Raw genomic sequence first — 72,089 nt, 5'->3', positions numbered from 1 at the left:
CCAACAGTTAACCTGGCAGTTGACATTCTAGGCCTCCAGTTGACCTGGCAATGTTCTGATGAGATTCAAGCCTCTCCCACTTGGGATTTTGATTCAAAATGATAACATGGCTCATATGAACTCTTGTGAATGATTGTGGTGCCCAAATTCTCAAGAATGGCCACCATCTATTGCTCAATGACTGCCTTTGACTGCCTTGACTGTTGATTGCTTCATCTGCAAGACAAGGGTTAGATGACATATTTTTATACTTTTGGTTAGTGATAAAAGGAAAAGCAATGATATACAAATGCAAAACATGCTTGGTGATCAAGAATCACTCTCAAAAAGATAACCCACCCACAAGGAAGGAGGCAAGGTGCACAATGATCCTTGAGGCAATGAATGATATGATATGATGCCATGAGGGATCTTAGGGACAAAATTGGGGTCTTACACTAAGTTATCTAATAAATGGAAAATGCTATGATAGATACCTAAAGTGTAGAGACAGTTTTCGTCAACATACCTTGTCGGGAGGATTTCCCGATTTTGCAACCGTTCAATAATTTTTCTTTGTCGATCCCCCGGTTTCCCTCCTCGAAGAATGAATCCGTTAAACTCCATTTGAAAGCTCTTGAAAAGTGATGAAGAAGATGAAGTGGTTTGTGAAAAGGTTGGATTTTTACAAAATCCGGCGGATGAAATCGAAAATGGAAATTGGAATAATGATTTGTGTGGTGTGGTGGTTAGAAAAGTATGAGCTTTTTGTGGGTTCAAGGATGTTTTTCCAAGGTGAAAGAATGGGTTTGGGAGGTTGTAAGTTGCAAAAATGGTGAAGAAAGGGGTTCTGCCCCGACCATTTACAGACGTTGTGGCGGGCGCCACAGGGTCTATGGCGGGCGCCACAAGGCAAAATCTGGTTGGGCCGGATTTTGGTCCTTTGGCTTGGGCTTCTCTTGTCTTTTGGCTTTGAGGTGTCTGAATAGCATTTGTCTTGTGATTTCCTAGCATCATTGGCTTGCATAATTTTTGTAGAAGTAAAAATAAAAGATAAAAATAAAAAAAAACAAAAATTAAATATTAGGCTAATAAATAAATAACTGGGAAAAAATGCAAATAAAACAAAAATAAGACATATATATATATATATATATATATATATATATATATATATATATATATATATATATATATATATATATATATATATATATATATATATATATATATATATATATATATATATATATATATATATATATATATATATATATATATATATATATATATATATATATATATATATATATATATATATATATATATATATATATATATATATATATATATATATATATATATAAACAGAAATATTAATGTAAAGACATGGTTTATATAATATTCCAGATGCGATAATATAAAATGAGTTATGTAAATACGAGAAATATAAAAAAGAGATAAAATAAGACTAAATGGTGAGATCATATAGTGGGGATGTCATCTTCTTGAGAGGAACCACAAAGCATGGCTACCTCCTGCTTGAGCTCTGCGATCTCCTGATATAGATAGTCGGCTTCAGTAGCATGGGTGAGATCAGACACTCCCATCTGTAAAGTGAGGTCAGCCACCTCCTGTCTAAGCGTTGTGATCTCTCTACGACACTCAGCAATCTGAGTGCGGATGTCGGGTGTCTGCAATGAAATATTATTAGAGAAAACAGTGATTCTGGGAGATGGTGGTGTAGACGTGTATTCGGAAATGGGTGGTGATCTCGGTTCCTCGACGGTCTCTCCCTGGCCCTCAAGAGCATAACTCCAATTCACTGGATCATGCACACTGGTCATCATAGGATCTGGCAATGTGAAATAATGGATAGCCTCGTTGTCGACTAGCAGTCGAAACTGACATGGGTGGAAAGAGGCTCTCCTCATCAACCCTCTGGTCAAACAGAAGTCGATGTCCATGGTAGTATACCTACAGTAGGTCCGAAGATGTAACAGCTTGCGAGACAGACCTAAAGCGACAACAATCTGAGTGATGATTCCGCCAACGTGGATGACTCCTTCGGTAGATCTGGAGATACCGCTGAGACTGTATAATAAAAAGTTCCCACATGCTACTGGGCGAGACTGGGATGCACAAAATAATAGGAAGATCTCCTCTTCACTCAATAGTGTCTCTGCATCCGGCTTTCCCATGAAGGAATGTGCTAATATCATCTGAAAGTATCTGAAGGTTGGGTTATGTATGACATGAGACAGTTGCGTAGATGGATCTTGGCTTCCGCCACCCGATATATCACTCCAAAACTTCTCCACCTTCTTACCTAGGAAATATCCCATAGGTGTCTCCGGGATAGCATCAGGAGTGGTCTGGAAACCCAATAAGTCGCCGAACTTTTTCTGGCTGAAGGAATACTCAATTTCGAAAAGCCTGAAAGCAGCATACCCATCTGGTCCAGAATAAGGGTCATAGTCGAATGAACTCAGGAACTCCAAAGTCAGGTTCCTATATGTGTTACTCAAGTCATCAGCAAACTCGTCCCAGTGAAGCTGGTGGCTAAGGAATCGGATACTCGGCTCGATACCCAGTGCCTCCATATAATGCTGATCAGGATAACGTGTGGGTGCCATAGGGCGCTGATACAAAGCAATGTAGCGCTCCCTCTGAGCATTATCTCTGTAGGTCACGTGCATGTCATCGAAATCCTGCATCCTGTATGATAAAATAAAATAAAAAATAAAAAATAAAAAATAAAAGTAAAATGCGAAAAAGTAAAACGAAAGAAAAACCATGGGTTGCCTCCCACGCAGCACTTGTTTAACGTCATTAGCTTGACGATTAGAATTTATACACCTGTAGTAGTAGGAATTGGTGGATCAATCAGGGTGTGGCTCGAGTAGTATGCTGGAATGTCTCCTCCTTCATAGAGCTTCAGTCTTTGTCCATTTACAATGAATGGGCTACAAGTTTGGTTCTTGATTTCTACAGCTCCGGATCTCAGAATCTTGGATACTTCGAAAGGACCAGTCCATCTTGAACGTAGCTTTCCAAGGAAGAGTCGTAACCTAGTGTTGAAAAGGAGAACAGAATCGCCTATATTGAAGTTTTTCTTTACTATTCTTTTGTCGTGATAGGCTTTTGTCCTCTCTTTATATATTTTTGCATTCTCGTAGGCCGATTGCCTAAGTTCTTCTAATTTATGAATGTCAAGGGTACGCTTTTCTCCAGTGGCTAGGTAGTCTAAATTCAAAGTTTTAATGGCCCAATAGGCCTTATGCTCTAATTCGAACGGTGAGTGACATGATTTTCCATAAACTAGTTGATAAGGAGTAGTTCCTATAGGGGTTTTGAAAGCGGTTCTATAGATCCATAATGCTTCTTGAAGCTTCTGAGACCAGTCTCTCCTAGATATAGAAACAATTTTCTCTAGGATTTGTTTTATCTACCTATTAGATACTTCTACTTGGCCACTAGTTTGTGGGTGGTATGGTGTTGCTACTCTATGCCTAACTCCATATTTTCTTAAAAGTTTGTCAAATATTCTCGATATAAAGTGTGATCCTCCATCGCTTATGACTAAACGTCGTGTTCCAAATCTAGGGAATATATAGTTTTTAAATAGTTTGATTACTACCCTAGTGTCGTTTGTGGGTGCAGCTATAGCTTCAATCCACTTAGACACATAGTCTACAGCTACTAAGATGTACCTATTTCCTAAGGATGGTGGAAAAGGTCCCATGAAATCTATACCCCATACGTCAAAGAGTTCTACTTCCTAAATGTTTCTCAGAGGCATTTCATTACGCCTTGAAATGTTTCCAGTGCGTTGGCATCTATCACACTTGACAATGCAAGCATAGACATCACACCACATGGTGGGCCAGAATAGGCCAGCTTGAAGAATCTTGGCGTATGTCTTAGAGGTGCTCGCATGTCCACCATAAGGTGCAGAATGACAATGCTCGATAATACTATTTATCTCTTCTTCTGGAACGCAACGGCGAAAGATGCCATCTTTACCCCTTTTGAAAAGGAGCGGTTCGTCCCAATAGAAGTTTCTCACATCGTGGAAGAATTTCTTCTTGCGGTGGTAGTCAAGATCAGGGGGTACTATATCAATAGCTAGGTAATTAACGAAATCTGCATACCAGGGTACGTTACTTATTGCTAAGGAATTTTGGGGTTGCTCATAAGGATCTAGGTTATTATCTTCAATGGTTTCTACTCTAGCGATCAGTCTATCATAGGCAAAATCATCATTTATGGGTACTAGTTCAGGTTTCAGATGTTCTAGCCTAGAAAGGTGATCGACTACTACATTTTCAGTGCCTTTTTTATCTCTTATGTCTAAATCAAACTCTTGTAGTAATAGAATCCATCGGAGTAACCTGGGTTTGGCATCTTTTTTACTTAATAGGAAACGAATGGCAGCATGATCGGTGTAAACTATAATTTTTGCTCCTACTAGATAAGATCTAAATTTGTCTATAGCGAAAACTACAACGAGTAATTCTTTTTCGGTTGTTGCGTAGTTAAGTTGGGCAGCATCTAGGGTTCTACTGGCATAATAAATGACATGTAATTTTTTATCTTTCCTTTGTCCTAGAACGGCTCCAACTGCGCAATCACTAGCATCACACGTTATCTCAAAAGGTTATGACCAATCAGGTGGTTTCATAATGGGTGCAGATACTAATGCTTGCTTTAAAAGGTCAAATGCGTCATTACATTTTTCATCGAAAATGAATTCAGCATCTTTCATTAAAAGTCCAGTTAAAGGTTTGGTTATTTTGGAGAAGTCCTTAATAAAACGCCGGTAGAATCCAGCGTGTCCAAGAAAGCTTCGGACTTCTCTGATGGTTTTTGGGGGTTTTAGGTTTTCTGTAACTTCTATTTTAGCTTTATCTACCTCTATACCTTTTTCGGAAACTATATGTCCTAAAACTATTCCTTCGGTCACCATGAAATGACATTTTTCCTAGTTTAGCACGAGGTTCACCTCCACGCATCTCTCTAGGATTTTCTCAAGGTTAGCAAGACAATTGTGGAAATCAAATCCGCAAACCGAGAAATCATCCATAAACACTTCCATGATGCCATCTAGGTAATCTGTGAAGATTGACATCATGCAACGTTGGAAAGTAGTTGGGGCATTACAGAGGCCGAACGGCATTCGTCTGTAGGCAAAAGTTCCATAAGGGCATGTAAAGGTAGTTTTTTCTTGATCTTCGGGGTGGATAGGTATTTGGAAGAATCCAGAGTATCCATCTAGATAACAGAAGTAAGAGTGTCTGGCTAGACGCTCCAACATCTGGTCTATAAATGGCAAAGGGAAATGATCCTTCCTAGTTGCTTTATTTAATTTTCTATAATCTATACACATCCGCCATCCTCCTTCTAAACGTTTTGCTACATGTTCGCCTTTATCGTTTTGCACGACTGTGATGCCTCCCTTTTTAGGTACTACATGCACAGGGCTCACCCACTTACTATCCGAGATCTGGTAGATTATACCTGCCTCAAGTAACTTAAAAACTTCCTTTTTAACAACATCACTCATTATAGGGTTTATTCTTCTCTGATGTTCCCTGGAGGGTTTTGAATCTTCTTCGAGCGAAATCCGATGCATGCATACGGATGGACTTATACCTTTCAGGTCAGAGATATTATATCCTAAGGCTGAGGGATATCTTCGTAAAACATCTAAAAGTCGGTTCGTTTCCTCTTAGCTCAAGGTAGCACTAACTATAACTGGACGGTTCATCTTTTCATCGAGGAACTCGTATCTCAGGTTCTTAGGTAGTTCCTTAAGTTCTAAGGTTGGTTTCTTAGGGCATGGCATAGGATCTGGGGTATGGGATAAACATTCGTAAAGGTTATCATCGATGTAGGGTTTCTTAAAGTCATCATCTTCCCTTATGAGAGTTGATGGTAACTTAATTGTTTTTATAATTTCTATTTGTTCTAATTCTCTAACACATTCATCAATGATATCTAAGGCATAACACGAGTCTCCCATCACAGGTGCCATAAGAAATTTCGAAAGTATAAATTCTATTTTCTCGTCACCTACCTCAAACGTCAACTTTCCTTTCTTGACATCTATTATGGCTCCTGCAGTCGATAAGAATGGTCTACCTAGAAGAATTGGTATATCATTGTCCTCTTTGATGTCCATGACAACAAAATCAGTAGGGATAAACAACTGACCTATCCTAACAGGAACATCTTCTAAAATGCCTATCGGATATTTAACAGATCTATCGGCTAACTAAAGTGACATCTTAGTGGGCTGTAATTCTCCTAAGTTTAACCTCTCACAAACCGCTAAAGGCATTAGGCTCACACTAGCTCCTAAGTCTAGAAAAGCTTTTTCGATGACATGATTACCCAAAAGGCAAGGAATGGAGAAATTTCCAGGATCTTTATCTTTCTTTGCTAATTTGTCCTCGGAAATAGCATTACATTCCGAAGGCTTCGGATCGTCAAGTCTACGTTTGTTGGTAAGGATGTATTTGAGAAACTTTGCATAAGAAGGTATTTGGGTGATGGCTTCTGTGAAAGGGATTTCTACATGAAGTTTTTCTATAACTTTAATAAATTTTTGATACTGTTTATTGATCTGGGTTTGTTTGAGTCTTTGGGGATATGGTATAGGTGGTTTATATGGCGGGGGTGGTACGGAAGTTTTATCTTTAGGTTCTTCTCCATTATCTCGACGTTCCTGGTTTTCAGATTCCTCTGGTTCCTTTACTTCTTCCGGGGGTTTGGTACATTCCTTAGAAGTTTCGGGTTCACTCAATCTAGGGTTTGGTGGCTCATCATAAGCGTTCCCACTTTGTAGGGTAATGGCATTGGCTTGTCCTCTCGGATTTTGTTGAGGTTGTCCAGGGAACTGTCCTCCAGGCGTAGTCTGAGGGGCTTGGTTTAAAGCTACCTGAGAGATCTGGGTTTCAAGCATCTTGGTATGAGTAACTATTTGGTCAACCTTGGTTCCCAACTGAGTAATCAATTCGCTAACATGAATGTTTTGATTCATGAACTCCTTGTTTTGTTAGGTTTGAGCGGTGATAAAATTTTCCATAATTTTCTCAAGGCTCGGCTTTGGTGGCACAGGTTGCATAGGTTGATTTGATCTAGGGGCTTGATAACTGGGTCTCGGAGGTGCATTATTTTGAATAGGGTTATTGTTTTTATAGGAGAAGTTTGGGTGATTCCTCCATCCAGGGTTATAGGTATTCGAATATGGGTTCCCTTGGGTGTAGTTCACTTGCTCAGAGTGGGTTTCATTTAATAGACTGCATTCTGCAGATTGGTGTCCTTTGGTTCCACATATCTCACAATCCGACGAAACTGCGGCTACAGTATTCGGGTTTCTGCACATATGCTCGACCTTAAGGGCTAATGCGTCCATTTTAGCTTGCATCATGTCTATAGAGCTTAGTTCATGCACTCCTCCTTGGGCTTCCTTCTTCTCAACTATCGCTCGTTCGATTCCCCATGATTGATGGTTTTGAGCCATATCTTCGATGAGGGCACTAGCTTCAGGATAAGGTTTGTTCATCAAAGCACCGCCTGCGGCAGCGTCGATGGTCATCTTTGTGTTATAATGAAGTCCATTATAGAAGGTTTGAATGATTAACCAATTTTCTAAACCATGATGTGGGCATGCTCGTAACAACTCTTTATATCTCTCCCAAGCTTCGAACAGCGATTCTCCTTGGTTTTGGGTAAATCTAGTTATATGGTTTCGAAGAACGGCGGTCTTACTCGGGGGGAAATATCTAGCAAGAAAAACTCTTCTAAGGTTATCCCAAGTGTCGCAACCTAAAAAATACAGTGCGCGAAAAAAACAACCGGCGAAAGAAAAAGACAGAAGAGTCGCCATCGTGCGTTATTCATCCCAAAGGAGGGAAAGGAAACGCTCAAAGTAAACCTGGGAAAAGGAAAGGAAAAGACAAGGTCTCGCAACCAAATCTTGCGTTCGGGAGTCGGTTATGCGAAGGGAAGGTATTAGCACCCCTACGCATCCATAGTACTCTACGGGATCCACTTTTGTGGTTTTCGTCTAAAGGGTGTGGGTTTACCTAATGTGTTTATTTACTAAAAGGTTAAGAGAAATGACTCGCGCGGATGTCGCATCCACTGCATACGTATCTCATCTGAATATGAGAATCAGAGTCTTCGTAGCTCGGCTGACCTATGGGTTGGGGGTAATTATGCTCGCTAAGACATCGCGTCTTATGCCTACGTATCTCATCTGGAATGAGAATCAGAGCGAGCCGTAGTTCGGCTAACTACGGGGTTATGGATTGGGTTTTGGACGAACAACGTCACTACGCAATCTACCGGATGCTCGACCTTTGGAGACTTACTCGCCTGTAGTAGAAGGAGTAAACGTGTGTTATGGGTTTTAGGGTTTGGGATGATCGAGGGCAAACAGGCAGCCCTTGACGAAGGAACCGCGCTACATGTGGGGATACGAATACAAAACACAAAACATGTATCTCAAAGTAAAATGCCACCAAGGGGCTCAAACATTGCCTCCTATCGAGGTCTTCCAGCTAAGAAAGCGATAAAGTACGAGAAAGGGAAAAAATTACCACACGGATAAAGATCCGAAGCTGTAGCAGTTAAAGGAGCAAGAAACCCTGAAATCTCTCCAGCTGGACCGTCAAAGGAAATCAGTCAACACGAATAATCAGAATAAAACTTTAGGGGGTATCCCACAAATAAAGTGGGAAACCACGCGAGTGTCTCTGTAAAAGCCATATGAGCCCTCACAAAACTCGACAAAGGGTTAGAGCAGCAGGATGAAATCAAGAGAAAACAAGGCCATGGAAACACAAGACAGGTTAGAATAAAGAGAACAAAAAAAAACGAATACTGTCACGTTCGCGACTGCTTCGCCTAGCGAAGGCTTAGCGAAGATTCGCTACAGGCTCGCCTAGCGAAGCAGCTAGCGAAGGCCTGCGGGTTTTGGATTCCTCCTTGATAACAGTTCGATCTCTATGATCCGAAACCCTGTGGTATCCAACTCATAAACGAAAATGATTAAAACATTCAAGGGATTGTTACACATATTCATACATAAAGATAAACCCATGGGCAAAACCAGATGTTACCTCATACATTCATAATATTCAAATTCAAGGCGTAAGGTAATAGGAACAAAGGCATACCTGATGAGAGAGACTGATTAGGATTGAATGGTACGGCCGGATCTGCAAAGTAGTATTAGGGTTCGTGTGAGGCGGAGTGAACTTCTCAGAGCTGCCTGAAGGTTACTGCAGAGTAGTTCCTAGGTTTTTCTCCAGTCTCTGGTCTTTTCTGCTCAGCCAGTGTTCAGCCTTTATTTCATTGACTACTCTGGTATTTATAGGCCAAATTTCGCAGCTTGTGGGCTTTGAATGAGGACAGCTCAGGCCCAAAACTTTTCTGATATTTTCTGAAATGCGCGCCCTACGCCTAGCGAAGGATCTGCTCACCTAGCGAGCATGACAGTGTTCTTCGCTAGGCGAAGCATCTGCTCGCCTAGCGAGCATGACAGGTCAGCAGCAGATTCTTGCTTCTTCAAGTCTGGCAATTTGCACAGTGAATAGGCCCCAATTAGACCTGTTGGTAGTACCTCAAGTCTATTCCTTGCGTTGACTGACCGTCTAAGTAGAACCCACAAAGTGTCCTGGATGATGTCCGAGCTTCTTGGAACTAATTCTGATTGACATGATGCAATGTAGTATGAAATGCTAAATGACCTAAAAAGTGAATGCATGAATGAGGAGGGCAAATTTTGGGGTGTTACAGCATCCCCTATTCAATCAACTAGAGACCCGGAAAGAAGATGGCAGCTGCTTTCGTGCTTTTGAGGTATCAAGGGATTGAATACAATAAAAGCCCAAAAATTTGCACTGAAGTGAAGTAACAATGTCTGTCAGAATCGGCAAAAAGGTGGTCTTGAAAGAAGAATGCGTCTGGTACGGTGAGAGTCAGTCTGAATACCGAAAAAGAATGTTAACTTGGATACCAAAATAAATGGTAACACAGAAATAACCATGGCCTGAATGTCGCTCATCAGTCTGAATACTGGAAATGACTTCGATCTGAACATCGGGAGATATGAGATTATTAATATCGGTCTGAACACCGAGAGGTTGGCCTGAATGCCACAAGTTGCGTCGACCTAAACGTCGGAAACTTCTTCGATCTGAACATCGGAAAATTGGCCTGAACGCCACAAGTTGCATCGACCTGAACGTCGGAAACTTTTTCGATCTGAACATCGGAAAATTGACCTGAATGCCACAAGTTGCATCGACCTGAACGTCGGAAACTTCTTCGATCTGAACATCGGAAAACTGGCCTGAATGCCACAAGTTGCATCGACCTGAACGTCGGAAACTTCTTCGATCTGAACATCGGAAAACTGGCCTGAATGCCACAAGTTGCATCGACCTGAACGTCGGAAACTTCTTCGATCTGAACATCGGAAAACTGGCCTGAATGCCACAAGTTGCATCGACCTGAACGTCAGAAACTTCTTCGATCTGAACATCGGGAAAACTGGCCTGAATGCCACTTCGATCTGAATATCGGAACACTGGCCTGAACACCACAAGTTGCATCGACCTGATCGTCGGAAACTTCTTCGATCTGAACATCGGACAACTGGCCTGAACGCCGCTTCGGTCTGGATACCGGAAAAACTGGCCTGAATGCCACTTCGATCTGAATATCGGAGCACTGGCCTGAATGCCACTTCGATCTGAACATCGGAACACTGGCCTGAATGCCACTTCGGTCTGAATACCGGAAAATTGGCCTGAATGCCACTTCGGTCTGAATACCGGAAACTTCATGCCTGTCAGCATCGGCAGAAATAGGGAACGATAATAGAGGCGGCGCATGGGCCAATGACACTTGCTGGGGATAACAAAGGTAAGTCATGAACAATCTTCAGTCTGAGTATTGGGAACAACTTCTAGCTTATCACTTGGGATACCGAGAGTGTTTTATGCTTACATGCGTATGTTTGAATTTTTCAATGGCGTAATGCTCCATGAAAGTGGAAATGCTACGCGATTTGGAGGAATGCAATCTAATATGATTCTACATGCAGGGATGCGAAATGCTGGGTAGAATGCCAAGCCGAGACAAGGGGATCTGCTGGGGAAATGATCACCATATTCTCGACCCTGGCAAGGCTGTTGGAGATGCACACCATAATGAACTCTATGGGGAGATGACTAGCCATACCGAGACTCTGATCGGGGAAAGAATGGCATTGGAAGCCTGCTGCTGAGGAAAGCTACAATGATTCTGGCAACCACGATTTGCGAGAGATGACTCAGCAGGGGCAGCAAACACTAATACGGTACCGAGGTTCTGCTTCAAGGAAAGAAACCATGGATCTGGCATTGGGATTATCGATCTGGCATCGAACTCTAAGGAGCAGCCACTTCTGCTGGGAAGATACAGTCTGGCACTGTCAACACCGCTGAGGATATATAGTCTGGCACTGTCAACTCTTCTGGGGAGTGTATAATTTGAAACAACCGCTTGGGGAAGTACGGTGGTGAGAACCTGCTGGGGGTTGAAGAATCCAACACTCTTATCAGCTCTGCAGGGATAAGACACCAGATTCGTCTGTTGGCGACTTCACTGGAGAAGATATTCACGATCATCTGCAGGAGATTTTAAGGAAATGCCCCGAGGGTATCTGTTTTGAATAGACGATCCAAAGCACTTAAAATTTACAGCAATTTTAAATGTTTATTAAGCGTGTACCTGTAAAGCCCTTATGTGTCATGATGCAATGTTTATCAAAAATTCGGACGTCATTTTTGCAAACAAAACAGTAAAATGAAAATGAAAACAGAGATATACTGAATAATATGATTTTATTGATTGAATGGCCTCTGAATAGGCATTTACATCAGGAAGCAATCCCTGGAAAGAGGTAATCGCACAAAAGATAAAAACAGAAATTAATCTAATGGCAATGTGAAATGGATTTCTATTGGGTTCCAATTCTGCTATGACTTGCTCGTCTTCAAGATCCTCCAGATGATCAGCCTTCTGAAAAGGTGATTGGACTGTTTCCTACCTTTCGAAAATTTCCAGTCATCGACAAGAGATGAGATTCAGAACTAACTCAGAACGCAGTCATTCGGCTTAATCCCTAACTTTTGCCTGGATCGCCCTTTTCGGGTTTTCAATCCACCGGGATACCCATTTTTGCCTAAGTTGCCTTTTCAGGTTTTCAACTTACCGGGTGTACAATCTTTTCATTTTTAATCCCTAATTTTTGCCCGAACCTTTTCATTTTCTTGGTTCGTCGGGATGCCCATTTTTTCCTGGACTATTCTTTTTACTGTCCAGCGGGTCTATTTTATGCGAAGTATTTTTTAACTGCGTCTGAGTTCACAGGGGAAGTGAAGCCTTCACCATCCATAGTTGCAAGCATTAAGGCCCCACCATCAAAAACCTTGGTGACAATATACGGTCCATCATAGTTAGGAGTCCACTTGCCCCTGTGATCGGTCTGAGGAGGAAGGATCCTTTTCAGCACTAAATCTCCGACTTGGAAACAACGAGGACGCACTTTCTGATCAAAGGCTCTCTTCATCCGACTCTGATACAACTGCCCGTGACAAATGGCTGCCATTCGCTTCTCTTCGATAAGACTCAACTCATTGAACCTTGTTCGAATCCATTCAGCTTCGTCTAACTTGACATCCAACAAGACTCTTAGAGAAGGAATCTCCACTTCAACAGGTAGGACTGCTTCCATACCATACACAAGGGAGTAAGGGGTTGCCCCGATCGATGTACGTACTGAAGTGCGGTACCCATGCAAGGCGAAAGGTAGCATCTCATGCCAATCTCTGTACGTGACGACCATCTTCTACACAATCTTCTTTATGTTTTTGTTTGCCGCCTCAACAGCGCCGTTCATCTTAGGGCGGTAAGGGGAAGAATTGTGATGCTGAATATTGAAGTTCTGACACAAATCCTTTATCATTTTGTTGTTGAGATTAGAACCATTATCAGTAATGATTCTTTCGGGAATCCCATAGCGACAAATGATTTCTTTCTTGATGAAACGGGCAACCACATGTCTGGTGACATTTGCGAACGACGCTGCCTCGACCCACTTGGTGAAATAGTCGATGGCAACAAGGATGAAGCGATGCCCATTGGAAGCAGTTGGCTCAATCTTTCCAATCATATCGATGCCCCACATAGCGAAAGGCCATGGCGAAGACATCACATTCAAAGGATTCGGCGGCACATGCACCTTATCAGCATAAATCTAGCATTTATGACACTTTCGAGCATATTTGAAGCAATTTGACTCCATGGTCATCCAATAATAACCCGCTCTCAACAATTTCTTAGCCATTGCATGTCCGCCGGCATGAGTACCGAAGGAGCCTTCATGAACTTCCTGCATTAACATGTCCGCCTCGTGTCTGTCCACGCATCTGAGCAAAACCATGTCGAAGTTCCTCTTATACAGCACATCGTCTTTGTTCAAGAAGAAACTGCCTGCCAATCTTCTCAAAGTCTTTCTGTCATTGTTGGATGCCCCTGCAGGGTACTCTTGATTCTTCAGAAAGCACTTGATATCGTGATACTAGGGCTTGTCATCGACTACCAGTTCAGCAGCAAACACATACGCGGCCCTGTCAAGGCGCATCACATCGATCCTGGGAGCATGGTTCCAACGAATTACCTTGATCATGGAGGATAGAGTAGCAAGTGCGTCTGCCATCTGGTTCTCATCACGAGGTATATGATACAATTTTACTGTTGTGAAGAAAGTCAACAGTCTTCTCGTGTAGTCTCTGTAGGGGACCAGAGTGGGCTGGAGAGTGTTCCAATCACCATTCACTTGATTGATTACCAGAGCTGAATCTCCAAAGATGTCCAAAGTCTTGATTCTCAAATCAATGGCTTGCTCAATACCCAAGATACATGCTTCATACTCAGCTTCATTATTGGTGCACTCGAAAGTCAGACGAGCGGTGAAAGGCATGTGGGCACCTTTCGGAGTTGTAATGACAGCACCAATTCCACTTCCTCTAGCATTGACAGCCCCATCAAACAACAAAGTCCACTTTTCGTTTGGATCAAGTCCCTCCTCAACAACTGGCTCTTCACAGTCTTTCATCTTGAGGAACATGATGTCTTCATCTGGAAAATCAAACTTCATCGGCTCATAATCATCAATCGGCTGCTGAGCAAGATAGTCTGACAGAATACTCCCTTTGATGGCTTTCTGGGATGTATACTGGATATCATACTCTGTTAAAATCATCTGCCAACGGGCAACACGTCCGGTGAGAGCCGACTTCTCGAATATGTATTTCACTGGATCCATCTTAGAAATCAACAAGGTAGTATGGTTCAACATATACTGCCTCAGTCGGCGAGCAGCCCAGGCCAAAGCACAGCAAGTTTTCTCAAGCTGCGAATATTTGACTTCACAATCAGTAAACTTTTTGCTAAGGTAGTATATGGCATGCTCTTTTCGACCAGACTCGTCATGTTGTCCCAATACACACCCCATCGAGTTCTCAGTCACTGATAGGTACATTATCAGAGGTCTCCCAGGAACTGGAGGTATAAGGATCGGAGGTTTCTGTAGATACTCTTTTATCTTCTCGAAAGCCCTTTGACAATCTTCATTCCACCTGATAGCCTGATCTTTCCTCAGCAATTTGAAAATTGGCTCACACGTGGTTGTTAGGTGAGAGATGAACCTTGCAATGTAGTTCAACCTCCCTAAGAAACTACGGACTTGCTTCTCTGTTCTTGGCTCTGGCATTTCCTGTATCGCTTTCACTTTGGCTGGATCCACCTCAATCCCTTTTTCACTAACAATAAAACCCAACAGTTTTCCCGATCTCACCCCGAAAGTGCACTTGTTCGGATTAAGTCTCAGTTTGAATTTCCTCAAACGCTCAAACAGTTTCTGCAAATTCACCAAATGTTCTTCTTCTGTCTGAGATTTGGCAATCATATCATCCACATAAACCTCGATTTCATGATGAATCATATCATGGAACAGAGTTACCATAGCTCGTTGATATGTTGCTCCGGCATTTTTCAGACCAAACGGCATCACCTTGTAGCAGAAGGTGCCCCATGGGGTTATGAAAGTTGTCTTTTCCATGTCCTCTGGTGCCATCTTGATTTGGTTATAGGCAGAAAAGCCATCCATGAAGGAGAATACCGAGAACTGAGCTGTATTATCTACCAAAACGTCGATGTGAGGTAATGGGAAATCATCTTTAGGGCTAGCTCTGTTCAGATCCCGGTAGTCGACACACATCCGTACCTTTCCATCCTTCTTAGGTACTGGGACGATGTTTGCAACCCATGGCGGATAATTGGTGACTGCTAGAAACCCTGCATCCAACTGCTTTTGCACTTCCTCCTTTATCTTGACAGCCATCTCTGGTCTTGTTCTTCTAAGCTTCTGCTTGACCGGAGGACAACCTTCTTTGAGAGGCAAGCGGTGTACCACGATGTCTGTGTCCAGCCCAGGCATGTCCTGATAAGACCAGGCGAAGATGTCAACGTATTCTTGCAACAATTCAATCAGCCCTTTCTTCACATCATCTCTCAAAACAGCCCCTATCTTGATTTCTCTCTTGGCGTCCTCGGTGCCGAGATTAATCACTTCAACAGACTCTCGATGCGGTTGAATAACCCTTTCCTCTTGTTTTAATAAACTGGTAAGCTCTTCAGGGAGTTCACAGTCTTCATCACCCTCTTCTTCAGCTTGAAAGATTGGATTTTCAAAGTCGAAGCGAGCCATAGCAGAACCGTTATCAATAGGATTCGGTGATGTGCATCTGCATGAGTGATGGTATGTGCTTATGAGTGTGAACAAGGAATGAAAACTAAACAAAACATTGCCATTTTTTTTTATTTTGAAAAACTGCAAAAATAGAAAGACAGTGAACGAAATATTTGAATGCAAAAAGACGTCCTTTATTTATGATAAAAATGCAAGTGTCACATAGACGGACCCTACAATGAGTCATTACGCCCTGGGCGGAACGTAAGACTTGGATATGCATGAATAAACAAAGAAAATTACTCTTCAAGAAGAGTGACTTGGATAATCTCTTCAGAAGACCAATTGTTGATGACTTCGCCCGGGATCCTCGGACGCACCCAGTTGTCAATGTCACAATCACTATCCCCATCTTCTTCGTTGACTGCAGAGACTTGACCATACTGAACGATGCCAGCACTAGAGAAAGTGATCGGCCCCTGAAGTGTTGTAGAAGTCAGAGCTGGCTGATATCCAATCCCGAATCTATCTTCTTTCATTGGTAATTCCAACAGACGCCCCCAACCGGGAGCAACACCTGAATCCACCACGGCTTGTGCCTGCTTAAAGGATGAGATAGAGGCACCCGCTTTAACCTCTTTCACGGACTCTTGGACAGACAAATCTTCAACCTGGAGGATACCTTTGTCGAGCAAGGCCTGGATACCCTGCTGTAGCTTCAAACAACCTCTACTCTGAGTGGCACAATCCAAACAACCCTTCCCACAACCAGGGAAAACATCGGCCTTCAGCAAGCATCCTTTGATATCCAACAATGGAGTCTTCAACTTCAACACATCCTTAATGGACTTGGCTTTTCCCTCTATCATATTAACGTTCGCACCACCATGCTAGGGCATGGGATTGTTAACGACATTCGGAGCCGGTGCAAGGTCGATGGCCTTTGAATCTATGAGGTCCTGAACTACGTGCTTAAAAGCTTTGCAGTTCTCAATATTATTGCCAGGTGCCCCAGAGTGGAAGCTACACCTAGCGTTGGCGTCGTAACCCACCGGAAGTCTACCTACATGAGGAGCCAGAGTGCGCAGTTGCACAAGTTGTAGTTGTTGAAGACTAGAAAGCATCTAAGCGTACGACATTGGAAGGGTGTCGAAACGCCGGTCCATCATCCTTTGCCTCTGTTGATAAGCGGGTCTGTTACCCGGTTGTTGCTGCTGTTGATACTGAGCTGGTTGACGTTGTGGTTGTTGTTGTTGTAGTGGTGCTGCAGCTGGAATGGTCACAGCCGCAACATACGGTTGCTGATGATAATTCTGAAAGTTATCCTCCGGTTATCCCTGTTCTGATAAGAAGATATGGCATTTGCATCCCCTTCTCTCCTCTTCTGTCCCTGAATGAACGGCTTCTTCACCCCTGATGGGGATCCACCTCCACTCTGGCTCTTATAGGTCTTTAGGTAATTCTCCACCCTTTCTCCAGTAGAGACCACATCAGCAAAGTTGGAAGCATTGCAACCTACCAGACGCTCCAAGTAAGGTCCAGGCAGAGTGTTCATGAACATGTTGGCCATTTCCTTTTCCAACATAGGAGGCTGAACACGGGAAGCTGTCTCCCTCCAGCGTTGAGCGTACTCCCTAAAGCACTCATTGCTTTTAAGAGACAGATTCTGAAGTTGAGTTCTGTCCGGAGCCATGTCTGCATTATACTGATACTGCTTCACGAAAGCCTCTGCCAAATCCCTCCAGCAACGGATGTGGGCTCTGTCCAGCCTCATATACCATTCCAAGGATGCCTCAGCTAGGCTATCCTGGAAGAAGTACATAAGTAGCTTCTCGTCATCAGAGTATGCAACCATTTTACGGAAATAGGCTTGCACGTGAGTTTTGGGGCAAGAACTGCCATTGTATTTGTCAAATATCGGGACCTTGAATTTCGGTGGCACTCTCACACCTGGGACCAGCCCCAAGTCAGCAACATCTACTCCCAAAAGATTCTGTCCTTCCACTGCTTTCAACCTCTCTTCCAATCTTCTAAACATGGGGTCCAGGCCAAAGTCTTCCTGAAGCAAAGGGAACTGATCATCCTGACCATCCTGAATGGGTTGTTGATCTAGGTTGACATGCGGGATCGGGATAGGCCCCGGTCCATTGGGACCATTAGCCTCTCCAGCTGGAGGATCAGCCAACGTCTCCGGTTGAGTAATAGGAGGATCCCTCTGCACCAACAATCTAAGCTCCTGCTGTCCTTGAGCCACCCCTTGAACCAAATCCATGAATTGATTCATGTGAATCTTCATCTCGGCGAGCTCTGCTTGTAGGCTCTCCATCGCTCTTTGTTGATTCCTTCGGGTACCGTATCGGTGAATGCCTGAGTCAGCTATCCTGCTAGTGGGACACCAAACAAACTGAGAACACTGTGGCGGTACCTGTTATGCAAGACATGCGGATGACTATGCAAATGCAATGACATGTTTATCAATTCCAAAAGTATTCTACCCCCTTGATTCCAGTCTCACATTTGATAAACAGTGTAAGAAGAAAACCCCGACTAGAATCAAGAAGAAGATTTAAACCCCCTTGAAAAGGATAAACGTGTGTTAAGTGATGTGAATGCAAATGATGTGATGATGTGAATGCAAGGCAGTGGCATGTCAATCAGGATTGCTGTATCTGCTTGAACATCTGTCAGGTTGCACTGTCTGGAGAGAAATCAAGAGCACACCAAACAAAGGTCATGGGATGGGTCATGTTATCCTTAATATCAACCACCCATTTTGGTGGATTATGGTTTACACCTTATCAACACCCGAGTTTCATTGATATTAAGGATGCCTGATCGGATCAACCATGAATCAAGGGTTTGTCGCAAGTCACGAGCATGGAGTTTAGGTTGAGAACCACCCAAAAGGAGTGTACTAAGGTTTAAACCTGCCAAACATGTTCTACAAAAGGTTCCCATAGTCATAATCCCATCTTTCGGATATTATCAGAGGAACGACTACTCGTATTCCAACAATATTCTCAAGAGAGACTCTTATGAGTGTAGTATCGCGTAATAATCGTATCAAATCTTACATTTGAACGACTTTCGCACTACGTCCTATAAATAGGCCAAGATGGGTTTGGTAAACTAAGGTCCTTGGCTTCTTAGGTCTATATTGGAACAAGTAATGTCTAACCACAACTTACTTATGTGACATTATTGATCTCAACATGACCTCCACCAAGTGAATGGGCTTGCAAGTCAACTCGCTAAGGAATAACTCCACACAAGTTGACAGGACTATGCCATTCTCCTATCTTAAGTGCACTCGAGTTCGGGTATAGAACCCATCTCACAAAGATCACCAAGCAGCCATAGCCAGCCAACAAATATAACAATGATATGTACACCATGCAATAAGGTAAAGCAGGTAAATAAATAACTATACAAAAGCATGAACACCCAATAAACAAACAAACTACCAAAGCTAGGAGGGACTCGCTTAGGGAAGGTGGACCAGCAAGAGGTCAACTTCTTAGGGTCCCCAGCAGAGTCGCCAGCTGTCGCAACCTAAAAAATACAGTGCGCGAAAAAAACAACCGGCGAAAGAAAAAGACAGAAGAGTCGCCACCGTGCGTTATTCATCCCAAAGGAGGGAAAGGAAACGCTCGAAGTAAACCTGGGAAAAGGAAAGGAAAAGACAAGGTCTCGCAACCAAATCTTGGGTTCGGGAGTCGGTTATGCGAAGGGAAGGTATTAGCACCCCTACACATCCATAGTACTCTACGGGATCCACTTTTGTGGTTTTCGTCTAAAGGGTGTGGGTTTACCTAATGTGTTTATTTACTAAAAGGTTAAGAGAAATGACTCGCGCGGATGTCACATCCACTGCATACATATCTCATCTGAATATGAGAATCAGAGTCTTCGTAGCTCGGCTGACCTATGGGTTGGGGGTAATTGTGCTCGCTAAGACATCGCGTCTTATGCCTACGTATCTCATCTGGAATGAGAATCAGAGCGAGCCGTAGTTCGGCTAACTACGGGGTTATGGATTGGGTTTTGGACGAACAACGTCACTACGCAATCTACCGGATGCTCGACCTTTTGAGACTTACTCGCCTGTAGTAGAAGGAGTAAACGTGTGTTATGGGTTTTAGGGTTTGGGATGCTCGAGGGCAAACAGGCAGCCCTTGACGAAGGAACCGCGCTACATGTGGGGATACGAATACAAAACACAAAACATGTATCTCAAAGTAAAATGCCACCAAGGGGCTCAAACATTGCCTCCTATCGAGGTCTTCCAGCTAAGAAAGCGATAAAGTACGAGAAAGGGAAAAAATTACCACACGGATAAAGATCCGAAGTTGTAGCAGTTAAAGGAGCAAGAAACCCTGAAATCTCTCCAGCTGGACCGTCAAAGGAAATCAGTCAACACGAATAATCAGAATAAAACTTCAAGGGGTATCCCACAAATAAAGTGGGAAACCACGCGAGTGTCTCTGCAAAAGCCATATGAGCCCTCACAAAACTCGACAAAGGGTTAGAGCAGCAGGATGAAATCAAGAGAAAACAAGGCCATGGAAACACAAGACAGGTTAGAATAAAGAGAACAAAAAAAACGAATATTGTCATGTTCGCGACTGCTTCGCCTAACGAAGGCTTAGCGAAGATTCGCTACAGGCTCGCCTAGCGAAGCAGCTAGCAAAGGCCTGCGGGTTTTGGATTCCTCCTTGATAACAGTTCGATCTCTATGATCCGAAACCCTGTGGTATCCAACTCATAAACGAAAATGATTAAAACATTCAAGGGATTGTTACACATATTCATACATAAAGATAAACCCATGGGCAAAACCAGATGTTACCTCATACATTCATAATATTCAAATTCAAGGCGTAAGGTAATAGGAACAAAGGCATACCTGATGAGAGAGACTGATTAGGATTGAATGGTACGGCCGGATCTGCAAAGTAGTATTAGGGTTCGTGTGAGGCGGAGTGAACTTCTCAGAGCTGCCTGAAGGTTGCTACAGAGTAGTTCCTAGGTTTTTCTCCAGTCTCTGGTCTTTTCTGCTCAGCCAGTGTTCAGCCTTTATTTCATTGACTACTCTGGTATTTATAGGCCAAATTTCGCAGCTTGTGGGCTTTGAATGAGGACAACTCAGGCCCAAAACTTTTCTGATATTTTCTGAAATGCGCGCCCTTCGCCTAGCGAAGGATCTACTCGCCTAGCGAGCATGACAGTGTGAAGGTGAGAAAAACAAGAAAGGGGGGTTTGAATTGTTTTGAAAAATAAGCGCTTTTCAAAAAGAAAACCACACAATGATTTTATACTGGTTCGCTTATAACACAAAGCTACTCCAGTCCACCCGGCCAAGGTGATTTCGCCTTCAACAAGGACTTAATCCACTAATCTTGAAAGATTACAAACAACGTCTAAGATAAAAATCTCTTAGCCCTCTCAAGTATACAGACTACACAGAGTCACTTGAGGAAATCAACAAACAATAGAAGAAAGATTTATGTAATCTAGAGTGCTTCTAAGAAAGCAAAATATTACAATAGTATGAACAAAGTGATTCACGTTATAAGCAAAAGCTTCGTGAAGATTTTAGAGAGCAAGAAGGTTTTTCTTGAGTGTTGATGTTTCAGTATAATTTTGGCTTGTTGGCTTACTGATAGTTCAAGGTTGATTTGCAGCCTATTTATATATTCGTTGAAGTAGTAGTTGAAACTGGTGGATATTGAGATGAAGTTACGCCATCACATAAATAGCTTCTGCAGGATGACTTTTTTCTTCTTGAAATGACTACTTACCACAAGTAGTATTTTCTTTATTGAGATTGGAGATTAACGTCTCTTTCTCAATTAGGAAATCCATTTGCAAATCTTTTCTTGACTTAAACGTTACTCTTTCATGATTAGCAATTCCATGCTCAGAGTATTTGTGTTTCTGGAGAATCTTGAAGTCTTGCTTCTGATGTTAATCTCTTATGAGTTCTGATGGATTTCTTCAGATAGCGCTGAGAGTTTCTGGAGTTAGACAACCGTTGTTCAGAGTCAGAACTTCTATAGCGTATTCTTGTTCAGATGCTACTAATGTATTGCTGTTTTGCTCAGAGTTAGACTTTCTTGAACGTGTCTCCACTTCAGATGCTTCTGATCATTTGATAATTTGTATCTGATCTAGTTTTGCATCTGATGACATCATCAGATTTCTTCCTTCTTTCTTTAGAATCCTGCACACTTAGAAACTTTTCGTTAGGGTGCCATTTTTGGTTTCATCCTTTGTTATCATCAAAATCAAGGAATCTGTTGTAGAACAATTTTTGTTCTTACAATCTCCCCCTTTTTGATGATGACAAAACAACCTTAATTAGCAGATGAAACATGAATAATATTAGATCAGATAGACAGAAGCTCCCCCTGAGATAATGCTAGGGAGTTCAGAAGTTCTTACCAGAGTTTCTTAAGTACAGAGGTTTCTGAAACTTTCTGCAATTTCTTAAGTCCAGGTTAGATAAATTATATTTTTAAGAAAATATGTTGCAGAATGCTTAAGGTATTAGACAATGTTTTCATCAGAGCTATTAATGATTTCTCCCCCTTTTTGTCATAATCAAAAAGACATAGTAAAAAAAAATAAGTAAAGAGAAAAACTTGAATTCATAGATAGAAGCACAACGGCAACAAGAAAATAAGAAAACATCAGATCCAGAGAAGGCAAGAAATAGAAACAACAGGGAAGCAAAATAAATAAAATCCTAAGTGCCTAGGGGTTCGGAGGCGGAGGCATTCTCTGAAGCAGCATTGCAAGCATATTCTGGATGTTGTCGTTGACAGTATCTTGCTTGTCCATTCTGGCCCGGAGTTCATTCTGATCTTGCTTGAGTTCTTTCAGAGTCTGAAGAACCGTAGGAATCACAGAAGAGGACTCCCCCAGAGTCAGAGCCTTCTGAACTTCAGCTTCAGCAGCAGCTTGAGCTTCTGCATCTGCCAGAGCCTTTGCTTCAGCTTCCTTTTGCCTTAGGATTTCAGCTTCCTTAGCAAGTCTTTCTTCTTCTATCCTTCTTGCTTCTTCTGCTTCTCTGGCAATTCTCTCTTCCTCAAGCCTTCTGGCTTCAGTTTCTCTGGCAAGTCTCTCCTGGAGTCTTGCCTCAGCATCTCTGATGTAGCCATTTCTGACTTGTTCAGAGATGCCCTTCAGTCTAAAGGCCTCAGATGTCATCCAGCCAATGACTCTGTTCCAGTGTGTCCTTACAGATTCAGGATCATCACTGATTTCAGAGTTAGTGACCAGAGAATCGACCTTTTGAACTGAAGCCTCTGCAATCATCAAGATGGCTTCCTTAAGGGTAGGCTTAGAAAGTTCAGGTTCAGGTTCTGGTTCAGAGGTGTGAGGTGGAGAGTTTGGAGGGCTGAGATTTAAAGTGAGAGGTTCAGATTCTAATTCAGGTTGGGGTTCAGATTCTGCTTCTGGTTGAGGGTCAGATGTTTGAGGTGAAGCATAAAGAGGGTTTAAATCTAAAGGTTCGGATTCTGGTTCTGGTTCAGCGGAGATGTTTGGTGGGTTGATATCAGAAGTGGGATGGTCAGAGGGTTGGTTTTCAGAAGGTATGGTGGTTGTTTGTTGTGGTGGAGGTGAAGTTGCTTCAGATTGTGTTTGTGTTTGTTGTGAAGCAAGTCTATGAGCATAAATTGTGGCTATGGTTGGGGAATCAGGATCAGAAAATTCTGGGTCAGATGAGAGGGAAACATATGGGGGTGATTCTGGTGCTGAGGATGATGAAGATGAAGTGCTTTGGTGAGTTAGTTTAGGTTCAGAGGGAGGTATGAATGTACGAGCTATATTTAGAACTGGTGTAGGTTGGGAGGTTCTAGTGATTGAGGGTGAAATATAAGAGGTGGTATAAATAGGTTGTGAAGAGAGAGGATTAGAAGAAGCCATCAGAGGATTAGAGGTGACAGGAGGAACAGACTTACCAGTAGAGATATTCAGAGGAGCTGGAGATTTGCTTCCAGAAGTTTCTCCGAGTCTGGCCTTCTTTGCCTGAGATGCTACCTTCTTTTCAGAAAGACCTCTCTTGTATCTGACAAAGTCTTCTTCAGAGTCCAGACAGTCGTCGAGGCTGAAATCAGAGACGTCAACACCTTCTTCCAGCAGACGATGAAGATAGATAGCAACAGCGTCTCTGGGTTCATTCTTGAAGAATCTGGCAAGGCCATGAGGCATCTTCCTCTGATCTTTCAAACTATCCCAGGATGTATCCAGAGTTGGCCTGACTTGAATTTTCTTGATTATCCCCATACTCTTGAGGTTTCTGGCATTCAGAGGCTTCCCCACATCTATTGCCAGATCATCCATCAGTTTTGTCTTTTCCAGATGGTCTACCAGTCCATGCTCAATGAAGACATCAGATAGCAATCTTCCCAGAGGAATGTAGGATCTGGGCTTCATGTTGTTTCTGGTTTCTCTGACCGAATCTCTCAGATATCTGAAAAGGAGAGCAGGGAGGCAGATCTTTATACCCTTCTGAATGCAAAACAGAATGCATTTCTGGTCTGCATTAATGTAGTCAGAAGAGTTAGAGGCTGGACGGTGGTGTATGGTTCCCAGAATGATCTTCAGCCACACTCTGAGGTTCTGGTGTAGCTCTTTGTTTTTAGAAGGATTTCCTTCAACGTTGGGCTTGAAGATTGTTGGGTTGATGACTTCAGTGATGCGCTTTGACCTAGGAGGGATGTTGTAAATCCTTTTTCCTCCACTTCGCTCCATGTTCAACAAGGAGGCAATAGACCCTTTAGTAATAACAATCTTCACCCCCAGAACATATGAGACGATGAAGTTGTCATCTGCATCTGCATGTCTCCAGAACTCCTTGACGAGAAGTGGGTAAATAGGACCATAAAGCCTTTGGAAATAGTTTTCCCACCCTTGTTGACGAAGTTCTCCAGTTAGATCAATGCCATTTCTTCTTAGGTTGTCGAAATCAACAAGCGATTCGCACAACACATCCAAACCTTCAAAAGGGGTTGAAAGGTTGATATGGCGTTCACGGTCAAGAACGTGAGGTTCTTTGTAAACAGGGGTGATGGTGACGCCTGTAACGGTTGGAGTTTGAGTGTTTGAGGTTTGAGCAGTAGAACTTGATTCCATTTGTTGTGAAAAGTTAAACACTTCTTGTTGTTGAGCGTCCATGGTGAAGAAGAAGATGAAGATTGAAGAACTTGCAGAGAATGCTTGAGAGAAGGGTTTAGGGTTTTAGAGTGAGTGAGAGTGATAAGTGTGAAATGTGAGAAAAGTGTTTATATACTCTAAGTAAAACACATGCAAAACGACACACATTCCAGCGTTAGCACAAAAATCAAAATAGCACGTTTGGGGGGAAAAATGATTACAGCTAATTAATGAATGTCTAATCCCAACAGTACGCACACTGCTCTAGGAGATTTCAAACGTTCTGACCTTTGATTTCTTTTGACAGCTGTCTAGAAGTTCTAGGGTTAGACGCTTGGTGCTCCACGTGTTGATGTATCTGATCTTCAGGAATACCAAAGGATAGGTTTCTGAAGATTTCTAACTCAGATATCTTCTTAACTTGGTAGAAGTATCAGAGTCAGAGGCAGAAGTACATTTGTCTATATCAGAGTCACATTTTACATTTTCAGAGCCATATTTCACTCAGGGCAATTTTTAATGTTCAGATGTTCTAAGATAAAAAGAAATCTATCTTCAGCTAGAGGCTTAGTAAAGATATCTACCCATTGATGTTCTGTATCAATGAACTTCAATGTTACTATCCCTTTCTGAACATAGTCTCTGATAAAATGATGTTTTATTTCTATGTGTTTGGCTCTGGAATGTAGAATGGGATTCTTACTTAAACAAATAGCAGCAGTATTATCACAAAAGATAGGAATGTTACTCTCAAAGATTTGTAGATCTTCTAGCTGATGCTTCATCCAGAGCATCTGAGTTGTGCACAGTGATGCTGAGATGTATTCTGCTTCTGCAGTTGATAGAGCAATAGTTGACTGTCTTTTGCTAGCCCAGGAGATTAGATTGTTTCCCAGAAGCTGGCAATTCCCAGATGTGCTTTTTCGTTCTATTCTATCTCCTGCATAATCTGCATCACAATAACCCGAGAGTCTATACTCTGATGTTTTCTCATACATCAGGCCCAGGTTAGGAGTTCCTTTCAGATACTTAAGAATTCTCTTAACTGCTGTTAAATGAGATTCTCTAGGATCTGATTGGAATCTGGCACAAAGACAGACACTAAAGAGAATATCAGGACGAGTAGCAGTCAAATAGAGGAGAGAGCCTATCATACCTCGATAGAGCTTCTGACAAACCTTGTTGCTTACCTCTTCCTTTTCCAGAATGCAAGTTGGGTGCATGGGAGTTTTTGCAGAGTTACATTCAGTCATGTCAAACTTCTTCAGAACGTCTTTAATATATTTACTTTGATGGACGTACGTGACTTCTGGAGTTTGATTAATTTGAATTCCCAGAAAGAACTTTAGTTCTTGCATTAAACTCATCTCAAATTCTGCCTGCATTAACTTAGAAAATTCTTGGCAAACAGAGATATTAGCAGAACCAAAAATTATATCATCAACATAAATCTGGCATATCATGAGATCATTATTAAGGTTTTTACAGAAGAGTGTAGAATCAACTTTCCCTCTGATAAAATTTTGTTCCAGAAGGAAATTGCTTAATCGTTCATACCAAGCTCTGGGAGCTTGTTTGAGTCCATATAAGGATTTCTTAAGTTTAAAAACATGTTCTGGAAAATTTGAATTTTCAAAGCCTGGAGGTTGATTGACATACACTTCTTCTGAAATATAACCATTAAGAAATGCACTCTTGACATCCATTTGATATAATTTAATAGAATGATTAATAGCAAAAGATACAAGAAGACGAATAGATTCTAACCTCGCGACTGGAGCAAAGGTTTCATTATAGTCAATACCTTCTTGTTGACTATAACCTTGAGCTACCAGTCGAGCTTTGTTTCTGACAACTTCTCCTTTCTCGTTCAGCTTGTTTCTGAAAACCCATCTGGTTCCAATGACGTGAGTGCCTCTGGGTTTAGGAACGAGATCCCAGACATCATTCTTTGAGAATTGATCCAATTCTTCTTGCATAGCTGCCACCCAGTCGTTATCCTGAAGTGCTTCATCACAAGACGTAGGCTCAATCAGAGACACTAGTCCCAGAGGAATATCTTCAGCAGTTCTGAAGGTAGATCTGGTTCTGACAGGTTCGTCCTTGTTTCCCAGAATCAAATCTTCAGATACATTAATATGACTTTTGACTTTCTTTGGGATTTCTGGAGATTTTATTTCTTCAGAGTTCTGAGTGACAGTTGCTTCTGGAGTTTTATCAGACTCTACAAGAGTGATTTCCAAATCTGCAAACTTTTCAACTAGCTTTGACTTTTCAGGGTCAAGCTTATCATCAAATCTGACATGAATTGATTCTTCCACAATTTTGGTTTCTGTGTTGTATACTCTGTAGCCTTTAGAGCGTTCTGAGTATCCTAACATAATACCTTTCTGTGCTTTGGAATCAAACTTGTTCAGATGTTCTTTAGTATTTAATATAAAGCAAGAGCATCCAAAAGGATGAAAATATGAAATGTTTGGTTTTCTTCCTTTACACAATTCATAGGGAGTCTTTTCTAGAATAGGTCTTATAGAGATTCTATTCTGAATGTAACACGCTGTATTTACAGCTTCTGCCCAAAAGTGCTTTGCTACATTAGTTTCATTGATCATGGTTCTGGCCATCTCTTGGAGTGTCCTATTCTTCCTCTCTACAACTCCATTTTGTTGTGGAGTTCTAGGGCAGGAGAAATCATGGGATATTCCATTAGAATCAAATAATTCTTCAAAATCTTTATTTTCAAATTCTCCACCATGATCACTTCTGACTCTAATAATTTTAGAGTCAAATTCTTTTTGCACTTTGGAACAGAAACTGGTGAATACAGAGTGAGACTCACTCTTGTGCTTTAGGAATTTTACCCATGTCCAGCGACTGTAATCATCAACAATGACTAGTCCATACTTCTTTCCATTAACTGATGCTGTTTTCACAGGACCAAATAAGTCAATGTGAAGAAGTTCCAGAGGCTTAGAGGTAGAAACAACATTTTTCTTTTTAAAAGATGTTTTTGAAAATTTTCCTTTCTGACAAGCTTCACACAGAGCATCTGAAGAAAACTTCAGTTTAGGTAGCCCTCTGACTAACTCGAGTTTAGTTAGCTGAGAAAGTTTCCTCATGCTAATGTGGCCCAAGCGTCTATGCCATACCCATTGCTCTTCGTGAACTGACATTAACATTTTGATCTTTTAAATCAGAAAGATTTATTTTGTAAATGTTGTTTTTCCTCTTGCCTGTGAAAAGGACAGAGCCATCGTTCTGATTAATGGCTTTACATGTTTTTTGATTGAAGATTACATCATAACCGTTATCACTTAATTGACTTATGGATAACAAGTTATGCATTAATCCTTCTACATAAAGAACATCAGAAATAGAGGGAAGAGTACCATTACCAATAGTTCCGGAGCCTCTGATCCTTCCTTTCTGATCTCCTCCGAAACCTACGAATCCAGCATCTTTAAGTTCCAGGCTTTGGAACATAGACTTTCTTCCCATCATGTGTCGCGAGCATCCAGAGTCCAGGTACCATGACTGGTGTCTGAACTTTGCTGCATAGGATATCTGCAACATAGATAATCTTATCTTTCGGTACCCAGAATCTCTTGGGTCCTTTTAGATTAGTTTTCCCAAAGTTTCTTATAACCTTGGGTCTTCTAGCATTTTTAAATTTGTGTTCTTGTGTGTGTGTGTAATGATATGAAAAAGGAGATTTAATTTGGTCACTAATAGAAGTTTTATCTTCCTTAGGATCATACCCAATTCCCCTTTTATTGTTCTGACTTACTCCATAAATCATGGATGCCATAATACTCCTATCTATCCCATTCTTCAGAAATTCTTGAAAGGCTTCTTCATATTTATAAATAATTTTATTTGAAGTTTGTGGTGCTTGAGACAACGCTTCTTCTAATTCTGAGCTTTTTGTTTTTGCTCCATCTCTTTCTAACGTTAAAGATCTGATTGTATCTTCATGTGCTAGAATTGTTATCTCAAGTTCACTACATTCTTCAAGTTTTGTTTTAAGACAGCCTTTAATGTTTTTAAACTTTTGTTTTAATTTCTGATAAGAGGTAAGAGTTTCTGACAAACATGATTCTAAGTCAGATCAAGAAAGTTCAGAAAATACCTCTTCAGATTCTTCGTCTGAGCTGCTGGATGTGGTAGCCATAAGTGCTACGTTGGCCTGTTCATCAGAGTCAGATTCTGATGATCCAGATTCACTGTCATCCCAGGTAGCCAACAGTCCTTTCTTTGTTCTGAAGGTGTTTTTCTTGAAGCTTTCTTTTCTAGGGTTGTCTTTCTTTAGCTTAGGGCATTCATTTCTGTAAAGACCTGTTTCTTTACATTCATAACAGGTAATATCTTTGTTAGCTTTACCTTTTGAAGTTGACTCTGATCGATCCCCTCTGGGTCTTGGTCTTCTGAAGTTGTTGTTCCTCTTTTTCCAGAGTTGCTTAACTCTTCTGGTTAGTAGGGACAACTCTTCTTCATCATCAGAGTCTTCAGGTTCAGAGTCGTCAGTATCTTCAGTTTCTGCCTGGAGAGCTTTGGTTCTGTCAGGTTTCCGTCTTTCAGATCTGGACTTTAGCGCTACGGACTTGTTCCTTTTCTGAGGTTCATCCTCCTCTAGTTCTATCTCATGACTTCTGAGAGAACTAACAAGTTCTTCAAGGCTGATATTGTTCAGATCCTTTGACAGCTTCAGAGCAGTAACCATAGGTCTCCATTTCTTTGGCAGACTTCTGACTATCTTCTTAACATGATCTGCGGTTGTGTATCCTTTGTCTAGCACTTTAAGACCTGCAATAAGAGTTTGAAATCTGGAAAACATAGCCTCTATAGCTTCATCATCTTCCATTTTGAAGGCTTCATATTTCTGGATAAGCGCCAGAGCCTTCGTCTCCTTGACTTGGGAGTTTCCTTCATGGGTCATCTTCAGAGAGTCAAGTATATCTTTGGCTGTCTCTCTGTTGGTGATCTTTTCATATTCGTTGTATGATATAGCATTTAGAAGTATAGTTCTGGCCTTGTGATGATTTTTGAAGATACGTTTCTGATCTTCTGACATCTTGTTTCTGGGAACTTCAGCTCCATTTTCTAAGACTGGAGGTGTATATCCATCTGTGACTATGTCCCAGAGGTCAACATCATAACCCCGAAAGAAACTTTCGATTCTATCTTTCCAGTAATCAAATTTCTCTCCATCAAAAACAGGAGGCTTAGCATTGTAAGAATCTCTTTCATTTGAGTGGGCCATTGTTTTTCTCGTACTGGATCTCTCTACACGGTTAAGTGTTTGATTAGAAAATCAATAACAGAGCCGGAGCTCTGATACCAATTGAAGGTGAGAAAAACAAGAAAGGGGGGTTTGAATTGTTTTGAAAAATAAGCGCTTTTCAAAAAGAAAACCACACAATGATTTTATACTGGTTCGCTTATAACACAAAGCTACTCCAGTCCACCCGGCCAAGGTGATTTCGCCTTCAACAAGGACTTAATCCACTAATCTTGAAAGATTACAAACAACGTCTAAGATAAAAATCTCTTAGCCCTCTCAAGTATACAGACTACACAGAGTCACTTGAGGAAATCAACAAACAATAGAAGAAAGATTTATGTAATCTAGAGTGCTTCTAAGAAAGCAAAATATTACAATAGTATGAACAAAGTGATTCACGTTATAAGCAAAAGCTTCGTGAAGATTTTAGAGAGCAAGAAGGTTTTTCTTGAGTGTTGATGTTTCAGTATAATTTTGGCTTGTTGGCTTACTGATAGTTCAAGGTTGATTTGCAGCCTATTTATATATTCGTTGAAGTAGTAGTTGAAACTGGTGGATATTGAGATGAAGTTACGCCATCACATAAATAGCTTCTGCAGGATGACTTTTTTCTTCTTGAAATGACTACTTACCACAAGTAGTATTTTCTTTATTGAGATTGGAGATTAACGTCTCTTTCTCAATTAGGAAATCCATTTGCAAATCTTTTCTTGACTTAAACGTTACTCTTTCATGATTAGCAATTCCATGCTCAGAGTATTTGTGTTTCTGGAGAATCTTGAAGTCTTGCTTCTGATGTTAATCTCTTATGAGTTCTGATGGATTTCTTCAGATAGCGCTGAGAGTTTCTGGAGTTAGACAACCGTTGTTCAGAGTCAGAACTTCTATAGCGTATTCTTGTTCAGATGCTACTAATGTATTGCTGTTTTGCTCAGAGTTAGACTTTCTTGAACGTGTCTCCACTTCAGATGCTTCTGATCATTTGATAATTTGTATCTGATCTAGTTTTGCATCTGATGACATCATCAGATTTCTTCCTTCTTTCTTTAGAATCCTGCACACTTAGAAACTTTTCGTTAGGGTGCCATTTTTGGTTTCATCCTTTGTTATCATCAAAATCAAGGAATCTGTTGTAGAACAATTTTTGTTCTTACACAGTGTTCTTCGCTAGGCGAAGCATCTGCTCGCCTAGCGAGCATGACAGGTCAGCAGCAGATTCTTGCTTCTTCAAGTCTGGCAATTTGCACGGTGAATAGGCCCCAATTAGACCTGTTGGTAGTACCTCAAGTCTATTCCTTGCGTTGACTGACCGTCTAAGTAGAACCCACAAAGTGTCCTGGATGATGTCCGAGCTTCTTGGAACTAATTCTGATTGACATGATGCAATGTAGTATGAAATGCTAAATGACCTAAAAAGTGAATGCATGAATGAGGAGGGCAAATTTTGGGGTGTTACACCAAGTCGTAATGGAATTGGGTGGAAGGGAATCTAACCATGATAGGGCTTTATCTCTGAGGGAAAAAGGAAATAATCTTAAACGTATTGCCTCAGGAGAAGCTCCATTGGTTTTAAAAGTGTCTGCTAATTGTAGAAATATTTTTAAATGTTGGTTTGGGTTCTTAGTAGCGAGACCTGCGAATTGTCTCTGTTGCACTAGTTGCAACAGAGATGGTTTAAGTTCAAAATTATTAGTTGAGATGGTTGGGTTTACTATACTAGAACTAGGTTCTTCGTTTGATGGTTGAGCGAAGTCCTTAAGAGGTCTTTGGTTTTGATCTTCGGCCATAACTTTCTTAATCCTATGAAAGAATAAACGTGTGCGAGCGTAACGTTCAGGTTCCGCCAGAGGGTATACTAAGCTTAAACTTCCGGTGCTGCGAGTTCTTCGCATTGACCGGTGGGAAATAGCCTAAGTCTAAACGATATAACAACAGGAAAATGAAATTTGAAGAAATTGGTCCCCGACAACGGCGCCAAAAACTTGATGCGTGCTTTTCGCAAGTATACGAACGCGTCAGAGTAATATAAAAGATTGTCGAATCCACAGAGACCAAGTGTCAATCTATCGTTATTTGTTGTTATGGTGTTTATCAAAGGCAATTAAAATAGGTGTTTTTGGAGTGTGCAATGAAAAGTAAAGTATTGAAATAAATTTAATTAATAAAGACAGGGTCGAATGTAATTCACGTAATCGATTGATAATCCAAGTACTTGCTAGTAGAGCTACTTATGGGCAGTGTTTCCTACTTTGAAAAGAACTAATTTAACAGGAACTGTCGCTTTCGCGTATTCAGAACCGAGTTGTACTCCCTAATCAAACCCTCTTATTGTCACTTATAAAAAGGCACGCATTGCGTTAGAGTAGTAAACCTATTTTTAAGAAATATAGTATCTTGACTAAGTTGAAAAGTATTGTAACCTGGATTTCTTAACCAAAAGAGGTTCTCACGAACCAGACTCTAAACTTATAAACGCGTCCGAAAATAGTTTTAAAATCTCTTTTCTTCTTAATGTTAAAATCTCCTAATGAACTAAACAAAGTGCTTTCGCTGTTTTTGAAATAGTTAAAAACAATTAAGTTTAAAAAGACGTTGGACGGCTTTCGATCTTACCCAACGGAATTGAAGTGCGGGAAAACTTAAGTTGAAAGTTAAAATAGCCCTCAAGTGTTTCTACTAACAATTGTACGGATTACTGGTTCAATTACGATCCTTACATTCTAACCTTATAAATTTAGTTAGACATGGTAAAGTAAAAGTGCATTAATTTAAATGAAAGTAGTGTGAGTGCGGAAAGTAAATAAAAATAGTGCGAGTGCGGAAAGTAAATAAAAGTTAAGCGAGTGCGAGAAATAAATAATTTAAAGCGAGTGCGAGAAATAAATAATTTAAAGCGAGTGCGGGAAATAAATAAAGTAAAGCGAGTGCGGGAAATAAATAAAGTAAAGCGAGTGCGAGGAAATAAATAAAGTAAAGCGGGTGCGAGGAAATAAATAAAGTAAAGCGGGTGCGGGAAATAAATAAAGTAAAGCGAGTGCGGGAAATTAAATAAGATAAAGACAAGTAATAAAAACCTGCTCCAATCGGAGGGTTGAATAAATTGCAAAGCGGAAATGAAAATGGCGGCAGGATTAACTTCCTTCCAAAGTGCTCCAAACTCGATTACAGACTCTATCACAGACTTGATTACACAATTGTGGTAACACTCCAATGCGAAGCGATTAACACTTTATAAAACTGAATATATGCCTAAGTGAAACAAAGTTGCTTCTGAGTTTGCCTCTGCTCTAAGTTTGGATGATTGTAAAAGTGAATTCGAGTTTCTATTTATAAGCAAGTAAAAAGATGGAAATGACTTGGATGCCCTTCAACTTGAAAATGGGAGGGAAACTGTTTTCCTCTTGTGGCGCCGGCCAAAAGGCCATGGCGCCCGCCACAAGGCCAAAGTGAGGCGCCTTAGTGGATGTAGTGGAGAACGTGGGAGTTGAGGGAAGTTGAGCTTGGACACGTCATGGCAGGGTCTGTGGCGCCCGCCATTGGGTAGGCCATAAGTACAAAATGCTGATTTTTAGGGTTTTTGGCTCTTTTTCGCTCCTTTTCTCGATCGGGGCTCCGATTAAAGTAAAAACCTGAAAACAAAGGAAAACATAGCAATAACACAACAAAATGATAATAAAACAACTAAAATGCATGTGAAATCAGAGTCGAAAATACGGTAAATTTCGGTGTTATTTTCTAACCATTCCTTTGGATAAATAGAAGTGCGGTGGCGACTCGACTTGTATGGTTTACCTTAGATTTAGTCAATATCTCTAATGGTAACGAATACCCCGCTGCACATATGAGAATGATTCAAAGATAAAAACTACTCCTTATTACATAAAAAACAACTTTCATGTTGAGGCCAAGATCTAGTTTTTCTTGGAAAGTCATTTTTTTATGGTAAAAGATTATAAGTCATTTTGTTTGTGCCCTAGTTAGAAGGTCAACTTACAAGGACCATAACTTTCTCAATTTTTACGATATGAAGTCCATACAAGTTTCATGATCATTTCAATATGTCCTCTCAAACTTGTATTCTTTGAGAAACTTCAAATTTAACTTGCAAGGAAATGTGCCAAGAGGAAACATTATAGGTCATTTTGGGCCATTACCATTGAACAAGAGATTTTCCTCAACTTATAAAATGCATAACTTCTTCATGCCAAATCCAAATAAGGTCAAATTTGTTACTAAATTGAATAAATTTGAAATACCTGCAACTTTGATGAAGGAACTTTTTCCATTTGAAGCACATAGAAAAAGTTATTCAAGGTGGAAGAAATGAAGATTTGGCTTGGTACTTAGAAAATTTTCATTTATGTTTGATTTTCCAAACTTACACCTCAAAATTCATTATGATACAAGCTTCAAATGGAAAAGTGTTAAACATTAAAGTTGTTTCCCTTGATCTAACCTTTCCAAAAAGTCCAAGATCGCCTTATTTGGCCAAAGATTGAATGACTTGAACATGGCTTTTCTTCAAGGTTCCATTTGGATGAATCTCATGACCACTTTTCATTTCCAATTGTGTGACTACATGACACACTTTCAGCATTTCTCATGATCAATTTTGGACCTTTTGACATCATTGCATGTGCCTATCACATGCCCATGCACCCATGCAAGTGAGAATTACTATTTTTGGAATTTTGATGGAAGTGTGTGGAAATCAATTGCATTGCCTATAAATACAACCCCTTCTGCTCAGAATTGGGGACACCTTGCCCAAGCTTTGATCCTGCAACCCTACCCTTCACCATTAGAGGATAAACTTGAAGGTTTTCAATTGAAAATCAAGTTTCAATTTCACTTTTGTTTTGAAGTTGAAACTCCATGAATCCAAGCCATTCTTTGGTCCAATTCACTTCCTGCAAGCTTCTGAAGTTAAACCAAGGCCAATTGGAAGCAAGATCAAGCAAGATTCAAGCTCCCTCGAATGTGATTTTTCAGAAACTTCATCTTTTCAATTCTCTCTCAATTCTTCACCATTCTCTTTGATTTTTGGTTGGTTGAAGTCCTACTAATGTAGGTAACAAGATTGAGTTGCTTTGAGATCAAATCGAAACAACTCAATTCATGATCCTCAAAGTTCAAATCCATGTATCTTTCAATATACTTGGAATTCGAGAAAATTGAGGCCAGATTCGAGTTCCTGAGCATTTTTCCTATGGATCCATGTCCTTGTTTTTCATTTTGGTGGTGGTTGATGGTTGACCAGTCCGGTGAGGTCCACCGGAGAAGAAGACCGGAGCCCTAGATCTGGTGGTGTGTTGGCACACCTCCTCACCATCTGATCATGTTTAAATGTTTTAACCTGAGCCATTCCTTTTAAATACCATGTGTGTGGCGCGTTGACTAGAGCGCATCGTGGATAGCACACGCTTGGCCATCAGATCTGCCACCTCAATTAATGAGGGAGATCTGATGGCCCTCGTTTTTTTCTAATTTCTTTTTATTTTTTGAATTTTCATTTAATTGCTTTATTTTGTTTAATTCATTGAAATTTCATTTTTAATCCAAAAAATATGGGACTTTCACCAAAAATCTTTAAATATTTTTCTATTCCATTTTCTAAATTAAAATAATTTTTTGGATTAATTTTTATATTTTTCATGAATTAAATGTTTTTGTGCATATTTTTAATTGTTTAAAAATACTTCTGAGTTTTCAAAAATAGTGAAATTTTTTGTCTAAGGTCCTTTGACCTTGTTTGACCTAGGATAAATACCTTGGCCATTTATTTGGTGTTTTGAAGGGATTTTAGGTTTTGACCAAATTAAAATGCATTTTAATTCATTTTTAGTTGGATTTTTAATTGATTAAATGTTTAAAAATGTTGTTGAGCCAGTTTTATGGTCTTGTGATGTTTGACTTTCTGTTTGGGTCTTGGTCAAAGTTGATTTGACTTTTATTGGATCAAAACTATTGGATTTAGGGGATTGATGAAATGTACATTTCATCTCCCAAAATGAATGGATGGTTTTGATTTGATGAAAATCCTCCCTTGATAATTTGTGTTTCTATCCTCCCCTCCCTCTTCATCTTCATCCCTATTCTTCCTTATTCCCTCATTTGACTAATGAAATATCTAATGTCTAAAGGCTAATTGGTTCATCAATGACCTTGTGTCAGATGAATCAATACAAGTATGATTGAGATAGGTGCCTCCCTATTGATCTTTTCTTTTAGTGTGTGGTATGTCTTAGGAGTTTGGTTCTTCATACCAAATCTCTAACATGCATTAACACCTAAAGTTTTATTGCTCGGCCTCAAATGGTTGTGACTTCTACATAAGTCTAATTACGATTGTTTAACATAGAGCTAGATTTGGCCTAAATGTATAACATTCTAGTAAGTGAGACTGTAAGTCTCCCATTCTTCATGGCATTGTATGGAAACTTGACATTTTTTCCTTTCATGAGAGCTAGTGGCATACTTGTTGAATTATCCAACTTGGAGCCCTTCTCATGGAAGATGTCTTGGTTTAAGGATTCATACTTGTGAATGGATGGTTGAGTATTCTCCAAAGAATGACTTAATTAATTAAAAAACGCCACTAACACTTGAATAAATTTTGACTAACATTTGACTAATTCTTGTTAATATTGCTTTACTTTCAAGTCATTTACTCTTTGCAATTTAAATTTTAGTCCTTTATCATTCATTGTCATTTACATTTCATATAACTTGTTTACGTTTATGTCATTTTCACTTTGCTCATTTGAGTCATATCTTGTGATTGTATATATTATTTGTGTGTTTTGATTTTGTTTGGGGTCTTAGGACCTTAAAATACTTAATAACAACAAAAACACTAACAATCATCTGGTGGAATGTTGATCTTGATTTGAACTTTTGGACTTAGAATTAGGCAACATTCCCTGTGCAAAAACGACTTGGCCAATGCCAACATTTTGAGACCAAGCTATTGTGATCTGAGCCCTCATCCGGTGCAAGCCTTGGATTTTGTTTGAATTCATCTGCTACTCTGTCTTTGTGCTTAATTGTTATTTTGATCTGGTGTATGATGCTTTACTTTGAGTTGATCAAGGAATATTTCATTTGATACATGAGAAGACAATGAAGACTGCTAGCTTTTGAGATTGCTTGTTTGGATATGGTTATCTTTATTTGATGCCTTGATCTTCATGATGTCTGGATATTGCTCATTGCTTATTGATTATTGCTTGATTAAAGTCCAAAGGAAAATGAGTTTCTATATGACATTCTTGTCTGTTGGATTGCATCCCATTGGTCAAATCTTTTCAACTCTTAACTTTTAATTTGTGCTTAGGATAGTCTCTTCATCTCCTCCAATTTCTTAAATTTCAAATCTCTCCCCCTTTTCAAAAACTTCTTTGCTTGTGATTTTGAACTTAGACTTTATTTTAATACTTAGAAAGTTTGGCCTTATGCCATTGAATTTTCAAACTCATTCTTAAATCAAATTTGTAAATAAATTTAATCATATTGACTTAAAATTTCATAAGACAAAAAGAACTAACAACTTCATTCAAACTTTTGGGCCCTTTGTGCCTTTCCTTCTTAAACTTTTATTAAAATCAATTCACCAACTTATTTGAAATTTTTACCACGAACTATGAGGTTTTGATCCTTCATTTTTATGTTGGTACGTAGGCACAAGTCCGAAGGTCTTGTCAAACAGAAAAATATAATCAATGAATTCTTTTCTCATCTCCACACTCTACTTTTTTCAAACATCTTTTATACCAAACACATATGCACACATAAAAAAAAGGCTCTCTAGGAGTACCTAGGACACTTTGGGTGCTAACACCTTCCCTCTGTGTAACCAACCCCCTTACCTGTAATCTCTGGTATTTTATTAGTTTTGATTTGAAAACTTCTTAACTTTGGGTTTTGTTCGTACTTTTCCCTTTTTCTTTGGAAACAATAAAAGGTCGGTGGCGACTCTGGTTTTATTGACGTTAAGTTTATCCATAGTTTGATGGTCATGAATTTATCGTTACACTCTTCTCCATGAATTTTAGATTTTCTTTGTAGAGTGAATCTTGGATAAAATAATTCTGAACCTAAACTGCAATACCATTTGTCTGTTTCCAGAGACCAAATGTTACAACACACTTGGTGGAACATCGTGTTCCACACAAATTCCTTTTGCACCAAAAACAACTTGAACGAATTTTATGTTGTTTTGCATAATGTAACCAATCCCAAAAATACCAACAATTATGTAATAAAGGCTCTGACATCTTTAATATTAAGCGTTCTTAAGATCGTTTTGAATCAAAACACCTTACAGCTAGATATAAAGGTTCTGGAAGCTTTGATATCAACTCCTACAACTGATGTTAATAGTGTCTTACGTTCTTTTGCATCAACACATGCTCTAATAAATTATCAATTAAGATTCAATTGTTATATGCTTTACCTTTTAATTTTAAATCCTTAAGATACTTATCTTATTTGAATTATATTACTTTTATATTGCACATCATGAATGATGATATCAATAAATATTTTCAATTATTCGAAGATAAAAAGACGTAGATGTGGAGATGTAGATGTAGATGTTTAAGTTTTTTTTATAGATTCACGATGTAATTTTGATTATAAATGATTATTGACAATAGGATATTTATATTTAAGAGGTTTTGTTGAAGATGAATTGTGATTGACGTTAGGATATTATATGTAATGAATTATGTTATTTTGTTATGTAATTTTTTTAAATTATAGGGTTAAATACACTTTACCCCCCTGTAATGTTAGCGAGTTTAGGGTTACCCCCCTGGTAAAGTTATTTTTTCAATACCCCCCTTATGTTATGTAGATTCCTTCATAGAACCCCCTAATATCCAGGTGGCATGGAATCTTGGTTTTTTATTTCAGACGTGGCTTTTTAATTTTTTTATTTTCACATGTGAATCTTCATTAGGTCTCCAGCATGGCATAAACTAGAAATTAGGGTTCCAAATCCATCCCTCTCTCTCTTCGTGAAATCCATCCCTATCCCAAATCCATCCCTCTCTCTCTTCGTGAAATCCATCCCTACCCCAAATCCATCCCTCTCTTCATCTTCGTCCGTGTCCCCTTCATCTGGGTTATGGGTGGCAGCAAGGCATCTTCCACGAGTGAAGTTGGAAACGGCTTACCAAGATGTGGATGCAATGAAACCATGAAGTTGTTGGTCTCCAAGTCAATTGAAAACCCCGGTCGCAAATTTTGGAAATGCAGGAATAATATGGTGAGCAATTTTGAAGCATTTTATTATTTTGAGTTTGATTTCGAAATTAATTGTTGGTGGTGTTTGTCTCAAATTGCAGAATGGGTGCGGTTTATTTTTGTGGGATGATTTGGTCAGTGAGTTTGCAGTGAAAGAAACCAATCCGTCCGGATGCCGCCAATGTGAAGTCAACAAGGCTTATTTGATTGAATTTGCTAAAGAGATTGTTGAGGAGATAGATTGCAGAGTCGGAAAGCTTAACAAGTTAGAAAAACTGAAGAAAAAGATTGCAATGGAAAAGAGGAAAAATCTATGGTTAATGTTTGTAATTGGTCTGTCATGGATGTTGATAGCAGCTATGGTTAAGTTAGTCTAATGAGTCTTTCATGTAATTGTTATGTCATTAGTGTTTTTCAGCAATGTAATGTTGAACTTGTAATGTGATTGTTTTTCAGCAATTGTAATGTGACTGTCATGTAATTGTTTTTCAGCAAGTTATATCATAATGAAAGAGCAATTTTCATCCTGATATGCCAAGGCAGTGTGTCTATTCTTGCTAATAATGGAATCTGCAGGGTGGTGGTGGTGTCTGCCAATAATGTTAAACAACAAAAAAAATATTCTCATTTATACGAGCAAGGTTATTCTTGAATCCTGAACAATACCTTTTTTTTAACTGTTATCCACCAAATATATAATATAAAACATAGCAGAAAAAGCATAACAAGTTGAGGAAGACACATGTGGATGACAACCCAAGAGGTAGGTAAAGCCTCTGATAAGTTAGGAGTCAGGACAAGCCTCTACCCTCCCATGAATACCTAAGCACATGACAAACTCGTGTTGCTGTGCTGTCTGTCACCATACAAAAATAATCATGCAAATGCAAACCGTACGCCACAGTTTCTTCCCTCCTTCTATTCTATTCTATACATGAGAGCCAAGTCCATTTTGTTTAATAATTTTTCTCCATGTGACTAATGTTGCATTTGGTATTCAAGACTAATTGATGAGTTAAGGCCTTAGGTTGCTCCTCCATTTTGCTAGATCACATTGGAGATGAAAATCAACAGTGTGGTTTGGAACATATTCGTATACAAGCAATAGTTCATCGCTGTGATGTGAAGTACATCCATAGAAATTGTGGCTATGGTTGCTATATTTCCTTTTTTGACAAAACAGCACATTCAGACATTGAATCCTTCAACATTCAAACGCTTCCCAATTATTGACTGTTCCAACTTGAAACTTATTTATGTGATGGTTTAACCATAAGAGGGAATATAACCATCCATATTTTCTCACACTTTTTTCCACATTAAATTTTACACTTTGTATTCTTAGAAAGAAAATATACTACAGTATATACAGTTATTGGAAATATTATATTTCTGTTTTTTCTTAGTATATACACTTTGAATTCATGGTTTTGTTGTAAGATTAGTGCACAGACTAGCCATGGCTCTCTGCAGAATTCATGGTTTATGAAAAACAAGAAAAAAATGTGACAGACTAGCCATTGTGTTTTATAGACAATACACACCAATAATGTTAAACTGATACATTAGAATTGATCATCACAGTAAGTGCATATGTTTGTTACAAAAGGATTACAAAATACATGTCTTCAAAGATCAGTTGGCATTACAAAAGAGTTTTCCAAAAGGATTACAAAATTTTCCCATATCTTTGAACAGAAAATAGATAAAGAACAGTGGTATTTTCAAGCATGGTTTGCATCCTCCTTACTTTCAGCTTTTCCCTCTTGGCAGATTGTTCAGCTTGCTCCAGAAGGTGGAAATCAGGAATTCTGTCACTGCCAAATGAGGTTTGAAGTTTTGCAAGACCAGCTTCAAGTAGAGTAACTGCCACATTGGTTTTAGACTCCCATAAGGAACCCAAGAAATTTCCATTTCTATCAACAGTTTCCACCTCAATCTGTAAACATTGAAAATTACATTTTCAAGAAGCAAAGAAGTAACTAAGAAATCTCAACTTCATGGAGGAACTACTAATTACCTCAACGTCTCTCTGCATTATCTGTCGCCTCATTAGTGCAATTGCTTCACCAGAATATGGTTCGTCACGACCAGGACATCTGACACCGGACAATGAGAAAGCAATGCTGCAAGTTTCTTTTGGAATTAACAATTTAAAACGATGGCCACTGAGGACATATTCCACAACTGCGGGGACTTTTCTACTTCGGTGAAGAAACGGCAGGAAATCCTTGGCTTTCTTTGCTGATGTCTAAAATGAATCAAACAGTAAATATTAATTAGAATTATTAAGAGTATGTAGTACTAAAATGAAAAGTACCAACTCGGCAAATATTGCTTAGAATTATTAAGAGTAAATATTGCTGATGTCTAACAACATTTCCAAATCCACGACCAACTACCAACTCGGCAACATTCACTCCAATTTGTTGACTTCCAGTAGATGCAACAGCTGATGGGGCATTGTCACCTTCAGCTTTGCTGGCAGACGGCAGGAACACTGATCCGAAATCCATTGTTCTAGCTTCAGGAGCTCCTGCTGGAACTGCAGATCCATCTGCTGTACCAACCTTTCTAGAATACTCCATTTGAACATTCACCTGAAAACATGCACAATTATTAGAACTGAGTTTGCCAATGATGTCAACATATACCATCACATAATGTTTTCATACTTGACGACCAATGAGGCGTGTTCTCAAGAACTCCTTTGCTTCACGGGCATAAGGAGCTGGTTTTTCATCTCTACGAGGATTGCCTATTTTTGGACACCTAATACTCGAGAGGTTGACTCGCCGCTCTGCTAGCGGACTTCCGTATGGAATAGAATCATCAGCAACAATGATGCAATCTCCACTGACAACCTCAACTACCTAGAAAAAGAGAGCCAAATATTATACATTTGTATCACTTGAACTGAATATTAACTTATTGGGATAAATCCATGGTTGGAGAAAATTTTACCTTTCCTGTAAAATTCTGGCCATGAATTGCCTTTGAATTTGTAGGTGGAGGTACATAGTTTGTCCACAACTTTAACTTGCTCTTCTTTGCCTGAAGCTCTGCTGTCTTTAGCCTCCGCTTCGCCTCTTCTTCCATCATATTTGCACTCCATTCAACATATTTGGCAAAACCCTGTATTATGAAGAAATCAAAATGACAGATATTTTCATGAAAGTTTTAGTGATATCTTATCAGATGAAGAAACTCCTCACACTCAAGTGGTTACAGCTTACAAGCTTGTTGCTTACTTACTCACATAACCAGTGTAGTCATGCTGATGTAGAAAATAATTGCAGGATATATTCCAACAAGAATAGAGTTAAAGAAACTAAACCACAACAATATCATCACATAAGTGAAGAGCATACATTTTCCACAAGCTCCAGTGCCAGGTCTTTTGCCGATTCACCATCAGGATAATACACTGACCCAATCAAGTTGCTGAACTTATCAACACCTTCCAGGACAATCCGAACCTACATATCCACTTGGGATTTAGAAAACATGCAGAAATTCAACAAGCTATACAAATTAAAGAATATTACCCACATCTCGATTCAATACTCTCATTTATACAGAAGTATTACAAGTACCTTAAGTACTTCTTGCTGTTTTTTTTCAACAGTTGTGCCATTAGATACTTCCTCCCCTTTAACATAATTTTCCCATATCTGAAACACGACACTTTAGAACAGAAAATAGATAAAGAACAGTGGTATTTTCAAGCATGGTTTGCATCCTCCTTATACAAAAGTCCTCCATCACTGCGGTCGTCTTTCTCGTTTGCTTCGTTCCCTGCATTCTTCTTCTTCGTCTTCGTCTTCCCCTGGAAATTTCGTCTTCGTCTTCCCTGCTATGTTCAGAACCCTAATTTTCTAAGGGGGTATTTGAAATTAAAAAGTGTAAAATGACACATAATCACTTTAACAAAATTAAAAATATGCCAGGTGTAGGACCTCTTATTAGATTCCATGCCACCTGGATATTAGGGGGTTCTATGAAGGAATCTACATAACATAAGGAGGGGTTTACAAAAAATATTTTTACAGGGGGTAATCCTAAACTCGCTAACATTACAGGGGGAAAAGTGTATTTAACCCTAAATTATAATATCATTTTAAAATTTGTATCAGAATATTATTATATAAAAAAATTGTGAATGATGATTGACATTTATTATCAGAATATTATATATTTTATTTCAATTTTTTTAATAATTCTGTTTTATAAATTATATTAAAGTATTATTTTTATATGATAAATTAAAATAAATAAAAACTAAAATGATAATTATTAATCATTAAAATTTAAAAACAAAATAAATATATTATATATTTTAAAACTAGAATAATAATATTATCTTTAAAACCGAATTGTTAATTATATACTTATAAACATAATATTTTTTATATACGTTAAAAAATAATTATTAATTATTTTTTAGTAAATTATATATTAAAAACAGAATTATTAGTTTTTTTTTGTCAAGAGAAGAATAAATATGTTATATATTTTAAAATATGAGTATTATTTATATATGTTAATAAAACTATAATTATATATTTTAAAACTAGAATAATTTTTTATATACATTAAAAACATAATTCTAATTTTATTTTTTTAAACCAAAAATAGAGTAATAAAAAAAATTAAAATAAAATAGCATTTTTTTCTTTTTAATATAAGTTTTAACTAAGTGTTAACTAAAACCAAATTTAATGTCTATTTTATTAATATATGTTTTTATTATGAGTTTTAATATATATTTTTATTAAAATAAATTCAATGTATTTAGTAAATATGTGAAAATTAATAATTTAGTAAATAAACATTTAAGTGAAATCTATTCAATATAGAATGTAGCTTTTTATTTTATTTGTTAGTTAATATTTATTATAGGCTAGTTATTCGATATAATTGTATCAAATTCGAGAATTGGTCAATTGATGAAATCAATTGATTGACCTTAGGATATGTATATTGAATATGTTTTGTTGATTAAGTCAAGTGAAATTAATTGATTCTTGACATTAAAGTATGTATATTGAAGATGTTTTATTGATTATGAATCATGATTGACGTTAGGATATTATTATATATAACGGATTATGTTATTTTATTATGTAATGTTTTTTAAATTTAATAGTATATTAAAATTTGTATCAAAATATTATTATATAAAAAAATCGTGATGATTGACAGTTATTACTAAGATTATAAAATAAAATGATTTCACATTTTATAAAAGAAAATTCATTTGTTACAACTATTATAAAGTGATGATTTAGTTTAGAAACCATTGTTCTAACTTTTGAAGAAGAAATTAAAATATGAATCTATTAGAACAATTTCAAATGAACTACAGATAGAAACTGTTGTTATTTCCCATAAAACAGTTGTTTCCTAAAAATACCTCAATATCCTATGTTTGTATCTGAAAAACAGTGTGCATGCGTTGTTGTTGGAAACCGTTCTCTAAAGAAAACTAAAATAATGAATCTCTACGATGCAATTGGGTACGAAACTATTTCGAGTGAATAAAGCAATGTCTCGGTTTAGCACAGTAAAAAAATTGTTTAATCGACAAAGGCAACAAATCTTTCGGATTTTACAATGGTTTTCTTGCGGGATTGTAAAGTCAAAATATTATAATAGAAGTAAGATTATATATATATATATATATATATATATGGGACAATTCAAGTGAGAATACTTGGTTGCTGTGTGAAATGAGAACAACTAATCTTAACCATTAAACTTTAATTCATAAAATAATTAATGGATTAGATTGATTTCTCTTTCTATAGTACTCTTTATTTGTGATATATATAATATTCAACCAAATTAATTCACATTTATATTTTAAGAAATAAAATATTTAATTTTTTTCGTTGGAAAAGAATGAAAATTGATTGAATAATTTTATAGATGATGTATTTTATTTAATAATTAATATATAAATAAGTATTATCATATATCCAAAATTTTAAAATAATAATAATATATTCACCCAACAAAATATTTATTACTAATATAATTATAAACATATAATTTATTTGTGTTTTAAAAATAAAAATTAATATAATTATGAATGAAATAAAATATTGACATAATCATATATTAATCCACAAATAATTAATATCATAATCTATAAATCATAATGATAATTTAGTTATAGTTGAATATTAAAAAAAACTATTTATAAAACTCTTTTTTCAGAAATTATTATTTTCAAAATTAAATAGTCAATGTAATTAAATATTAACTTTAATGATTAATATAAAATTATATTAATTTTTTATATATATAAATAAATATATACTATTTTAATTATCACAAAATTATATTATTAATTAATATATAAAATTATAATTATTGATTTCTCATAAAGTCTTCTATATTTGTAATTTATATAATTTTTTCAAAAATTTAATATAGGCTATATTTTAAGAAATGAAATATATGATTTGTTGTCTTTTAAAAATAATGATAATTGATTGAAAATATTTAGCTTTTGTACAAAAACAATTCATATGATTATATATTTATTATAAATGTTAATATTTACTTATATTAATTCATGCCTTTTGAAAATAGTGATAACCGAAAGAAAAAGTTTTTTAATTATTTTTATGTAATAATTAACATATAAATATACTAAGATTATAAATAATATATAACTGTATTATTATTATTATTTGGATTAATATATGATTATATTAATATTTTTATTAATACATAATTATATTGATTATTATTTTCAAAACACAACAAACTTATATATTTTAAATTTATTACCAATAATTTTTTGGGAGATTTATATATTACTATTTTAAATTTTTGTATAGTATTGTAATATTTATTTATAGGTTATTATTAAATAAGATATATCATCTATAAAATTATTTTCAAAAGGAAACAAATTAAATATTCTGTTAATCAAAATATAAATGTGAATATATTTTGTTGAAGGTTATATATATTAAAAGTAAAGAGGACTATAGAAAGAGAAATCAATTTAGTCCATTAATTTTAATATATTGAAATTTAATGATTAATATTAATTGTTCTTGTTCTCACTTGAGCCAGTGTTCCTTTAAATTTTGAAATTGAGAGTCCAAATAATATGCAAAGTTAATTATTGATCAAATTAGGTGAGATATATGGACAAAAATTGTAATAAAGTCAAAATATAATTAATTTACTATTGTATATTTAAAAATAAGAGACAAAGTTAATTAAATGTAATTTTGTATTTAACTTCAAATTAAATGAAGATAAAAGTTTAATTTTTCTTACGACTTTTTTTAAAATTGCTTATATTATAGGCCGAATGGACTTACTCAATATATTAGAGGTTAAATGACAGGTTTTTTTAGTTTAAAATAGTTTATACAATCATTTAATTTAGAATCATCAATCTTCTATAACATATATCTAATTTTATTATATTACAAAAATGAATGTATTTAACGAACCGAATCTCTTAAACTGGTGGTGCTGATTTCTGGTACGACGACACATGATGGATTTGCATGGTTAACACTGCAACGTCCAAGTCAATTCAAGATTCAAGATGATTACAGGAAAGTGTGGAGATCAGAATGTGTATCTTACTTTCTCTTTTGAATAGATTTACATGTTGGGACACATGGAGTTAATTTGAAGTAAATAGGACCTTATCTATTTTTGTCTTTGGTTGGCCCTGAACAATTTACCCCAAAGATTTATCGGACACTGAGTGAATCGGAAAATTCTTTAGTGATTTTGGTTGGCCTCCAAGATGTTGTTCGAGGTGATCTCAAATGCTTGGAGTCATTTGAAAAAGTAATTGAAAACAATAGCATTAAATATGTTTTATCATTGAAACATCTCGTCGTCTCCTTCTAACATGTATGTTAAGTGCACTTGAGTGCACTCAAGTTTGCATGTATCCCCCGAGGATAAATCTAGTCGTTGATTTCATAATTCCTTTCTTTAGCTGAAATGCATCGTCCAACGGCTCCCACCTATAAATAGGGGGAGTTGAACATTTTGGAAATTTTTTGCAATCTTTGTCATTAGATTTTTTCACATACATTTTTTTGTAAAACACTTTTTCCTCTTCCTTTTTGATAGCATTAATCGGAACGACTGTAGTTCCTTAACCAGAGTTTCTACGCTTCATGAATCTCACATAATTGTGTCCCCTCCTCAACCCAAGATTTTATCTTCAACATTTCCTATTTTCTAGTAAGGACTAGTGATAGTATAGTCAACTTGGTGATAAATTTTGTGAGATAACCTTCGACTTCCTTGCCCCTCCCATCTTAACCGAGGAGGACATATAGGGTAACCGACAAATGAGAGAATACGCTAAAAGTTACATCCAACTTTTCCAGAGAACCAACATTTATGAACCTAGTGATGCTAAAGTGAAGGAATGTTTGGATCTTTGAGGTCAGTTATATGCACTATCTTGGACCACTCCCGACAAACATCCTATGATCAACAATTTAGCCCGGAAAAGATTGACGTTAATGAAGCCAGCCGATGCAATGAAGTATAATTTGGTGCAGGTCGTGGTGGTAGGTACCCTATTTGTCTTGAATATCATGGTGGAAATAGAGGCTTCTAGCCTCGTGGTTGGTGATCCTCAAGACTGGTTGATTCATCCCGGTCTCACTTTATCAAATCTTGCTTACAAGGATAGGATTTGGGATGCCTTTTTCCAACTTTGAAGTGTCCGTCCTAAAACGTTCGAAAGTTTCTCCTTTCCAACTTCATCCAAAGCCTTGAGCTTACATGACGGTATTATAGTTGTGTGTCGAGCATAAATCTTGGAAAACTTCCCTTGGATTTTTTCTTAATTTGTTCCAGCTTCAATCCTTCTACAAGAGAACTTCCGTGACCAAGGGATCATTAGTTTCTTTCAGGAGAATCCTTAGTTTGACCCATTCATCCAATACTAGGGAGCTTTGTGTTGGTGAGGCTCATTACGTTAGAGGCCCATCTCACTCTATGATACTTTCCTGCCAAGTCTTCTCTCTTCTACATGAGTTCGTTTCTTTACTATTGGGCTTTTATTCACTTCAACTGGGATGTCCATTTTCACTGCACCAGGATGGGTCATTTTTCCCCTGATGAGGCGAGGATGAAAAAAGACCTGCAATCTTAGTTTTAGGGGCTCGACCATGAGAAAGGTTTTGGCTTCGATGAGGTGCCCCCTATCGAAGTAAGGAAAACATAGATTGACACATATGCCATTGTAAGTGTGATCATCCAGGGAGAAAGGAAATAGATTTTCGGTGATGATAGTCTTAGTGATTTTTTTTGACATGTGTGATTGCATTTTGCATATAGATGGACAAGTTTGAGATGTTATTTGCCCTTTCTAATGTTAAAGGCATTAAATATGTTATTCCTCTTCTCACGGACACTGCACCTGTTCTGACCCATGCTTCCATCTTGGTTATCGAGGCTTCTACTCATGTACCTGAGGTCGACCAACTTGTCAATGTTGCAACCATTTTGACTGTGGAGGAATAGGAGCCTCCGTCCCCAGTAACAACAAAGAGGTTCAAGAATGAAGACCAATCTTATCCCCCATAAAAATGATCTCCTAAGTCAACTTGACTCTCCTGGGACGATAATTTAAGGAAGGTGACTCATTTCTTGCAGATGCCCAGTGTTCTAACATCGTCGCTGCTGGAAGAAGAGATGTTATGGATCCTAGTAATCCTTCCAAGGAAAAGGATAGATGGAAGAGGAAGTGAGAAGCTATGGAGAGAAAGTTCCTACCTCTTTAGAAGGGTTTGGTTAATTTGCAGAAGAAGGTCAAGCTTTCTAGCTCTTTGCAAAATGAGGCAAACATTCACAACTCTCTTATTACTATGGAAGCCCGAATAACAAATCTAGAGACTACTCATAAGGCATATGAGAAGATTTTCTAGGATGCCTCTAAATTCTCTGCTCTGAGATGACCCACCGAGCTAAGGAGGATCAGAAAACTATTCTTCAAGAGGCTAGGGCTCAATTTGAGGCTCTAAATTCTCTTTAGGACAAGGTATCATTCTGAAGATGATGCTCCAGGATTCTCTCCAAAGGACCATGCAAGTCGTGTTCGGGGTCCGCGATCGGGTTATAGAACATTTGATAGGTTCTTCCCTGCTGCCAAGATTCTCGTTGAAGGGTTGAAACCCTTCCAGTATTCTCCCGATGGGGTTCAAGATGGTATTATTGGGAGCTTGGCACCATACACTTTGGATTTACCATTTCTTTTGATTTGTATTTCCTTTGTTCTTGTAACATTTCACAGGCTATTGTGCCTTGGATGTAATGAATAATATCTAAACAAGTATTTTTATCTCAATGGTTTATACATTATTTAGCTTTGATTTATGTACTTGACTCCATTTTATTGTTGTTGCTCTGTTACAACTTTGGTTGTTAGTGCATTGTTGCAACGCCAGGATTTACTTGACATCCCTGCAATGAAAAGTTCGTGGATCATCGGGCTTTGTAGGTGTTCACGGGTGAGTTGTAAGTCTGCTCCTTGGAATTTGCAAATGGTTGTTTGTTTAGGATACCGAGAACTTGATTTATTTCTTTTCGAAAGGAAAGAGATGCTCTCATGAAGAGAGGTACTTGATGTGCTCTTCACACTTTCCTGATAATGGTCTTTGTCATTTGTGGCTTAGCGCATTGGAGGTAGTTAGATACCATTTTCGGTTGCCATATTTTTATATTCTATTTAGAGTTTGTTGTAGTAGTGTGTTGACTTTTGCATTGTATTGAGCGTGTTGCTTGTGTTTCTCAATATAGGGTTCATAATCAGAGAGATCAATATGATGTGTTTCTATACTTGTATTGCACTTTGCGTCACAAAGAACCGTTCTCCAACCAAGGCTAGGATTTCTTCCCTTTCCCCCGAGACTTGGTTCAGATCGAAGTGGACGTCTCCAGATTCCACTCCCTATGCCCTTGGATTCTCTATATCCAAATGGGGGGTGTGCTAGCTATGCAGAAGTGCATTTAATCCATATAAGATATGCATAAACGCGTGTAATCTATATCGTGTAATATACATATCAAATTTTTATTATTATGCTCCAATTTAAAGAGTACGGACCCTCACCCTTGCAATCTTAAAGTTTTTTAGAAAAATAATACTTTTTTAATTATGATATATATATACATATATATATATATATATATATATATATATATATATATATATATATATATATATATATATATATATATATATATATATATATATATAATCTCTCATAGATTAATAAAGTTGAAAACTCCCGTATTCATATGATGTGGTATAAGATTATTTTTGTCACGTAGCATACACTCTTCTAAATGGTTGATATCAACTATTGTTTGGACGTTTAGATTGTTATTTCTTCTCTTATATACAACTCTTGCAAAGGTTAATTACATATCTCAATTCTATTTGGAATTGGCGGCAGACGTACCCATAATGAGGATAATTGAGGAGTTGTCTAAATAAATTCTCTCTCTCTCTCTCTCTCTCTCTCTCTCTCTCTCTCTCTCTCTCTCTCTCTCTCCAACTCTTGTAAATGTTAATTACATATCTCAATTCTATTTGGAATTGGCGGCAGACATACCCATAGTGAAGACAATTGGGGAACTGTCTAAGTAAATCCTCTCTCTCTCTCTCTCATTTGTTAATACACTTAGTTTTCTATTTCATATACTGATAATTATGTTTGTGTTGAAGTATTTCAAATTGTTTTGTAAGATAATTGTAATCTAAGCAATTGCAATTGATTTTTCATATCATCAACACAAAGAAAAATCAGTTTGTTGTTTATTGCATATCAAGTGTTTGATAAATTGTCTTAGTCAACTTTTATTTCCTTTTTCATTTGAAATTGATTATCAAAGTGTGATATTGTTCAAACGAGTATTTTGTAAAACATATTGATTTACTTTCTCATCATTGTTATACATTTTGTTACGGTTTATACACATATTTGATTCTTCTGATAACGGCTCAGATAGACGGGTGTCAATCCTGAATTGCTTTCGCTCCCATAGTAAATATTGTTTTAAACATAATTTTATATTGAAAAAAAAAATTATTTGTGATCAAAATAGAATAGGAATTCATACAACTATGGTTGATCCTTGTTTCATTATAGTAAACGCTATTTTTGAAACAATGGAATCAAGTTGAAAATCAACCCTCTAGAGAAAATTGAGCTATGCAAAAAAGACATTTAAAGTCTATAAGAAACAAACATCAATAAGGAATATATGAATATATTATCTCTAATGATTCAGCATTTTTGATGCAACACAAGCTAATGATACTGATGAAACCGTTGAAGAACTATGGTCGGAAGATTTTAACTTCCTAATCACTCTCTTTTTTTCTTTTTTTGTGTACCCCATATAATATTTCAACTGTTTTTATTTTGAAGTTCTTATCTATTCTTTACAATTTATAGGTTAAACTTTATTAATTAGAAATATTGACATTCATATGTATGACAAATGAAAAATAGAATGCCTTTATTGATAAACGAAAGTGTGTTCGAAAAAGTGATATAGGATAATCTTCTAAGAAAAGATTCATATATATATATATATATATATATATATATATATATATATATATATATATATATATATATATATATATATATATATATATATATATATATATATATATATATATATATATATATATATATATATATATATCAACACAAAACAACTACTAATTGTCAAACTCTCAGTCTAGATTTTGTCAAACTACTAACGGTTGAAGTTAAAGAGCATAAAAGGCTAATTAATTCTCTGACTTAAGAGTTTTTTCAATGTCTTTAGCAATTGCCTCAGCATCCATTTTTACTCCAAACAAACCTTTTCTTGCTAGTCCTGCACAGTATAATCCATGATCTCCCTTCCAATGTTTTGGAAAAGAATTTTTAGGAAACCCGTTCTCATTAAGAGCGTAGTGGTAATCCTTAAAAAAAATCATTTAGTTTATAATTATAAGGAGTATGATAAAATAAAGAATAAATACCAAAGAAAGAAAAACAAATATATACCTTTAGCCATCCATTAGCTACGCTTTTGTAGCCAGTAGCAAAAACGATGACATCAAACTCTTTCTCCATATTGTTTTCGAAGATAACATTCTTCTTCTCGATTTTCTTTATATTCGAAGGAACAACCTTTATAGCTCCTTCCTTAATCTTTTCAATGGTTCCAAAATCAATAACGGCCGATTTTCCTGTAATATTTTTTAGATATAAAGGTCCATCTTTAGGACGATAAATCCCGTATGTTGATAAATCACCATATTTCAGCTTAGCTTGAAGCGTAATGATTATATCCACAATATAAACAGGAAAATATTGCACCAAACACATCCCTGTACGAATCATATCTCTAGTGAAGATATGAATCTGGAAAAAAATATTTATTAAATGATTAACATCATCACAACATGTATATTCATGGTTAAACTGTTATTGGGCCTAAGTGAAATAAAAAAAGTAAGTATAATAAATGTCTTTACCGGATTTCGAATGACAATGGATGTGTTAGCACCACAATTATGGAGATCATATGCAATCTCCATTCCCGAGTTACCACAACCGACGACCAAAACATCTTTTGATTTATATTTTGAACCAGATTTGTAGTATTTGGAGTGTACCACCTCTCCTTCAAATTTCTCTAATCCGGATAAATTAGGAATAAAACCTTCACTATTTTCACCCGACGCAATCACAAGAAACTTTGCCCCATAAACTTCCAATGTACCTTTAAAGGTATTTTTGGCTTCAATAATCCATTTGTTCCTTACTCCATCATATTTGGCGGACTCAACAACACGATAATCTCTAATGATTCAGCGCTTTTGATACAACACAAGCTAATGATACTGATGAAACCGTTGAAGAACTATGGTCGGAAGATTTTAACTTCCTAATCACTCTTTTTTTTTCTTTTTTTGTGTACCCCATATAATATTTCAACTGTTTTTATTTTGAAGTTCTTATTTATTCTTTACAATTTATAGGTTAAACTTTATTAACTAGAAATATTGACATTCATATGTATGACAAATGAAAAATAGAATGCCTTTATTGAAAAACGAAAGTGTGTTCGAAAAAGTGATACAGGATAATCTTCTAAGAAAAGATTCATATATATATATATATATATATATATATATATATATATATATATATATATATATATATATATATATATATATATATATATATCAATACAAAACAACTACTAATTGTCAAACTCTCAGTCAAGATTTTGTCAAACTACTAACTGTTGAAGTTAAAGAGCATAAAAGGCTAATTAATTCTCTGACTTAAGAGTTTTCTCAATGTCTTTAGCAATTGCCTCAGCATCCATTTTTACTCCAAACAAACCTTTTCTTGCTAGTCCTGCACAGTATAATCCATGATCTCCCTTCCAATGTTTTGGAAAAGAATTTTTAGGAAACCCGTTCTCATTAAGAGCGTAGTGGTAATCCTTAAAAAAATCATTTAGTTTATAATTATAAGGAGTATGATAAAATAAAGAATAAATACCAAAGAAAGAAAAACAAATATCTACCTTTAGCCATCCATTAGCTACGCTTTTGTAGCCAGTAGCAAAAACGATGACATCAAACTCTTTCTCCATATTGTTTTCGAAGATAACATTCTTCTTCTCGATTTTCTTTATATTCGAAGGAACAACCTTTATAGCTCCTTCCTTAATCTTTTCAATGGTTCCAAAATCAATAACGGCCGATTTTCCTGTAATATTTTTTAGATATAAAGGTCCATCTTTAGGACGATAAATCCCGTATGTTGATAAATCACCATATTTCAGCTTAGCTTGAAGCGTAATGATTATATCCACAATATAAACAGGAAAATATTGCACCAAACACATCCCTGTACGAATCATATCTCTAGTGAAGATATGTATCTGGAAAAAAATATTTATTAAATGATTAACATCATCACAACATGTATATTCATGGTTAAACTGTTATTGGACCTAAGTGAAATAAAAAAAGTAAGTATAATAAATGTCTTTACCGGATTTCGAATGACAATGGATGTGTTAGCACCACAATTATGGAGATCATATGCAATCTCCATTCCCGAGTTACCACAACCGACGACCAAAACATCTTTTGATTTATATTTTGAACCAGATTTGTAGTATTTGGAGTGTACCACCTCTCCTTCAAATTTCTCTAATCCGGATAAATTAGGAATAAAACCTTCACTATTTTCACCCGACGCAATCACAAGAAACTTTGCCCCATAAACTTCCAATGTACCTTTAAAGGTATTTTTGGCTTCAATAATCCATTTGTTCCTTACTCCATCATATTTGGCGGACTCAACAACACGATAATCTCTAATGATTCAGCGCTTTTGATACAACACAAGCTAATGATACTGATGAAACCGTTGAAGAACTATGGTCGGAAGATTTTAACTTCCTAATCACTCTCTTTTTTTCTTTTTTTGTGTACCCCATATAATATTTCAACTGTTTTATTTTGAAGTTCTTATTTATTCTTTATAATTTATAGGTTAAACTTTATTAATTAGAAATATTGACATTCATATGTATGACAAATGAAAAATAGAATGCCTTTATTGATAAACGAAAGTGTGTTCGAAAAAGTGATACAGGATAATCTTCTAAGAAAAGATTCATATATATATTGTTGAATAAACTTAATGCTAGAGTTAGTGGGTTTTAATAATAAGTTAATGGAGAGTTTTGGAAGGTTAAGAGACAGTGGGAAAATTAAGAGTATTTACTATTTGTCTTTATTAGTAGAATAGCTAAAGTTTATTTTGTATGTATAAAGTCCAATTTTACATTCCAATAAAATACAGAAGTTCATAAAACTACTCGCTTCTTCTGTCAAATTGGCATCAGAGCTAATGGCAAATATGATGAATCAAATGCCGTTACCACGGCTAACGAAGTTGAATTATGAAAACTGGAGTATCCAGATGAAAGCTCTTCTCAGATCTCTAGACGCGTGGGAGGTGACCAAAGATGGGTTTGAAGAACCAACAGATGTTGAGGGATATACGGCAGCTCAAAACAAAGCGTTGAAAGAGACGCGATCGAAGGATAAAACGGCACTTTACATGCTGTTTAGGGCTGTTGATGAATCAGGCTTCGAAAAGATTGCCGGTTCGACTACGTCGAAAGAAGCGTGGGACACACTGGAGAAAGTGTTCAAAGGAGCAGATCGAGTAAAGCAAGTTCGACTCTAAACACTTCGTGGCGAATTGGAGAGGATGCAGATGAAGGAGTCAGAAAATGTATCTGACTACATCACGCGTGTACAAAAAGTGGTGAACCAACTCAGCAGAAATGGCGAAACAGTAACTGATGCACGAGTTGTCGAAAAGATTTTGAGATCTTTAACAGATAAGTTTGAGAATATTGTGTGTGCAATAGAAGAGTCGAAGGACCTTTCGACGCTCGCAGTCGAAGAGCTCGCTGGTTCCCTCGAAGCACATGAACAACGTAAGATGAAAAAGAAGGAAGAAGGAGCAGAGGACGCAAATCAAACCAAGGAGCAGATCAAAGACGAAAAGGTACTCTTTTCTCAAAACTTTCGAGGAAGAGGACGTGGTCGTGGAGGACGTGACAGTGGTCGAAGTGGTAGAGGCAGCAACTTCGACAGAGGACAGTCGATCCAGCAAAATTGGCGTGGCAGAGGACGTGGTCAAAGAGGTGGTAGGTCGAATTATTCCAACTTTGAATGCTACAAGTGTGGGAAGCATGGCCATTATGCGAAGGATTGTAACTCATTCAAATGCTATAACTGTGATAAAGTGGGACATCTTGCAAAAGATTGTCGAATCGAAAAGAAGGTAGAAGAAACAACCAATCTAACTTTGGAAGCTGAAGCAAATGAAGGTTTTCTGTTGATGGCTCAAAATGAGATCAACACAAATGACAACGTTTGGTATCTTGATTCAGGAGCAAGTAACCATATGTGTGGTCACAAACACTTGTTTAAAGAAATGAGAAAGATTGAAGATGGCAATGTGTCTTTCGGAGATGCATCGAAAGTGAAGGTTGAAGGCAAGGGAACGATTCGTTACCTGCAGAAAGATGGGTTGATTGGATCAATTCAAGATGTTTATTATGTACCAAATCTTAAGACCAACATCTTGAGTTTGGGACAACTTACAGAAAAAGGTTATTCGATACTGATGAAAGAACGGATACTGTATTTGAAGGACAAGCTGGGACATCTGATTGCTCGTGTCGAAATGGAGAGAAATCGAATGTACAAACTGAATCTGATAAACGTTCGAGAAAAATGTTTACAAGTAAATGTCGAAGACAAAGCGTCACTATGGCATCTACGCTTTGGTCATCTACATCATGCTGGTCTAAGAAGGTTGGCGAAAAAGAACATGGTGCTTGGACTACCAGATATGGATTATGAAGGAAAGTTCTGTGAAGAATGTGTGCTGAGCAAACAAACAAGAACTTCATTCCAAAAGAAGGCAGAATATCAAGCTAAGCATATCCTTGATTTGATTCACACCGACATATGTGGACCAATCACGCCAGAATCTTTCAGTGGCAAAAGGTACTTTATTTCCTTTATCGACGATTACTCACGGAAGACATGGGTCTATTTCTTGAAAGAAAAGTCTGAAGCATTCGAGGTGTTCAAAAGGTTCAAAGTAATGGTGGAGAAGGAGACTGACAGACACATTAAAGCAGTTCGATCAGATAGAGGTGGTGAGTATACTTCGACAGTTTTTATGAAGTATTGTGAAGAGCAGGGTATAAGGATATTTCTAACTGCAGCATACTCACCTCAACAAAATGGGGTGGCTGAAAGAAAGAATCGAACAATCCTTGACATGGTTCGATCAATGCTTAAAAGCAAGAACATGCGAAAGGAGTTTTGGGCAGAAGCTGTAAAATGTGCCATTTATGTTCAAAATCGATGTCCACATTCGAAGTTAGAAGATCAAACACCACAAGAAGCGTGGAGCGGACAGAAGCCAACAGTCTCTCATCTCAAAGTATTTGGAAGTGTTGCTTATGCACACGTACCAGATCAACGAAGAAAGAAACTTGAAGACAAAAGTCAGAAATACATACTCATTGGGTATGATGAGAAAACAAAAGGGTACAAGCTATTTAATCCCATAAGAAAGAAGGTGATAGTGAGTAGAGACGTTCGAATAAACGAAGCAAGTAAGTGGGACTGGAACAGTTCGACAGAAGCTGTTGTCGAAGTTGAAGAATCATCTGTCGCTGTACCATCAAACATTTCGACAAAACTTGAAGATTCTGACGATGAAGATGAACCTACACAACCCAGAATGCGAAGTTTGCAAGATCTGTATGATTCGACAAGTGAAGTGCACCTTGTATGTCTCTTGGCAGATGCTGAAAACATCAGTTTTGAAGAAGCAGTACGAGACAAGAAGTGGAAAAGTGCAATGGACGAAGAGATGAGGGCGATTATCCACAACAACACTTGGGAGCTAGTTGAATTGCCAAAAGGTAGTCAACCCATTGGTGTAAAGTGGGTATTCAAGAAAAAGATGAACGCTCAAGGAGAAATAGAACGATACAAAGCGAGACTTGTTGCGAAGGGATACAAACAGAAAGCAGGAGTTGATTATGACGAAGTATTTGCACCTGTTGCAAGAATGGAGACAATTCGATTACTCATATCTCAAGCTGCTCAATTCAAATGGCCAATATTTCAAATGGATGTCAAAACAGCTTTTCTGAATGGTGTACTAGAAGAAGAAGTCTATGTCGAACAACCACTCGGGTACATGAAAGCTGGAGAAGAGAAGAAGGCACTGAAATTGAAGAAAGCGCTATATGGGCTGAAGCAAGCACCGCGGGCATGGAACACACGTATCGACACATATTTCAAGGAGAACGGGTTCGAGCAATGTCCGTACGAACATGCCCTCTATGTGAAGAAAAAGGGAATGAATGTATTACTTGTTGCTCTCTATGTTGATGATCTTATTTTTCTGGGCAGTAATGATGAGATGATAGAAGAATTCAAAAGCACAATGACACGTGAATTCGAGATGACAAATTTAGGCCTGATGAGATTCTTTCTTGGTCTGGAAGTTCGACAAGAAGAAACAGGAATCTTCATTTCACAAGAAAAATATGCAAAAGAAATCTTGAAAAGATATAAGATGGAAAGCTGTAATCCGGCTTCGACGCCAATGGAACCAGGAACAAAACTGTCGAAATTTGATGGAGGAGAACGTGTCGAAGCAGGAAAATATCGAAGTTTGGTAGGAAGTCTTCGCTATCTCACATGTACAAGACCAGATATCTCATTGAGTGTAGGCATTGTAAGTCGATTCATGGAGGAGCCAGTTTACACACATTGGAAGGCATTGAAGCGAATTCTGAGGTACATCCAAGGAACAGTGTCACTTGGGATGTTTTACTCGAATTCAGAGAAATACAAGTTGGTTGGTTACTCCGACAGTGATTGGTGCGGAGACATAGATGATCGAAAAAGCACTTCTGGATATGTGTTTTTCATGGGAAATACTGCATTTACTTGGCTTTCTAAAAAGCAGCCAATAGTAACTCTTTCGACATGTGAAGCAGAATATGTAGCAGCATCCTGGTATGTTTGTCATGCAATATGGCTCAGAAGATTGATGAGTAAAATGGAGCTAGAACAGAAAGATGCTACAATAATACAAGTTGACAACAGGTCAGCAATTGAGTTAGCAAAGAACCCAGTAAACCATGAAAGGAGCAAACACATTGACGTTCGTTTTCACTTTATTCGAGAACACGTGAAGGAAGGAAGTGTCGAATTGAAGCATGTAGCAAGTAAGGACCAAGCAGCAGATATTTTCACAAAACCACTATCAAAGGAAATCTTCGACAGAGGCAAGAAGTTGATAGGAATGATGAATGGAATAAGCATTTAAGTTTACAGAGGAGTTTTGTTGAATAAACTTAATGCTAGAGTTAGTGGGTTTTAATAATAAGTTAATGGAGAGTTTTGGAAGGTTAAGAGACAGTGGGAAAATTAAGAGTATTTACTATTTGTCTTTATTAGTAGAATAGCTAAAGTTTATTTTGTATGTATAAAGTCCAATTTTACATTCCAATAAAATACAGAAGTTCATAAAACTACTCGCTTCTTCTGTCATATATATATATATATATATATATATATATATATATATATATATATATATATATCAATACAAAACAACTACTAATTGTCAAACTCTCAGTCAAGATTTTGTCAAACTACTAACTGTTGAAGTTAAAGAGCATAAAAGGCTAATTAATTCTCTGACTTAAGAGTTTTCTCAATGTCTTTAGCAATTGCCTCAGCATCCATTTTTACTCCAAACAAACCTTTTCTTGCTAGTCCTGCACAGTATAATCCATGATCTCCCTTCCAATGTTTTGGAAAAGAATTTTTAGGAAACCCGTTCTCATTAAGAGCGTAGTGGTAATCCTTAAAAAAAATCATTTAGTTTATAATTATAAGGAGTATGATAAAATAAAGAATAAATACCAAAGAAAGAAAAACAAATATCTACCTTTAGCCATCCATTAGCTACGCTTTTGTAGCCAGTAGCAAAAACGATGACATCAAACTCTTTCTCCATATTGTTTTCGAAGATAACATTCTTCTTCTCGATTTTCTTTATATTCGAAGGAACAACCTTTATAGCTCCTTCCTTAATCTTTTCAATGGTTCCAAAATCAATAACGGCCGATTTTCCTGTAATATTTTTTAGATATAAAGGTCCATCTTTAGGACGATAAATCCCGTATGTTGATAAATCACCATATTTCAGCTTAGCTTGAAGCGTAATGATTATATCCACAATATAAACAGGAAAATATTGCACCAAACACATCCCTGTACGAATCATATCTCTAGTGAAGATATGTATCTGAAAAAAAATATTTATTAAATGATTAACATCATCACAACATGTATATTCATGGTTAAACTGTTATTGGACCTAAGTGAAATAAAAAAAGTAAGTATAATAAATGTCTTTACCGGATTTCGAATGACAATGGATGTGTTAGCACCACAATTATGGAGATCATATGCAATCTCCATTCCCGAGTTACCACAACCGACGACCAAAACATCTTTTGATTTATATTTTGAACCAGATTTGTAGTATTTGGAGTGTACCACCTCTCCTTCAAATTTCTCTAATCCGGATAAATTAGGAATAAAACCTTCACTATTTTCACCCGACGCAATCACAAGAAACTTTGCCCCATAAACTTCCAATGTACCTTTAAAGGTATTTTTGGCTTCAATAATCCATTTGTTCCTTACTCCATCATATTTGGCGGACTCAACAACACGATAATCTCTAATGATTCAGCGCTTTTGATACAACACAAGCTAATGATACTGATGAAACCGTTGAAGAACTATGGTCGGAAGATTTTAACTTCCTAATCACTCTCTTTTTTTCTTTTTTGTGTACCCCATATAATATTTCAACTGTTTTTATTTTGAAGTTCTTATTTATTCTTTACAATTTATAGGTTAAACTTTATTAATTAGAAATATTGACATTCATATGTATGACAAATGAAAAATAGAATGCCTTTATTGATAAACGAAAGTGTGTTCGAAAAAGTGATACAGGATAATCTTCTAAAAAATATATATATATATATATATATATATATATATATATATATATATATATATATATATATATATATATATATATATATATATATATATATATATATATATATATATATATATATCAATACAAAACAACTACTAATTGTCAAACTCTCAGTCTAGATTTTGTCAAACTACTAACGGTTGAAGTTAAAGAGCATAAAAGGCTAATTAATTCTCTGACTTAAGAGTTTTCTCAATGTCTTTAGCAATTGCCTCAGCATCCATTTTTACTCCAAACAAACCTTTTCTTGCTAGTCCTGCACAGTATAATCCATGATCTCCCTTCCAATGTTTTGGAAAAGAATTTTTAGGAAACCCGTTCTCATTAAGAGCGTAGTGGTAATCCTTAAAAAAAAAATCATTTAGTTTATAATTATAAGGAGTATGATAAAATAAAGAATAAATACCAAAGAAAGAAAAACAAATATCTACCTTTAGCCATCCATTAGCTACGCTTTTGTAGCCAGTAGCAAAAACGATGACATCAAACTCTTTCTCCATATTGTTTTCGAAGATAACATTCTTCTTCTCGATTTTCTTTATATTCGAAGGAACAACCTTTATAGCTCCTTCCTTAATCTTTTCAATGGTTCCAAAATCAATAACGGCCGATTTTCCTGTAATATTTTTTAGATATAAAGGTCCATCTTTAGGACGATAAATCCCGTATGTTGATAAATCACCATATTTCAGCTTAGCTTGAAGCGTAATGATTATATCCACAATATAAACAGGAAAATATTGCACCAAACACATCCCTGTACGAATCATATCTCTAGTGAAGATATGAATCTGGAAAAAAATATTTATTAAATGATTAACATCATCACAACATGTATATTCATGGTTAAACTGTTATTGGACCTAAGTGAAATAAAAAAAGTAAGTATAATAAATGTCTTTACCGGATTTCGAATGACAATGGATGTGTTAGCACCACAATTATGGAGATCATATGCAATCTCCATTCCCGAGTTACCACAACCGACGACCAAAACATCTTTTGATTTATATTTTGAACCAGATTTGTAGTATTTGGAGTGTACCACCTCTCCTTCAAATTTCTCTAATCCGGATAAATTAGGAATAAAACCTTCACTATTTTCACCCGATGCAATCACAAGAAACTTTGCCCCATAAACTTCCAATGTACCTTTAAAGGTATTTTTTACTTCAATAATCCATTTGTTCCTTACTCCATCATATTTGGCGGACTCAACAACACGATAATAACGAGGTTTTATGTCAAAATGATCGACATATTTATCTATGTATTGAAGAAATTGGTCTTTGGATAGATATGTTGGGCCCGAGGATGGATGAGACATGAGAGGTAAAGAACAAAATTCACTAGCTAAATGGAGATTTAAACGATCATAAGAATTTTTCCTCCAAAGAGAAGCATTGCAATCTTCTTTTTCAAGAATAATATGAGAGATTGAGCTTTGTGTCAGTAATGCTGAGATTGCTAGGCCAGAAGGACCACCACCAACAATTACAACTACGAATTCTTGCATATTGATGATGATAATCTAGGACCTAATATCTGAAATATTTTGAATCAACAAGATGTAGAATTTAGAAGCAAAATAAACTTTTTGTCCATAATATTTGTATTGACCGTGCATTCAAGTAATTATTAAATATATTTTCTTTCTATAAAACTTTCTATATGAAAATGTTTATATCCATGTTTTTCTTCTCTCAATAAAGTGTCTTTTTCATGTTAAAATTGGTATAAATAAAGTGATAAGATTAAATATAAAATTTATCTGCATTTATATATGTGACAAAATACATATGATCGTTATCACAATATACCATAAATGTTATATTGGAAATATCTAATTTTTTCATTAGAAAAACACTCTTTTATATAAATAATATCAATTTATCTGACCGTTATCACATTATACCATAAATGTTATGTTGGAAATATGTAATTTTTCCTTAAAAAAACACTCTTTAATAAATAATACCAATTTATATATTCTTCTGGTGTAATTCAGCATGACAGATGCATGTCAGTCAAGCATATAAAAAAAACTTTCAAAATTTTATTTGAGAATTATTTATAAACTAGACCTAGACTCCCGAGTTTCGTGGCAAGTTATGTAGTATAACTTTAATTAATAGTATTAACAAAAGTTATAATATCATGTAAATATTAAAAAAAATTTTATTAGGGAGTCAAATATAAAATACATTATATATTTTTATGATAGTTTTTAATAAAATTTATAATATCATGAATATAGTACATATTGTTTATTAGGAGTCAATTGTATAATACATTTTTTTTAAAGAAATTAACCTTAAATATTTAATGTTAAAATTATAGAAATAGTTTAAGATTTTTTTATAGATAAATTGAAAGAAAGAATAATATTTTATAACTTGATAAAATGCATAAATTTATATTATATTAATAGAATTATGAATTAAATATATATTTATGGCAAATAAAAAATAGGATTATGTAAGAGAATAATATTTGTGGAAGATATATTGGCATATATAATAAAGAGATTTATATGAATGTTTATGTTTAATGGAAATTATCTTTCAATGATGTTGATAAGAAATGAATTAATTAATTTTTATGATAATGCATCATAATTTTAATGATATAAAAAAGCTAATGATTAAATGTCAATAAATTATATTGTGATTGTATTTAAATGTGCATGTTATATTAAATTTTATTTATTTCATACTAAATAAATCAATCATGTTGAGAATTTTGATTTACCAAAATAGTCGCTAAATTAATAGTGTGATAAGTTTTATAAACTATGTTTTATATATAATTATTTTATTTTGAACTATAAATATGTTGCTCAGGTGTAGACTTATTATTTGGGATTTGATTTTAATATATTATGAAATGTTTAATAAAAGGATTTAATATTTTTCAAAGAAAAAGAATGATATAAATTAGTTACAAAAAAGGAGTAACATTTTATTTAAAAGAAAAATATCTGATTGGAACATAAAAGGAATACATAACAGATGATGAGAATTACTAACGGTATATAAATATGGAATATGGAAGATATGTTTCACATATTTAATTGGAATAAGTTATGGTAACCTAGTAAAGTCAACTCAACAAATTAGCTAAGATAAGATTTCAGTTACATAAAATTGCCGAGGTGTCCAATCATTATTTGAGTCTTTAGTTTTGATGTATTAATAGATTAAAATTCGTGTGATATAAGGTTGCAAATTAAATTTTATTTGATTTATATTAAATTTAAATTATTCAACATTTTTAAAAAAAAAATGGTTAAAATGTTATATTATCATAATTTGTTATAAATTATAATATATACAATAATATGAAAGAAAAATCATCATTTTAATTAAGAGAAACAATATGTGTTTGTGATCAATAACATGGAAAATGTTATTCATATATTAGAAATCAATAATATTATTTTTTTTGTCTTTAATTTATTTATTTATCATAATATGAAAAATATAATAGTAAATTATATCAATATAATTGAAAAAATGTTGTATATTTTATCATATTTCAATATGAACAAATAGTGGTAAGTCTTTGAGATTTGTGCAAAACTAGATTATCACTCTAGACATTTGTATGATATTTTAAAATAAAAATTAATTAAATTCTTGTAGAGACATTATATTGAAAAAATATATCAAAATTTCTTTACTCTTTTTATAATTTCAAAATAAATAAATAATGTGATATATGGGTTTAAGCAAATAGTATATTTTAAAATTACAAAATAATTGTTATGTTAATATATTTTTATTTTTGTCAAAATTCGAACTTATGACCTCAACAAAAAAATATATATGCTTTTTTAACTTTTAAAAAATAAAGATGAGTTTTCAGAGGTGCCACCTAAGAATAATTATGATGTGACAAACATAGAGTATGTGGCATTGATGTGTTGTGATATAATTTGTTGCTTCAAATTTAATATATTATATTATAATTTCTCTTTAGTGTATTTGTTTGTCGTAATATTAAATTATATCAATATAATTGAAAAATATTTGAAAAATATTGTATACTTTATCATATTTCAATATTAATAAATAGTGGCAAGTCTTTGATATTTGTTTGATATTTGTGCAAAACTAATTTGTCACTCTACACATTTGTAAGATATTTTAAAATAAAAATAATTAAATTTTTTTAGAGACATTATATTGAAAAAATATATCAAAATTTCTTTACTCTCTTTTTATAATTTCAAAATTTATTTTAAAAAATAAATAATGTAATATATGAGTTTAAACAAATAGTATATTTTAAAATTACAAAATAATTAATATGTTAATATATTTTTACTTTTGTCAAGGTTCGAACTCATGACCTCAACAAAAGAATAGTATGTGCTTTTACCTTTTGAAAAATGAAATAAATTTTTCGAGGTGCCACTTAAAAATAATTATAATGTGACAAACATAGACTATGTGATATATGATGTATCCTGATATAATCTGTTGCTTCAACTTTAATATATTATATAGATAGATAAATATAGATATAGATATTCATGCATATTTTTCAATAATTTTAAACAAGTTCTTAAGATTTTAATTTATACATAGTTTATTTAATTTGTAAATAAAAATTTATTTACTCAAATTATTTTTTGAATTTAACTTTTAATTTAAACCAAATTTACAAGTATTTGTATTCGTGTTCTAAATATATTGACTATTCATTAAACATATGTAACAAATTTGAAAATTTTTGTATTTCTATGAAATGGTATATGTTTTTCAACTTGTTCTATTTTTCAAGACCTTCAACACATATGATAAATCCCTTGGTAATTCCTTGAGGGAGATAAAAGTTTGGAATTTCATTGATATTCTCACGATTGATTGGAATTAGGATTTATGGATCGTGAGAATATCAACGAAATTCTAAACTTTGATCTCCCTCAAATTCGTAGGGTTTCCACCATTGATCGCAACTAAACCGAATTTCTTTTAGATGAAAAAAATTATGGCAACGTCTCTACACGGAGACAGTGGATTTGTTAGGTATCTAGAAAATGGATATGAGTATGTGTAATGGAGGAGATCTATTAGCATTCAACAATTCGATAACTCGTCCTCAAGGAACTAAAGGTTTGACGATGACTACTAGAGAATGAGCTTCCAAAATAAAGATAATCCTTAACTTTTTGGAAATACTGTGTCAAAGGACTTTAGAGGTATCCTATGGAGGCCTTTGCAAGTGAGACTAGATGCAGCGGCATCCTCGATCCACTTGAAGGTGACTTATCACAATACAAAAGGAAGGTCAGTCACATTGAATACCTGCATGAATGAGGTGAAGCGGATCAAGGAAATCATATAGAATGACCATCTGGCATCGTCCGTGAACTAAGAAGCAGAAGCTGAAGTAAGTCAGAGGGTTCCTGGTGCGTTAGACCTAGACGTGCATGGGGAGGAGGTTTGGCCAGTTCCAGATGGTGATTTCAATTTTGTCCAACTCGGGGAGAATCCTACAAAGTCAATAAAAATAGGTGTATGACTTCCTTTTGATGTAAGAACCATCCTGATTGAATGCCTCAAATATAATGCATATCTTTTCACTATAACCTTACATGATATGCCCGATATTGATCCTAGTGTAATATGCCAACACCTAAATATGGACGTGGGTGTTCACTATACCTCTCACTGTCAGAGGAGGCAATCCCCGGAATGGCTGAAGTCAATGCCAACACGGTTAAGGGCCTATTAGACACAAAGTTCATTTCCAAAGCTAAGGAGAATGAATGGTTATCTAATTTTGTTTTAGTAAAGAAGGCCTTGAGAAATTGGAGGATAAACGTCTATTACATTTGTCCTAACAGAGTATGTTCGAAGGATTTTTATCCGCTCCCAAACATTTACATGCTCATAGACAATTAAGATGGATTTTAGTTGCTTTTTTTCATGGACGCCTATTTGCGGTATTAATCAAATACTTATGTTCGGACTTGACTGGGTAGAGATAACCTTCATGATTGAGCATTCCAATTATTAGCTAAACCTCATGCCTTTCCGGCTCAAGAACGCTAGAGCGACCTATCATACAATGATGAACATCATCTTCAAAAAGAAATAGCTGAGATGCTGGAAGTGTATATGGATGATATGATTGTAAAGTTTGAATGCTAAGAACTACACACGCGACTCAACCCAAAGAAGTTCACTTTTGAGGTAAGGGCCCAAAAATTCCTAAGCTTCAATTTGACCAAGCGAAGAATCAAGGTGAACCCTGATAAGAGTGAGGCCATAATCCGAATTAGCTCGCCGATGTCAAAAAGGGAAGTTCATAAGCTGAATCGTATGTTAACTGCTTTGTACATATTCATTTGAAAATCAACACATCACGACTTACATTTATATAAACTATTAGAGTGTGTTTGTTTTAGATGAAGTAGGAAAGAGAGAAGTTGGTGAGAGAGAAATTGAAGAGAAATTTCTCATTTCTCTTGATTGGTTTGGTGAGAAATAGGGAAGAGGGATTACAATTGTGTGGGTCCCATTACTTTTTCTAATCTCCCCTAAAATGAGAATAAAGGAGAAATAGATTTGTTTTACATTATTCCTTACTTTCCCTTGCATTCTCTTATTGAAGTTAAATATATAATATTTTATATATTTTTATAGTAAGGATAATTTTTTCTTCTCAAAATTTTGCACACTTCTTTCTATATTTCTCTCATATTTCTCTTATAACAAACAACCCTATAAATCTTACATATTTCTTACATATTCTTTCTTCTCATACACTTTCTCATCTATATCTCTCTTCTCACTTTCTCTCTACAACCAATCACACCCTTAAGGAAAAATACTGATTTTGAATGGGCAACTTATTAAGAAGAAGCATTTGAATCTTTAAATAAAACCTTAGCCTCGCCACTAGTACTTACCCGGCCACTTTGAAGGGAAGTCTTATATTTGTACATAACTATGTGTGAAGAAGTTGTAAGTGCCATTTTTTGTTAGAAAATATGATACCAACCAGAGCCATGTGTATTTTATCTCTAAACCCTGGAGGGCATGTAAACACGACACCAAAAGATCGAAAAGGCACCTTTGGGGTTAGTAACAACATTATGCATGCTACGATGATACTTCCTCACACATTCTATAGTAGTTTGGACTAATTTCCTTCTAAATTATGTTTTGTACCGACATGACCTAGTCTGGCGTCTGACGAAGTCCTCCATTGAATTGTATGAATTCAAGGTGTCTTTCGAGGAAAGGAAGGCTTTGAAAGCCCAGTTGTTCACATACTTTCTATTCGAGATTACTCCCGTGCCCCTATAACCAAACCACGTGTGGGTTGTATTCACAGACGGTCTGTCTAATAGTAGAGGAAGCGGTGCAGGTGTAAATTTAGAAAATATCTTTGGGATGATTGTAGAAGTGTCTATGAGGTTTTAGTCCGCGACCACTAATAACCATGTTGAATATAAAGTTGTCATTCTCAGGATCACACTAGCATGGAAAATGGGGGTTGAATGCTTCAAGCTGCTAACATACTCACAATTGGTTGTTTCCCAAATAAGAGGAGAGGCCCAATAAAAGGAACCTTTGCACCAGTGATACCTCAAGTTGGTTGTTGAGAAGCTGGTGAAGTTCAAGGCATTCGATATTTCCCATATGCTGCAGAAGGAGAATACCTGAGCTGATATCCTGTCTCAGTTGGTAAGCACTAGAGGTCTTAGTGTCAACCACTATTTCGTTTAATAAACTAGAAAGACTTCAACATGAAATACAAGGAGAAAATGGTATCAGTTGTGAACGAGGCCTTCCTATATTCTTGGATGGAGCCAATTCAACAATATATTGATTCTAGAATCCTTCCATCATATATGCCTAAAGAAACTTTGTTGAATAGGATAGCTAGTGAACACATCGTGATTGAAGGAACTTTGTGTTGGTGTAAGCCCTAGAGGCCAATACTTTTGGTACTTGTATCGAATTACTTATTAATAATAAAAGGCTTTTTCTTTATTATGTTTTTCTAATAAAGTCCCTAGAATAGATAGTCCGTTTAATGTATCAAGTATGACTTAATCATGAGATCACATTAAACATAATAACATTATTCTTAAAGTATCCGTAGTCGAGCTTTATTGTGAAGTGGGATAACATTAAAGCATTAAGACTATTATGTATATAGACTGATGATCACATCTCATGGATCATGGATAAGGAGTTATCAAGTCATAAACATAGGTATGAATATTAAGAGTAATATTTAAACTGGATTGACCCGCTATGAGAATACTATATAGAATGTTATGCAAAGTGTCATAAGTTATTCTCATGGTGATAATGGTGTATACCACCCTTCGACCTGAAACCACTATGGACCCTAGATGTAGAGTCAAGTGCCTTATTGCTGATCAAACATTGTCTGTAACTGGATGACCATAAAGATAGTTGATGGGTACTCCACGAAGCATGCTAAGGGACATGAGTGACCTAGATGGAATTTTCCCATCCTGCGTAACAAGACAAATGTCTATGGGCCCAATATTGAACTGGACAAGGATGACACGGTCTATGCCTTGTGTTCAATATAGACATAAGGGTAAAAGGGTAATTATACACATAGGTATTATCACAAAAGGATTTGTTAGATCACGTGACGTTTTCGTGTGTTGGGTAGCAGTGATGTGTTTCTAGATACCGCTCACTATTTATTATGTTAAATATGTGATTTAATATAATTGCCAATGCCGCAAAAACCTACAGGGTCACACACAAAAGGATGGATTGATGAGAGATAGAGTAACTAAGGAATACCGTAATGTACGGTGCCCTTAAGTGAATTGTAGAACATCGTAAGGTATGGTGTACTTAAGTAGAATATGAAATATGGTAAGGTACCACACGCTTAAGTAACTTTGGCATATTATAAGATATGGGCCACATACACTTGAGTGGGCTTTTTAGCTTGCAGCCCACACAAGTGGTTTTATAAATAGAATCCTTGTGTAGAAGCATTTGTGCAGTTGCAATTTCGTGTCTCTCTATCTCTCACTCAAAGCCTGCTAGCACTGAGATTGAATGAATCCGTTCGTGTGGACTGAGTAGAGGCATTGTCATCGTTCAATGTTCGTGATCGCTCCGTAGATCTGCATCAAAGGTTACAATCTCCACAAGAGGTAACGATTCTATCACTGATCATGCCCATTCGTAAGGATCACTAAAGGAGAAATTTTAAATTCCGCTGAGTTTTGGATCGCTCTTCTCCTTCACTTTGTACAAGAGGAGCTTGTCTATCTCGTTGCTGAGGTGCTTAAGGAAAGTGAGGCAGACTATATCCCACATAAAGTGCAAGGGCACTGGAAAAAAAGGTTCTAAGAGAAGTGTACTGCTAGCTAACCATGGACCGAGATGCCCAAGAATACGTGAAAAAATTCAACCAGTGTTAGAGGCATGAAAATGTTTTCAAACCTCTAGCCACCGAACTACTCATATTGACCTTTTCCTTTCCATTCTTACAGTGGGGGATGGACATCCTTGGACCCTTATCCCTTGCATCGCAAAGGCTCAGGTACCTTATCATAGTTGTAGATTATTTTACTCAATTGGTCGATACCAAGTTGTTAGCAAATATCATGGTAACAAATTTCGTAAAATTCTTCAAGAGAGGCATGCTGGTTGTAACACCATAAACACCAAAACTAATTTAAAAATATTTACACGACAATTTAAAGTGTCACCAATGACAACCCTTCGAAAACATATTAAAACATTTGAAACTACGCAGTGGAGAAACATTTCATAACAACTTCCTAAATAAGCTACTAACTTTAAAAAAAGAAGCAACATCAATTTCAAGAATATAATAACTCTCGTCCCTGATGTTACACAATCAGAGCACTAAAAACCGCTGATGTATTCTAAAGCGAGAAATAAAAGCGAATAGTTTCTCCAATAAGCCACCTTCCACACACAACAACAAATATGACTCCTGAGCATTTGCAAGATGTCTATTATGGATAACATGAAGTAAATGGGCTGAGAAATAACATTCAATATAAATGGTGTAAAGAATACTAAGGTAGAGAACATATAACAGAAAGACACATTCATTATACAATCAACAACAACATAATATCACACTCACTCATAATAACATGCACATATACGTATATGAAATACGACTCATGCATGTGGTGCCCTTTATGAACAACACATGTCCATCTCGCTTCCGAATCCCTACCATAGGACCAGAGCACACCAAATCATTATTATCACCATAAGTAACACTTCACTGATTCCCATCTAGAACCAGCTAGTCGCTCCTGAATCCCTATCATAGGACTAGAGCACACTAAAATTGGACATGACTCTCAACAACTTGCATTATCACCAAAAGAATCACCAAAAATATCACCATGCATATTTCACCATTATGCATAATATCATTCACCATACTCAACAGTTAATCAATGTTACGAAAATCAACAAACAACATCAAACAACAACACCTTGTGAATTGCATATTCACAAGCATCACAACATGTTTATTCAATATAACATCAATACATCATTAAGAAAACACAACGATTTGCTAATTAGTCATACATGTCATCACATACATCCCTACAATGGATACATTCCTACGACTCAATTAAGTTACCAAGCACTACCATGAGGCATCTCAGCGCTTTAGCTTTCCAACGCTTCCAATGACGTCTCATTTAGACCTAACGAGAAAATGTTACGACCATAATCGTCGGACAAAAGAACAAAAGCAAAACAATTTTTTTCATAATTTGGTCTAAGACAATTGATTATGATAGGGTGATGACTGATTGTCATCAAAGATGGTTAGCTACTGACTT

At 36.5% G+C, this 72,089-nt stretch overlaps 5 protein-coding genes, 1 non-coding gene and 1 pseudogene across 6 annotated transcripts; 2 read left to right on the top strand and 5 right to left on the bottom strand.

The window, feature by feature from the left end:
• The first annotated feature begins 7,637 nt into the window (after positions 1–7,637).
• On the top strand, positions 7,638–7,744 carry LOC127088802 (small nucleolar RNA R71). Its single transcript, XR_007790619.1, has one exon. It is a non-coding gene; the product is annotated as a small nucleolar RNA R71 (small nucleolar RNA).
• Positions 7,745–41,154: 33,410 nt separating this feature from the next.
• Positions 41,155–43,058, bottom strand: LOC127081770 (ribonuclease TUDOR 1-like; annotated as a pseudogene).
• A 9,241-nt stretch (positions 43,059–52,299) lies between these two features.
• Positions 52,300–53,485, bottom strand: LOC127081769 (probable indole-3-pyruvate monooxygenase YUCCA10). The gene is made up of 4 exons (XM_051021990.1): positions 53,481–53,485; positions 53,035–53,362; positions 52,562–52,921; positions 52,300–52,476 (listed from the first exon to the last, which is right to left on the bottom strand). Exons 1-4 carry the CDS (start codon positions 53,483–53,485, stop codon positions 52,300–52,302), a joined length of 870 nt encoding a protein of 289 aa, XP_050877947.1.
• Positions 53,486–53,837: 352 nt separating this feature from the next.
• Positions 53,838–55,022, bottom strand: LOC127081768 (probable indole-3-pyruvate monooxygenase YUCCA10). The gene is made up of 4 exons (XM_051021989.1): positions 55,018–55,022; positions 54,572–54,899; positions 54,099–54,458; positions 53,838–54,014 (listed from the first exon to the last, which is right to left on the bottom strand). The coding sequence occupies exons 1-4, from the start codon at positions 55,020–55,022 to the stop codon at positions 53,838–53,840; spliced, it is 870 nt and encodes a 289-aa protein (XP_050877946.1).
• A 3,689-nt stretch (positions 55,023–58,711) lies between these two features.
• LOC127081767 (secreted RxLR effector protein 161-like) lies at positions 58,712–59,470 on the top strand. Its single transcript, XM_051021988.1, has one exon. It carries the CDS (start codon positions 58,712–58,714, stop codon positions 59,468–59,470), a length of 759 nt encoding a protein of 252 aa, XP_050877945.1.
• Positions 59,471–59,835: 365 nt separating this feature from the next.
• LOC127081766 (probable indole-3-pyruvate monooxygenase YUCCA10) lies at positions 59,836–61,020 on the bottom strand. Its single transcript, XM_051021986.1, has 4 exons — positions 61,016–61,020; positions 60,571–60,898; positions 60,098–60,457; positions 59,836–60,012 (listed from the first exon to the last, which is right to left on the bottom strand). The coding sequence occupies exons 1-4, from the start codon at positions 61,018–61,020 to the stop codon at positions 59,836–59,838; spliced, it is 870 nt and encodes a 289-aa protein (XP_050877943.1).
• Positions 61,021–61,395: 375 nt separating this feature from the next.
• Positions 61,396–62,744, bottom strand: LOC127082982 (probable indole-3-pyruvate monooxygenase YUCCA10). The gene is made up of 3 exons (XM_051023214.1): positions 62,133–62,744; positions 61,660–62,019; positions 61,396–61,572 (listed from the first exon to the last, which is right to left on the bottom strand). Exons 1-3 carry the CDS (start codon positions 62,742–62,744, stop codon positions 61,396–61,398), a joined length of 1,149 nt encoding a protein of 382 aa, XP_050879171.1.
• Between the last annotated feature and the right edge of the window lie 9,345 nt (positions 62,745–72,089).

The sequence above is a fragment of the Lathyrus oleraceus genome, chromosome 5, assembly GCF_024323335.1.
Source record: "Lathyrus oleraceus cultivar Zhongwan6 chromosome 5, CAAS_Psat_ZW6_1.0, whole genome shotgun sequence".
Taxonomy (NCBI): domain Eukaryota; kingdom Viridiplantae; phylum Streptophyta; class Magnoliopsida; order Fabales; family Fabaceae; genus Lathyrus; species Lathyrus oleraceus.
Note: the sequence above shows the minus strand (reverse complement) of the source record. Positions and strands in the feature narration are given on the sequence as shown.

Bases quoted from the DNA above. Each gene is read 5' to 3' on its own strand.
- LOC127081769 (XM_051021990.1), bottom strand. The intron at 52,922-53,034 runs GTAAAGACATTT...ATTTTTTTCCAG, and splicing joins CCATTGTCATTCGAAATCCG to ATTCATATCTTCACTAGAGA. The intron at 52,477-52,561 runs GTATATATTTGT...ATTTTTTTTAAG, and splicing joins TAGCTAATGGATGGCTAAAG to GATTACCACTACGCTCTTAA.
- LOC127081768 (XM_051021989.1), bottom strand. The intron at 54,459-54,571 runs GTAAAGACATTT...ATTTTTTTCCAG, and splicing joins CCATTGTCATTCGAAATCCG to ATACATATCTTCACTAGAGA. The intron at 54,015-54,098 runs GTAGATATTTGT...GATTTTTTTAAG, and splicing joins TAGCTAATGGATGGCTAAAG to GATTACCACTACGCTCTTAA.
- LOC127081767 (XM_051021988.1), top strand. From the start codon at position 58,712: ATGGAAAGCTGTAATCCGGCTTCGACGCCAATGGAACCAGGAACAAAA.
- LOC127081766 (XM_051021986.1), bottom strand. The intron at 60,458-60,570 runs GTAAAGACATTT...ATTTTTTTTCAG, and splicing joins CCATTGTCATTCGAAATCCG to ATACATATCTTCACTAGAGA. The intron at 60,013-60,097 runs GTAGATATTTGT...ATTTTTTTTAAG, and splicing joins TAGCTAATGGATGGCTAAAG to GATTACCACTACGCTCTTAA.
- LOC127082982 (XM_051023214.1), bottom strand. From the start codon at position 62,744: ATGCAAGAATTCGTAGTTGTAATTGTTGGTGGTGGTCCTTCTGGCCTA. The intron at 62,020-62,132 runs GTAAAGACATTT...ATTTTTTTCCAG, and splicing joins CCATTGTCATTCGAAATCCG to ATTCATATCTTCACTAGAGA. The intron at 61,573-61,659 runs GTAGATATTTGT...TTTTTTTTTAAG, and splicing joins TAGCTAATGGATGGCTAAAG to GATTACCACTACGCTCTTAA.